Below are 72,089 nucleotides of genomic sequence, written 5' to 3' on the forward strand. Positions count from 1 at the left end.
CCCTAGGGGCGTGTACACCAGATGGGGACCTGCATAAATACGGGCGGGTAGCCCTCAATAAAGTGTTCATGTTTTTCTAACCCTTCAAAACGTAGCCTTGTCTCGTTATTGGAGGGAATTGCTGTATCACGCTGGGGATTGCTATGCTCTGCATATTCCCTGGAGCTTTAATCTCTTTCTTCTTGTCCCTGATACCCTCTCCTGGAGGAGAGATCTTTCCCACACGGTCCTGAATGCTGGAGGTTCATTCAGGGTGGAAGGAAGACGGAGCGGCTCCAGTTAAGCTACGGCGGTTGTGGAGTATGCGGTGGTTGTGGTGTCCAGTGCGGTGCTTGTGGTCCTCGGCGCAAGCTAGGAAGCGTCAATTAACGGAACGTGATCCGTTACATTGGTGGCAGCAGTGGGATGGCTTCCCTAGTGCGAGGAGCAGCATCCTGGGAACACCAAGCAAAACTGGAATATTGGTATAGTCACGTACGGTTTGACGCTATACTGAAGAGGCGGTTGGCTATCTACGGGCCCCACCTAACAGAGGAACTTGTACCGAAAGTGAGGAGAGAACTGGCGGAGTATCTGCAGAAGGAAGCAGAATATCGGGCAGAGATAGCGAAGTATTCCGTCCCTGCGCCCCAGCAAAAGCGTGAGTTACAGGGGGCGGAAGGTGTCATCCTTCCCCCCTAGTGGCAGTGTGTACCCCAGGGGGCCGAAGGTGTCGTCCTTCCCCCCCAGCGGCAGTGTGAGCCCCAGGTAGCTGAAGGTGTCCTCCTTCCTCCCCAGGGGCAGTGTGTGTTACAGGGAGCTGAAGGTGCCCTCCATCCTCCCCAGCGGCAGTGTGTACCCCAGGGGGCCGAAGGTGTCGTCCTCCCCCCCAGCGGCAGTGTGAACCCCAGGGAGCTGAAGGTGTCGTCCTCCCTCCCCAGCGGCAGTGTGTGTTACAGGGAGCTGAAGGTGCCCTCCATCCTCCCCAGCGGCAGTGTGTACCCCAGGGGGCCGAAGGTGTTGTCCTTCCCCCCCAGCGGCAGTGTGAACCACAGGGAGCTGAAGGTGCCCTCCTTCCCCCCCAGCGGCAGTGTGTACCCCAGGGAGCTGAAGGTGTCGTCCTTCCTCCCCAGCGACAGCCTGTGTTTCAGGGAGAGGAGCGCAGCACCCTCTCTCCCCAGCGGCAGCTTACCATAACAAGGGGAGACACCAATCGCCCAGACGGCGCAGATGGGACCATGGTCTCTGCGCCTGACCTACCGGGATGCTGGACAACCTGTCCAGATCCCCCACTACCCTCACCAGGACAACAGGAGGAGGGGGTAAGTACAAATTTCCCTTCCCAGTTAACTCCTAACTTGGCCTCAGGGTTAACAGAGGCGATGTTAACCCCTACTGACTCCCATGTTCCTCTGGCTACTGAGCCAGACTATGGTCTCAGCACCCCAGCAGAAGAGCTGGCAGCTGGGAAGAGTGCAGTTGGCCTCTGCCCTCCCTCAAGTCCCCACATCAAAATACCCAGGCGCAGTAACTGTTTCTTGTGGGTGGGTCACCCTTGCACCTGTTTCTTGTGGGTGGGCTACTTGGGCATTTGGTTACCGTGGGTTGGTGGATCGACTAACGGAGGCACTGACCAACAGAAAGTCAGGTGCCTGGTTAGTCTTCCCCCCAAAGGGGAGATGTGTGACAAACTGCCATTTTCCACTGGGCATTGTAGAAAACTTATGGCTAGCCTCCTGCCCTACGACTATGGCCCCGGGACATATTACCCTTCAAGAACGGTGTTCCACAAAAGGGGAGCAGTGTAACAGAACTATGCCGCATGTCTGGACTGTTAATAGGACCGAACGCGGTTGGAATTTGTGACAGACCCATCCGTATGGATTAAACAAAATGGCACCCAGATAGCTAATTTTATTGTATTTGTGTACTCTGAGCGGCATTCACCTAATGATATGCCCTCAGACTTGAGCTATCTGGGAATAGGTTAAATGTCTGTGTTTGCTGTGAGGGTCTGACAAGGTGTGTGGGGTGGTGATTCCTGTCCTGTTGTTCCCACATGTGTATTGGTGATTTCCCTTTGTCCTGAGAGATAATTGAATTGCTCTTCGGGTGTCTCCAGGGCAGAGAGGAGGAAACCATGATGCATTGTGGGGATGTGTTGTGTCTGTGTATCCTGAGTGCTACGTGTCTGTCCTGTGTCACAGTCCTCCTTCTGGTCCCCTAGGGGCGTGTACACCAGATGGGGACCTGCATAAATACGGGCAGGTAGCCCTCAATAAAGTGTTCATGTTTTTCTAACCCTTCAAAAAGTAGCCTTGTCTCGTTATTGGAGGGAATTGCTGTATCACGCTGGGGATTGCTATGCACTGCATATTCCCTGGAGCTTTAATCTCTTCTTCTTGTCCCTGATACCCTCTCCTGGAGGAGAGATCTTTCCCACACGGTCCTGAATGCTGGAGGTTCATTCAGGGTGGAAGGACGACGGCGCGGCTCCAGTTAAGCTACGGCGGTTGTGGAGTCTGCGGTGGTTGTGGTGTCCAGTGCGGTGCTTGTGGTCCTCGGCGCAAGCTAGGAAGCGTCCATTAACGGAAGGTGATCCGTTACACTGTCCAAGGAAAGAGGAAATATCTCAAATTCCACAGAGGGGAACTTGAAACAGTGCATGAACGAAGTTGATTGTTAAGGCAGACAAAATGGAGTTACATATGTCCCTTCAATCCCCTCTTAGAACCTTATATATCTTATACTATATGGTTCTTTCTCTTTTCTCCCTTAGTCTGCTTGTAAGCCTTTAGATATTTCATATACCCTTCAGGAGTATAATCCTCAGGCTTTGTTGAGGTTGTGTTTGCCTCTTCCATCTCTACCGGAGTATAGAGGAATGTTGAGTGTACCCCTCTTTCAGCCACTTTTTGACATATGGCAAGAAGGGAGGGCACACAATGTAGACAACAGCAGAGACACACTATTGCAGCAGCCACGGCGAGTGCCACTCCTAAGACATACCTTATTTAACCAAAGTCAGGTATCCAGCAAAAAAGCCAGTCCCACCATCCTTGGTCAACATCTTGTTTTATATGTTTTATCATCTCTTATAGTTGGCCTATTTTATCTTTTATTCCACGGGAGTGGTCTGATAAATTGAAACAACACATCCCTGCGAACGCTGAGCATCCTATACCATGTTGAAGCAATAAATAGTCAATAGTTGCCCTATTCTGCAAGATAGCTTTTTTTATATGATTGTATATCCAGCAGTATATCTTGCAGAATTGCACTAGTGACATTTATCTGTTTTACCATAAAACAGGCAAGTTTTGATATTGTCCTGTGGTTATATATGGCCAACCCTGGTACTCATGTATTCTGCTCTAGAGAGGAGATTCACATTATAATCACAATTTTCTGGTAGCTGTAGAGAAGTGTCTCTCGTGTGTCGCGTCTACATTGCTGGGACTAGTGGTATCATTGTTAATTTTCCACCTAGCTATTGTACAGGGTCCCTCTGTAATATTGGCCGGTATGTATGTGTAACTAGTATTTCCACAGGCCAATACACATCCTGTTGGTAGAGGTACATGTTTGTCTAGGGATGGTACTGTTTTTGTAATGTTACATTGTATATTCTTTCCTGATACTATCTTTTTACATGAATGCAAATAGTGGAGAAATGAATATGCAGTGGCACTCACCAGTGTGATGAAAATTAAGCGGGTACTTTATTCCAACAGGCAGGGGGCAGACAATTCTAGACACGCATGAGAAGAGCAACGGCCGTTTCGCGCTAGCAAGCGCTTCCTCAGGCTCTACGTCCACGACGTAGAGCCTGAGGAAGCGCTTGCTAGCGCGAAACGGCCGTTGCTCTTCTCATGCGTGTCTAGAATTGTCTGCCCCCTGCCTGTTGGAATAAAGTACCCGCTTAATTTTCATCAAACTGGTGAGTGCCGCTGCATATTAATTTCTCCACTATTTGCATTCATGATAATCCCTCTGCTACATAGCAGCTGAGCACCGCCGTTAGTGTGAAGTTTCTAAGCAGCCTGTTACCTGTTCCCTGCTGTTTCAAGTCGGACTGTGTATGTAACTGTGCCGCCCCTGTTTCTCTACTTTGTTTTACTATCTTTTTACAGCTACTTATATTTCTATTGCAAATATTTGGCTTAGTCTTGTTCTGCATTTTTGCTTGTATGCAGAGAGGCAATAGTTTCTCATCGCAGGAGAACTTGTAACATTTCTGCTGCTGTAACAAGACCTGTAATTATTCTTATCATGTTACTTTGCAAAGTCTCATATGTAGAACAGTTATAACAAGCATGATAAGGATTTACATATCCATATTTAACATCATGATCCTGCAAATCAGTGTCATTCCATTGCAAACGTAGGAGCCCCGTCCATACATCTACTGGGGTGGGGACTGCTACCAGACATGTCTCCAAAATGTTAGATGCAGCTAAAGTGGTTCGGAGACAGAAATCAGTTAAGTTCAGAGTTTTGGCCAGGTACAGCCATAAGTTCTCCTTCGTCTTCCACAGATTGTCTTCCCCCCTGCATTCCGTTTTCAGGTATGTCTGTCTGTTCCACAGCCGTGGGACAGTGAGTAGGAGACACAAAATTGCAATTATCAAGGCACTGCATCTCAGCCATCTCGAGGAATTTCCCGACTGTCATCTCGTTGGGGATCAAGGCTGTCTGCCTCCATTAGTACCCCTTCCGTATCTTCTTTGAGGTCAAGGCTGTCTGCCTCCGTTAGTACCTCTGGGCCTCGGAGGTCAGGGCTGTCTTCCCCCGTTAGTACCTCCTATCCTTCTCTCACAAGCTTCACTCGGGTGGCATGGATCCAAATTGGACATTGTTCAGTCAGCACAGCTGTTCTGGTTACTGCAACCACGGTAGTAGGTGGGCCATATACGAAATCACCTTGAGCTCTTCCTTTCTTCAGTGTTTCAACCACCACCTCATCCCTCACCCTTTATGGGTGGGTGGGTTCCTGTGGAAGAGAGGGAGACTTACAAGCAACTTTTTCCTCAGTTTTGTTAAGTACCTGTATCAATTTGGTGACATAGTCTTCCCTTATTAAATCAAGGTCTCCTCCCTGCACTATCATTGGGCGTCTGGCCCAGGGGGTGGGGAAAGGCCTCCCCATGAGTATCTCAATGCTCTTATGTCCTACTCCGTGGAAATGTGCTATTTAAGATGGATGCACTGTGTTGGGGAATGCATAGCTTCCCCTCTTCGCAGACTAATCCTGTCTTAGGATTTTTCTGCAATACTGGATAACACCAGTCTTGCTGTTCCTATTCAGTGGCATACCTTTGAAGATCAGTAAGCATTTGCGACATCTCAGGGGTTGGAGGTGGCAAACATGGCATCTACCAATGGTTACACGGACCTGTGGGGTTGCATTTGGCCACTCGTTTCGCCACCTTATCTGCCAACGCATTACCCTGTGAGACATGATCCTTACCATCTGCTGCCGTGAATCCTCTCCTCTGCCAAATCATATCATGGTCCCACACTACCCCATGTGCGTACCTACTCTTAGTATAGATGGTGACAGGTCTGTCAGCATGTTGAATACATGCTCTAGTGAGTGCAATGAGCTCAGCTGCCTGCTGTGTTGAGTGTGGATGCCCTTGAGTAGGCCTACAACATCATGAGTGGTGTGCAAAATGGTGTAATGTCACATTGCGAAAGGAGTTACCAACTCTACCATCATAGCACAGGCTGAAAGAGAACACAGACATGCCGGCATCCCTTGAACAAAGGTGGGCATTACCTTTGAGAAAAATACACAAGGATGCAACTTGCCTCCGTTTTCTTGTGTCAGTACACCCGCCATGGTTTTACAATTTTGGCGTGCAAACATGTGGAAGGGCATATTATAGTCAGGGAGGCCCAGCCCTGGACTCGACATGAGTGAACATTTCAGATAATCAAATGCATTGTACATTTCAGAAGACCATTTAATCAAATCTGGATTTTCTTCCAGAGTGGCTTGCCTCAAAACATTGTCATAATAGGAGCAATCAGGAATCCATTGTCTACAGTAGTTTATCATACCAAGGAAAGATAACATTTCTTTCTTGGTGTGCGGGGTGACCAGAGCCGCAATAGACTGGACTCTTTCTATGCTGATTCTCCTTTCACCTTTTGTGAGGACAAAGCCCAAGTATTCAACCTACATTTTACACCATTGCATTTTCTTAAGTGCCACTTTGTGACCACATCCTGACAACCATTCTAACAGTGATAAAACATCCTGAATGCTGGCCTCCGCTGACATGCTACACATTAACAAAACATCGACATATTGCAACAGCACAGAACCTTGGGGGGGGGGTACCATGGTTCTAACGTGGCTTGGAGAACTATGCTGTACACTACAGGTGAATCAGCATATCCCTGGGGCATTCTGCACCAGGTCAGTTAACGTCCCTCAAAGGAAAAAGCAAAAAGTAGTCTGGTTATCTTATCAACTGGGATAGAAAGGAATGCATTTTTGAGATCTATCACACTGAACCAAACAGCGTCTGCTAGAATGGCAGATAATAATTAAGTGACATCAGGTACAACAGTGGCTATAGGCACAATGATGTTGTTGATGGCCCTTAAATCCTGTACAAAGCGGGTAGTACCATCTGCCTTTGTCACTGGATTCACGGGCGTGCTGTAGGGTGAAATCATCTCTTCCAGGATTCCCTTTTGTAGGAATTCTTCTATCATTGGTCTAAGTCCATCAAGTTTCTCTTTTGACAGCGGGTATTGTTACTGATATATTGAGATGACACCTGGTTTCACAGTAGCTTTGTAAGGTGTGCAATCTATGAATCCTGTGTCATATTTATTTGAAGACCATAATGCAGGGTTAATGTTGTTAAGTTCTGGGTGGTATGTTTGCAAGAATCAGTGGCACTGGTGGAGATTGGAATGAGATCTGAGTGTACTCTTATGCCCTGATTATTTGCTGATACTTGCAAATCAAGCTTAATGAACAAATCTCTCCCCAACAGGCTGACTGGGCAATCTAGTATAATGCTAAATACATTATCTGTGATGTATTCCCTGTCCATGGTCTCGAGTGGTAGAGAGTCAGTTTTCAAAGGTTTTGTCAAAACCCCATTATTTCACATAGAAGGCTCAGATTCTCCTTCCTCCCACTCTGTCATCTAAGTCCACCCCTTTTAGTCGGACTCTGTGGTCCTCCTTCTGTCCGTCATTAGTGTCCCAGCTGCCCATAAGAACAGAGCTCTGATGTTAAGCACAACACTTAACATGTAACACATAACTTCAAACATTGAAACAAACAGATCTGACAATACAGACATGAACACACAAAGGGCCCATAAAAACTTTTCATTGACTTAAATTTCAAAAAAAATGTACAGCTTGATCAATGCTGTTGGCACCAATAAAAACCAAAAACTTCCAAGAAAAATAAAATAAAATTCTCAATGCGCATATTATATGAAAACAAATACTGTACTCCATATGCATTCAAATTTTCATGTACTCATTTTCACAAACAGCTCATAACCTCGCCCTTATACATAAAAACTGAATTGCATACACAGTTCTGCTAAAAACATCCCTCAGTGTTCACACATTTTCAACTCCACTACAACTCAAAGCCACACCCACTCACATTCCACTGAATCATGTATCTTCCAACCCAGTCACACAATTTTTGTTGCATTCCAAAACTTGCAGCACAGACAAACACAGCTTTCCTGGAAACAGATAGCCACACCACACCCAGAATTGCTAATGGTCTGTCACTGTTATGCTGTGTTTTCCAATGTCTCCTGGTCTTCACTCTGTGATTGATCAACTCTTATAAGAAGACAAGATACATGTTATAATCATACTGTAATTTTGTTAAACCCAAATCATCTTATATGCCATGTGGTCTTAGTTAAGTGTTGCACACATCGTCACTTACTCTACATGATTCCCTTCCCCCATTTCCTTTGGCTTGCGTCTCTTATCTCAAGAATGTTTCTTTGTTTAAAGCAGGGGAAGTGAATCCGTCCATCACAGAACGTTCAACTTAAATATTCCTCAAACTTTTTACAGATACTGCACCAAACAATACTTATCCATTAACTGACCATCTTTTACTGCTCTAATTTCCTATGCTAGAGCTATGGATCGTCCCCATTTAAACACACACATATCATTAGAGCAAAAAAAAAAACGTAACCAGTTCATTTCTGAACATTTAACACAAGCCCTTTCTGATTGCAGACACTGGGGCACTTTCTTGCTAGTGCCATCAATTAACTTCCTGACACTGCTCTGTTTTCTCACTCACCAGAGCCTCCCTCAACATCACAGGAGTTCTGATGTCCACAGTCTGTAAGCTCTAACTTCACAGATTCTTACAGATTTTCATCCCTATTGCCAGCCAGTAGTTAACCCAAAATACATCAATTTGACAATAACAGTGGGATGTGACCGTACACTTACCACCCGGTCAGTATCTCACACAGACAGATAATCTTATCACTTCTAAAATACTTATACTAATATATATATATATATATACACACACACATATATACGCACGAGTTAATCCAAGCTTGTAACCTCCTTTTCCCTGAACAGTATTTCTATTAAGTGCACTTATATCTATCTGTATTGATATGGGCTCCCAGAGTCTCTTATAATCATCTTAGGCTCCCTAAGCCGTTATCTACTGTGTCCCTGACACAGCGATCTACCGAAGTCTTAAGTAGAGGTTCAACTTACTTGGGTCGAGACGTGGCCAGTGCCCTCGGATAAGACGGAGGACAAAAATTGATGTCGTTCACACCGGACTCGGGGATTGCCCTCTCGATCCCGGACGAGCCCCCAAAGCTGTTAGGCTATTTTGTATTCTTTGCCTATGGTGTCCCTGACACCAGACTTTCGGTGGTAAGCTTGAATTAAGTCCTTTCTGGCGCCAGGAGGGTGAAATCAGATTTAACACTAAACACGTGTCTTGTTCAAATTCACTCTGATTTGTTAACAGTTGGCAAACACTTAATAAAGGGGGGGTTGAGCTTCCTTAACTTCCAATCATATGATAGCATTTGCTTAACCTATAATGTAGTTACACATAAGCTTTGCATTAACATAATAGATGACTCATAGTAACAGCATTAACCAATCAGGTGTAGACACATGTGCTTAGTATGCTTTAAGCCAGGATGACCATATAAGGTATGACTGTGTAAACTAAGGAATTTTAAGGGTCTTCTAGAAACTGTCCAAAGAAAGAGGAAATATCTCAAATTCCACAGAGGGGAACTTGAAACAGTGCATGAACTAAGATGATTGTTAAGGCAGACAAAATGGAGTTACATATGTCCCTTCAGGACCTCTCTCCTCTGTCTGGGTGCCGGGGCCTAAATATCTGACAGTGGCCTGTTCCAGTGGTGGGTGACATGAAGCCTGATTCTCTGCTATGGGACCTCTCTCCTCTGTCTGGGTGTCAGGGGCCTAAATACACACTCACCTAAAGAATTATTAGGAACACCTGTTCTATTTCTCATTAATGCAATTATCTAGTCAACCAATCACATGGCAGTTGCTTCAATGCATTTAGGGGTGTGGTCCTGGTCAAGACAATCTCCTGAACTACAAACTGAATGTCAGAATGGGAAAGAAAAGTGATTTAAGCAATTTTGAGCATCTCATGGTTGTTGGTGCCAGACGAGCCGGTCTGAGTATTTCACAATCTGCTCAGTTACTGGGATTTTCACGCACAACCATTTCTAGGGTTTACAAAGAATGGTGTGAAAAGGGAAAAACATCCAGTATGCAGCAGTCCTGTGGGCAAAAATGCCTTGTGGATGCTAGAGGTCAGAGGATAATGGGCCGACTGATTCATGCTGATAGAACAGCAACGTTGACTGAAATAACCACTCGTTACAACCGAGGTATGCAGCAAAGCATTTGTGAAGCCACAACACGCACAACCTTGAGGCGGATGGGCTACAACAGCAGAAGACCCCACCAGGTACCACTCATCCCCACTACAAATAGGAAAAAGAGGCTACAATTTGCACGAGCTCACCAAAATTGGACTGTTGAAGACTGGAAAAATGTTGCCTGGTCTGATGAGTCTCGATTTCTGTTGAGACATTCAAATGGTAGAGTCCGAATTGGCGTAAACAGAATGAGAACATGTATCCATCCTCTGATGGCTACTTCCAGCAGGATAATGCACCATGTCACAAAGCTCGAATCATTTCAAATTGGTTTCTTGAACAGGACAATGAGTTCACTGTACTAAAATGGCCCCCACAGTCACCAGATCTCTACACAATAGAGCATCTTTGGGATGTGGTGGAACGGGAGCTTCGTGCCCTGGATGTGCAGCCCTCAAATCTCTATCAACTGCAAGATGCTATCCTATCAATATGGGCCAACATTTCTAAAGAATGCTATCAGCACCTTGTTGAATCAATGCCACGTAGAATTAAGGCAGTTCTGAAGGCAAAAGGGGGTCCAACACCGTATTAGTATGGTGTTCCTAATAAGTCTTTAGGTGAGTAAGTAAAAGTGGCCTTCTCCATCGGTGTGTGACATGAAGCCTGATTCTCTGCTATGGGACCTCTCTCCTCTGTCTGGGTGCCGGGGCCTAAATATCTGACAGTGGCCTGTTCCAGTGGTGGGTGACATGAAGCCTGATTCTCTGCTATGCGACCTCTCTCCCGTCTCTGGGGGCCGGGGCCTAAATATCTGAAAGTGGCCTGTTCCAGTGTTGTGTGACACGAAGCCTGATTCTCTGCTATGGGACCTATCTCCTCTGTCTGGGTGTCAGGGGCCTAAATAGGTAAAAGTGGCCTTCTCCATTGGTGTGTGACATGAAGCCCGATTCTCTGCTATGCGACCTCTCTCCTCTGTCTGGGTGCCGGGGCCTAAATATCTGAAAGTGGCCTGTTCCAGTGGTGTTTGACACGAAGCCTGATTCTCTGCTATGGGACGAAGAACTTCTCTGTCTGGGTGTCAGGGGCCTAAATAGGTAAAAGTGGCCTTCTCCATCAGTGTGTGTCATGAAGCCTGATTCTCTGCTATGGGACCTCTCTCCAATTGATATTGGTTCATTTTTATTTATTTTATTTTATTTAAATTAATTTCCCTATCCACATTTGTTTGCAGGGGATTTACTTACATTTTGCTGCCTTTTGCAGCCCCCTAGCCCTTTCCTGGGCTATTTTACAGCCTTTTTAGTGCCAAAAAGTTCGGGTCCCCATTGACTTCAATGGGGTTTGGGTTCGGGATGAAGTTCGGGTCGAGTTCGGATCCCAAACATTTTAGGGAAGTTCGGCCGACCTTCTCGACGCGAACATCCAGGTGTTCGCTGAACTCTATAACTGACGTATGGATTGGACAAACCTATATGCATTGATTTCCATGTAAGATACGGTAGATCACCTTTACAGCTGAGAGCCTACAGTAATGTTTTTAGACTGCATACACAAATCGAAGTTGCTCGAATTGCCCTGAAAATCGGTATGAAACACCCTCTAGTCTTCTAGGTCTCAGATTTCTTTATGTAAAAGGTTTTATCTCTTTCTGTTTATTTTTTATGAATTTTTACTTTCTTTCCTACTCCCCCTCCCTAAGCTCTTGAATGCAATAATAGCAACAGCAAATAATGTGTCACTGACATATATAACTATATATGTAAACACATATTTGACGGTGTTAACAAGCAACATCTTAAAAAACACACTGTGTCATCAGTGTTGTACCTCCAATAGAGGCAGACCATACAGCAACTATGGGGCCCATGGGAAAAAGGGTTCTGCATTAAACCAAAGGCCCCGTACCCTAATTAAACTCATTACTGTCCAGCTCCAGTATAGTATCCCTATCATCAGTGGAGAAAGCTAAAGGACCTGTGATAATGTCATCACAGGTCCTGTACATCTAGTAAACGAACTGCACAGAGGATGGTGTAGTTCCTAGGTTAGATAGGAGCATCTGCCAGTACCTGTGTTAACATTGTCTTCAGCATCACAGGTCCTATACATCTAGTAAAGGAAAAGCACAGAGCATGGTATAGTTCCCAGGTTAGATAGGAGCATCTGCCAGGACCCGAGATGACATCATCTTCAGCATCACAGGTCCTCTATATCTAGAAAAGGAACTGCACACATCATCATCACAGGTCCTTCAACCCCCCATTAGCATGGAGACTAGAATGGAGTGGTAAGAGGAGGTCCACCTCCTCCCTCTTTAACTCCCCCCCCATTCCCTATTTTTACTCATATTAAATATAGTACTGCAGTTACAACCACTATTACCTCATGTACCTCACACAGTGACCATAATATATAACTGACCACATATATCTATACACACTGCATCTATTATACTTTGTACTTCTCACACCAGTACACATCTATCACATCTATTATACAGTATACTGATATGTGAGGTACAAGGTATAATAGATGTAGTGTGTACAGATATATAGTATATGCAGCAGTGTACTTATATGTGAGGCGTGAGGTATAATAGATGCAGTGTGTACAGATATATTATATATACAGCAGTGTACTGATATGTGAGGTACAAGGTATAATACATAAAACACCAATATAACCAAATGCACCACTATAAACCTCATACCTCACATGTCAGTACAGTACACTGCTGTATATATTATATATCTATACTCATTGCATGTATTATACCTTGTGAGAACACCGATAACCATAAAAATATGAAAAAGTGCGTGGAACATAAGCCACAAAACACCAATATAACCAAACGTACCACTATATCATAGAAAATAAATAAACTTTATTCATGACCAACAATATATAAATATACAATGTCAATGCGGTTAAAAGGACACCACGCTAACAACACGTGGTGGGTAAAACACTCACATGCGGTACATAAAGTAATCCTGTAAACTCCCAAAAAGCCCCCCAGTCATATGCCAATAATTAAAACAAAAAAATCCATTAAATGGTATAAGTATAGCCAGGAACCGTAGTGGGAGGAGATATGAATGGGGTATGAGGGCCCAATTTAGATTTTTGCTATGGGACCCAGTAATTTATATATATTTCACTGTGTGTCATGTATGTGTTTTTATTTTTATTTTTTTCTAATTAGAAAGATTCCTTATTGTGGGCAGATGGTGTTTAAACACACATGATGTTATGGGAAAATACACAGTGGCATGTTGGGGCAAAAGCATCCAAAAATGATGCTTTAACAAGGGCAGGCCCCTGTCCTTGTTTGTAAACACACATGTTAATGTTAAAAGAAAGAGAAAAATTATTCCTGCCCATATTTATACATGTACAAGTGTTAATTGTCAGAAGAAAGAGTGACTTGTTCTAAACGAGCCTGGAAAAATTCTCCTTTGGAAGCCGCAGCAGTACAGTGCGGATGTGGAAAGGGTAGGGTAATAGTGGCATGTGGCCACAATAGTAGCGGCAGTAGCAGCACAGCTTTTTAGAGGTGATAGTAATAGTAGTAGTGGGAACTGTGTAGCGGTAAGGATAGAGGCAGTAGGGGTAATGGAAATGGCAGTAGGGGATTAGCAGCTGAAAATAGCAGCTGTGGCGGTGGTGGTAGTAGCAGCCATACAGTACGGAACATGATCGTAGGCAGGCAATAGCAGTGGCATGATGATAGTAGCAGCAGCCATATGGTACAGAACATGATAGCAGACTGTGGGAGTAGCATGATGGCAGCAGTAGCAACAGTCATACGGTATGGAACATGATGGTAGATCGACAGTGGCAGTGGCATGATAGTGGCTGTTGATAAAAAAAAATGGCTGCACAACTTTACACATACAAACAATAGAGCTGAGTAAAGGGGATCATTCTAAATTAAAGTGGTATTATACCTACTATAAATGGAAAAATGGAAGCTCTTAGCGCACATTTTTGATCAAACGTGTGTCGGCCCCATCTACCAGGCATCAAGGTGGCTTCCGCAGACGGGTACCTAACACTAATATACCGCCTACATTTTCAGGGCATTGTAGGAACCAGCTACATTTGTGCTCTGCTCAGAAGCCCCAGGCAGATGGGCGTTGCTCAGTCTAAAAGAGGTGCTACCCTCAATATATACTACAAGATTTTTTTTTTATCAACCATGTTTGTTTGATGGATATGCACCTGTGACTATGTATATGAATGTGCTAGTCTAAATTTTCTTGTAGATGATAGTGGCAGTAGAAGCATATAGTAAAGATCATGGTAGTAGACAGGCAGACAGCAGCATAATACCGTCAGTAAGGGCATATCTATTCATCGGTCTCAGGTGGAGGAATGTGAAAATCCTCATAGATATATGCCTTGTTCATTTTTACAAAACTGATGTTTTATACACTAACAGAGGACAATTTGAACCATTTGGGTTATGCCCGTGCTGAAAATCCTCTCTGAGATGAAGTTGGAGGCTTGCTTAGGACAGAACAGTGAGACCATACTGGGCCACTTCGAGCCACTGTTCCAGTCTGCCTCCCCAGAAGTCCATGGGGTCAGGGAACATGGTATGCACAAGTGAGTCCACGGTATGTGCAAGGTGGTATGTCTCAGTTTCCTGATTTGCCTCAGCCTGGCGTGGCACATGAAAGAATTGCTCCATCACGATGATGCTGAACTGGCTGCTGCTGCAGCTTGTGGTAGCAGGGACAGCAGGAGGTAGATGTGTAACATCCCGGAGTATGTCACTAAAACTCTGTCACCCAGCTTCATGATGTTAAAGTGTAGATGTGTTGTCACCCTGTGTAACCTGACATTGCATTTATATTGTATGTGCATTTCTATGTCTGTATTGAATGTATTTGCTGTAATTCCAAATGTACACCAGCAGGTGGCAGCAATATGTAGACAGAATAAAGCCGGTTAGTATACCTAGACTGGAATAAACCATTCCAGGCTAGCAACCCCCTATCTGAGGAGGAGTGGAATGTTCCCAGATCCTACTTCAGAGGGAGGATAGAAAGTTCTAGGCAGTGTACCAGCCACCCCCTGTTGGGGTAGGCTGTGTGAATAGGAGCTCCCAGAAACAGGGATCCCAACCAAGGATTTAGGCCTCCTTAAGGCCCAAGATCAACTTTCCCAGCCCGAGTTCCTTACCTCAGCTGGATGACAAAGAAAGCAGCCAACTTCAGAACTACTAGATCTCCAGGAAGAAACCACCATTCCCTGCGAGCAGTCCTGTAAGTAACAGATTCAAAATACAAGGAGAAGATAAGTACCTCCATAGATAGTCAGGCCCAAACAAAGCAGAACACAAACAAAGCAGAAGACAAATACCTGCCAGATTCTTAAAGGCGTATGTACTAGATGCAGAATATATACATATAATTCCTGCCACATATTGCCAATACCTGCTGGGACCTAAAGTCTATTGCTGTAACATTGTATGGATCTAAAGCTGCCTCTTATAACATCAAGTAAAGACAAGTAGGACCCTCCTTTCTGTGTGGAATTCCATCATTCCTCAGTTACTCCTATTTACAGCACTCAATTTTGTTGCATGTGAGCCAGGATACAGGAGTCCAGCCGTACTACAGGTAGGAGACACCGTTGACACAATACAGAGACAATATCCCCCTGTGGCATTCCTAACCTGGTACGTGTGCTCATACCATCTTAAAGGGCCCTTCTACAGTACCTGCGCAAGCTGCAACTGGCATCACGAACTTAGTTACACCCAAATCTGACCCACTGCATAGCAGCCCCAACTGACCCATTGTCCTGCTCATTGCAGATGAATCAGCGGGGAGTGGTGAAGGGCCTCAAAAAAGCAGACGGCTTGCTTTTGCTTGCTGAAAGCTGCAGCAAGCTGTGTAGACAGTGTATACTGGTAATACAGCAATATGGCTTCCCTCTTGGCAACAGTAAAACATTCCTGTTGTGCTGAATAGTGAGCGTCTAAAAGCATGGAAATGCCTTTCAACTATATGTTTAACCCCTTCACACATTATCACGTACATGTATGTGAGGGAATGCGGCTTCTTGCTGCATCCTCACGTGCATGTACGTGATGTGATTGAGCTGGTGCAGGAGCTGCACCCGCCCTATCAGCAACACGGACCCAGCTGTTAGTGAGAGCCAGGCCGGGACCTAACACTCTCCTACCTGAGCCGTATGGGCGATACCAGGAGCCAGTGGGCAAATTACAGGAGCATAAGGCCGACTCACAAACAGCTCACCAGTTACCCGGGCTACTTGAGAAACCTTGGCGTGGTGCCCGGACTTAGACATGTTCTACACCGTAGAACATGTTGACTAATCTCTCAATTTTAAAATCAGTTTGAGGGTTTAGTGAGACTACAGAGTGCACCTGTGTTTGTTATTGTTTTGTTATATTGTTATATTAATTATGACATCCGCACTTGTTACCTTGTGTAGGATGTCTATTGTGGTACTTGTGGTTCACCGCGGGCATCCTCCACCGTATGCATTTTGCTGGGGATTGCCATTAGCAACGGGCCACAAGTGCAGGATTTGCTCCCCTGTATATATGCACAACTGCATGTGGGTTCGAGCACCTCCTGCTAATGCCAACCTGTCTTCTTAGTTTGTATATATAGATTCCTGGAGGTGTATAAACTCCAATTTAAATGTGCCTGTTTTCCATCTACAGGCCACATTTAGGTGCACCTGTGAGGCCTAGGACATATCAGCCAGTCTTGAGTGGGACTCGCAGACTCCTCCCTCCTCCCATTGCAAGCATGGCTACATGCTGGAGGTAACTGGTGAGCTGTTTGTGAGTCAGCCTTATGCTCCTGTAATTTGCCCACTGGCTCCTGGTATCGCCCATACGGCTCAGGTAGGAGAGTGTTAGGTCCCGGGCTACTTGAGAAACCTTGGCGTGGTGCCCGGGCTTAGACATGTTCTACACCGTAGAACATGTTGACTAATCTCTCAATTTTAAAATCAGTTTGAGGGTTTTGTGAGACTACAGAGTGCACCTGTGTTTGTTATTGTTTTGTTATATTGCAACATGGCTCCTGTGCAGAAATCCCGCGTGCTGTGTTTATTTACATCACATTAAACATAGTGTCAGATGTATCTGGATCTGTGCTGCTTCTGCACATTTGCCGCTGAGAGCCTGCCAGCCTTGCAGCATGATCGTGTCTCCTGTCTCCTGTCCGTGGATTTGAGCATTTGACGCAAGCAATAGCAGCATCATGGCGGCTAACAGCATTCCGCTGCTTGAGCCAATGAGGGTAAGCGGCAATGTTTGTGATAACCGGGTCACCTTCAAAACTGAGTTTGATGACTACTGCCTAGCCACAGGGTTAAAGGAGAAGCCTGCAGCAGTGCAGGCAGCCACTCTGAGGAGGTGTCACGGATGGTGTACAGGAAACAAGACAATGCAAAATAATCTATGACTCACTGGATCCACAACTAAGGAACAAAAGGGAGACCCCTGCATGAGACCTGGCACACTCTCCCTGACTGCTCAGCCTATGCGAACACCCCAAAGGTGGATGGTCGCATATCCACGTACCTCGACTATCTAACGCCTGAAGACCCTACAATAGTGAGGGGACACGACCACCGGCTCCCTACACTAGACACGGAGGGAGTCAGGGTCTCCTAAGATCCAGCAAACAGAAAATAAATATACAGCACTTATCTTGCAGAAGACTGGGATATAGGAACAGCATGCACACACACTCCAGGAAGTTGTATAAGCCGCACACTACTGCATTATGGGGAGGAATTTAAAGGGAAGCAATCAGTCCAACTGCATGACAGCTGAGAGAGGCTAACAAGATGAGGAACTGAAACCAAAACAAAGAAAACTCAAGGAGGAGGTTCTGAAAGGCTTCTGTCAGAGCTTCTCAGCTGTCTGGTTGTGACAGTACCCCTCCCTCTACGAGTGGACTCCGGACACTCAGAGCCCACCTTCTCAGGATGGGACCTATGGAAAGCCCTGATGAGACGAGTGGCCTTAATGTCCGTCACTGGGACCCACATCCTCTCCTCAGGACCATAACCCTCCCAATGAACGAGGTACTGGAGAGAACCGCGGACAAGACGAGAATCCACAATCCTAGAGACCTGAAATTCAAGATTCCCATCAACCATAATCGGAGGAGGAGGCAAAGGCGAGTGTACAATGCGTTGAACATAAGGTTTCAATAAGGACTTATGAAAAACATTATGGATCTTCCAAGTCTGAGGAAGATCAAGACGGTAGGCAACAGGATTGATGACAGACAGGATCTTGTAAGGCCCAATAAACCTAGGACCCAACTTCCAGGAGGGAACCTTCAATTTGATATTCTTGGTAGACAACCACACCAGATCACCAACATTCAGGTCCGGACCAGGCACACGTCTCTTATCTGCCACACGCTTATATCTCTCACTCATGCTCTTTAGATTATCCTGAATCTTTTGCCAAATAGATGACAAAGACAAGGATAATCTGTCCTCATCAGGTAAACCAGAAGACCCCTCTCCCGAGAAAGTCCCAAACTGCGGATGAAACCCATATGCACCAAAAAATGGTGACTTATCAGAGGACTCCTGACGACGGTTATTTAAAGCAAACTCAGCAAGGGACAAAAAAGAACACCAATCCTCCTGATTCTCCGCCACAAAACAGCGCAGATATGTCTCCAGATTCTGATTGACGCGCTCAGTCTGGCCATTCGACTGCGGGTGGAAAGCAGAAGAGAATGACAACCGAACCCCCAAGCGAGAACAGAAAGCCTTCCAGAATCTGGAAACAAACTGCGTGCCCCTATCAGAGACTATGTCTGAAGGAATACCATGCAATTTGACAATGTGGTCAATGTATGCCTGCGCCAGCGTCTTAGCATTGGGCAAACCAGGAAAAGGGATGAAATGCACAATTTTGCTAAAACGGTCCACCACCACCAGAATCACAGTCTTCCCCGAGGAACGAGGCAGGTCCGTTATGAAGTCCATGGACAGATGTGTCCAAGGACGGGAAGGAATGGGTAAGGGAAGGAGAGGACCTGATGGCCGTGAATGAGGGACTTTGGCACGAGCGCAAGTCTCGCAGGCTGCCACAAAACCCTCAACCGACTTACGAAGCGCAGGCCACCAGAATCTCTGAGCGATGAGATCCAGTGTGGCTCTTGTCCCCGGGTGCCCAGCAAGGACCGTATCGTGGTGTCCCTTAAAAATCTTGTGTCTCAAAGCGAGAGGCACAAACAACCTCCCAGGAGGACAAAGATCAGGAGCCTCTGACTGGGCTGCCTGCACCTCTGCCTCCAATTCAGGAAAAAGAGCAGAGACCACCACACCTTCAGCCAAAATGGGACCCGGGTATTCAAAATTCCCACCTCCCGGAAAACAACATGACAGGGCATCTGCCTTCACATTCTTAACCCCAGGGCGGAACGTAACAACAAAATCAAACCTTGAAAAGAACAAAGACCATCTGGCCTGTCTCGGGTTCAGACGCTTGGCTGACTCCAAGTAGGCCAGATTTTTATGGTCAGTAAACATGGTAATAGGGTGTCTGGCTCCCTCTAGCCAATGGCGCCATTCCTCAAAAGCCAACTTGATGGCCAACAATTACCTATCTCCCACATCGTAATTTCTCTCTGCGGAGGAGAGTTTCTTCGAGAAAAAGGCACACGGTCGCCATTTGGCAGGAGAGGAACCCTGAGACAAGACCGCACCCACACCTACCTCAGAAGCATCAACCTCAACTATGAAGGGTAAAGAAATATCAGGTTGTACCAGGATGGGAGCGGAAGCAACACTCTCCTTGATATTAAAAAAAGCCTTACGCGCCTCTACCGACCAGGAAGAAAAATCTACCCCCTTTCTGGTCATATCAGTGAGTGGTTTAACAACAGAGGAATAATTCAAAATAAACTTCCTGTAATAATTGGCAAAGCCCAAAAAATGCATCAGCGCCTTCTGATTATCAGGAAGCTCCCACTCAAGCACAGCGCGGACCTTCTCGGGGTCCATGTGAAAACTAGAAGCGGAGAGAAGAAACCCCAGAAATTGAATTTCTGGAACCGCAAATACACATTTTTCCAGTTTCGCGTATAATTTATTCTCCCGCAGGATGAGCAAGACCTGACGTAAGTGTTCCTTATGAGTTTTGAAATCAGGAGAAAAAATCAAAATGTCATCCAAATACACTAATACAAATTTTCCCATTAAATGATAAAAAATGCTGTTCACGAAATGCTGAAAAACGGCTGGGGCATTCATCAAACCAAAAGGCATAACCAAATTCTCAAAATGACCCTCAGGGGTATTAAAGGCCGTCTTCCATTCGTCTCCTTCTCTGACCCTGACCAGGTTGTATGCCCCTCTTAGGTCTAATTTGGAAAAGACTTTAGCCCCAACAACCTGGTTAAACAGGTCAGGGATCAGAGGAAGCGGATAAGGGTCACGAATAGTGATACTGTTCAGCTCCCTGAAATCCAGACAAGGTCTTAAAGAACCATCTTTTTTCTTAACAAAGAAAAAAACAGCGGCAACAGGTGACTTCGAGGGTCGTACGGGTCCTTTTCTCAGACTCTCAGAGATATAAGTACACATAGCGACCCTCTCAGGTTGGGAAAGATTGTATAAACGAGATTTAGGCAGTTTGGCGTCTGGGATGAGATTAATAGGGCAATCGTACACCCTGTGCGGGGGCAAATCCTGAACTCCACTCTCAGAGAAGACATCCGAAAATTCAGAGAGGAAAGGTGGTACAATCTTAGTAGAAACCTCAGAAACAGATGTCGTGAGGCAATTCTCTCTGCAAAAGTCACTCCAACCATTTATTTGCCTCGCTTGCCAATCAATGGTGGGCTTATGTTTAGTGAGCCAGGGTAGCCCCAACACTAGAGGAGTAGGCAAACCGCTAAGGACGAAACATGACACATCCTCAACATGAGTATCACTCACAATTAAACGGATATTGTGAACTATGCCCTTTAATGATCTCTGAGAAAGTGGAGCGGAATCAATAGCAAAAACAGGAATATCCTTTCCCAAAGTGCATACCTGGAAACCATGAGTTATTGCAAATTGACTATCAATGAGATTGACAGCTGCTCCACTATCCACAAAAATCTCACAAAAAATGCTCTTGCTCTCTAGCGCCACCCTAGCAGGCAGGACAAAACGGGAACTACAAGCAAACGGAAAACCTTCAATTTCCGCCTCAACCCTGCCAATAGTAACAGACGGAACATTTTTTAAAGATTTTTTCCTTTTTGTTTCTTTATTACTCCCAGAAAACTGCCTGAATCTCCTAGAGGGACAAACATTTGCCAAATGATTTATACCTCCACAACAGAAACAAACCCTCCTCTGAAAGCTGAATCTTCTATTGTCAGAGGCAATCAACCCCAGCTGCATGGGCTCCTGCTCAGAAGGGGCTGACAGCGACTGAGACCCCTGCGCACAGAATGAGACTGCTGCACTGTCCCGGGACTGAGTATGACAGGAAGGAGAGATCTCTCCTCTCTCTCTAAGACACCTGTCAATACGAACGGCCTGAGACATAGCAGAGTCCAAGGAGATAGGCCTCTCATGAAAGGCAAATGCATCTTTCAATCCCTCTGAAAGACCATGGCAAAATTGACTTCGGAGTGCAGCATCATTCCAACCAGTATCAGCTGCCCATCTCCGAAATTCTGAGCGGTATATCTCTGCGGATTGTTTACCCTGGCATAACAGACGTAGTCTAGACTCAGCCAGAGCAATACGATCCGGATCATCATATATCTGACCCAGGGCTAAAAAGAATTCATCCACTGAACAGAGGGGCCATGCCCCCTCCGGCAGCGAAAAGGCCCAGGACTGAGCGTTACCCCTGAGCAGCGATATAATGATCCCCACCCTCCGTTCCTCATCACCAGAGGAATGGGGAAGAAGGCAAAAATGGAGTTTGCAAGCCTCTCTAAAACGCACAAAATTCTCACTACCCCCGGAGAACGTATCCGGGAGCGAGATCTTAGGCTCAGAACAAACTCCATGAACGCAAGCTGAACCGGTCACTTGAAACTGAGAAAAAGTCTTACGGAGATCAGCTACCTCCAATGAAAGACCCTGGAAGCGTTCAGCCAAAAGTGAAACCGGATCCATGCTTAAGACGGTTTTGGCGGCTTATAATGTCACGGATGGTGTACAGGAAACAAGACAATGCAAAATAATCTATGACTCACTGGATCCACAACTAAGGAACAAAAGGGAGACCCTTGCATGAGACCTGGCACACTCTCCCTGACTGCTCAGCCTATGCGAACACCCCAAAGGTGGATGGTCGCATATCCACGTACCTCGACTATCTAACGCCTGAAGACCCTACAATAGTGAGGGGACACGACCACCGGCTCCCTACACTAGACACAGAGGGAGTCAGGGTCTCCTAAAATCCAGCAAACAGAAAATCACAAATAAATATACAGCACTTATCTTGCAGAAGACTGGGATATAGGAACAGAATGCACACACACTCCAGGAAGTTGTATAAGCCGCACACTACTGCATTATGGGGAGGAATTTAAAGGGAAGCAATCAGTCCAACTGCATGACAGCTGAGAGAGGCTAACGAGATGAGGAACTGAAACCAAAACAAAGAAAACTCAAGGAGGAGGTTCTGAAAGGCTTCTGTCAGAGCTTCTCAGCTGTCTGGTTGTGACAGGAGGGTGATGGTCAGTGAATGCCTCCATGTTTACAAGCATAATCTAAACCTTACAGTAGAGCAAAAGAATGACACCAAAGCCATCCTGGATGCATTAGAAACTTTCTTCAGGCCTTCTAAAAATGTCATATATGAAAGATATATATTTGGCTGCTGCAAGCAAGAAGACGGTGAATCGATAGACAATTTTGTCCCACGGCTTAGAGAAAAATCTGCAAGCTGTGAGTATGAGCTTATTCGTGATAAACTGGTTCTGGGTATCCTCAATGAAAACACACACCGCCGCTTGTGGTCGGATAGGCTATCAGAAAGGTGAACCTAACCTAACTAACCCCAATCTACAAAAAGCAGTGGAGATATGCCATGACTGCCGTGGTAGGGCAGCCTAAAGGGGCCAAAAAGAGCAGACCTTGTTTAGAGTAAATATATACATACCGTTACGACACCCGATTTCGAACGGAAAAGACCTTTCACGATGAAGGTGCGGAATATACAATATATATCACAGTGACTTCCATCTAACTTACCTCTTTGTCATGTGTACCGCCACATCGTTCTTGGAGATGGTTAATGCTGATGCAATTGAAAGAGTGGCTGGTAACCAGGAACGATTTACTCCTATGTTGACTAACATATGACCATATTACGAGAAGGTCTGAATCCTGAGAGCTGCAGACTGAAACAAACAATGGTGAATCTGTTGGAAGGGCCTAGATGAACTCCAACCATCCGCCAAGGGCCCTGAACGGGCACCAACTGTTTCTGGTGGCAAAATACTTTACCTCTACTTATTCCCCAGGCCACACTTTCTATTAAGGGCCCAAAAGTCAGAACATGGCGTCTGCTGTCTTACTGTAGTAGTAAATTAAGTGAAATGTGTAAACCCACCAGGCCTGGGGAACCATCCACAGGAATACATGGCTATTTCGATTAACGAGCTAATGTTGCCTGTAATACGGACAGAACGTACACAATACCTGCAGTTGTGACAGAAAATGCTTAAGGTCGTGATAAGCTATGTATGCTGCGCCTGTAGTCGTGATAGGACTTGTCGTGTCAGAAGACATGACAGACTTCATAAACTGCGCCTTATTACTGTACCTCCTACTGGAAGATGGACCAATACCCAGGACTTAGGCCGGACACCAACACCCTCAGCCCGAGTTTGTAGATGAAGTAAGCATGCCTGGGAGAAGATGATGTCCGCAAAGGCAGGCTTGGGATGACTGCTTATAAATAAAACAATGAAGCCAACAACCTAGAAAATAAAAAAGTCAGGGAAAACAATAACGTGAGTGAGACTCTAATGGCACAAGCCACACGTGTGAGCCACCACAAGAAAATTGTATTGCGAGCCACAGATGACCGAGCGGGTCTGAAGGCAGAAAAAGACATGGAACTTACTTGTTGTGGGACCAAGCAGCCGGCCTCGAATGGCTGAGTTATGTGTGTAAAATTTAAACGGAAAAGCCATGCGTGAGAGACTAATGGCGGAGTCATATGTAACACTAAAAGGGAGAAGCCATGCGTGAGAGACTAATGGCGGAGTCATATGTAACACTAAAAGGGAGAAGTTGTGCGTGAGAGACTAATGGCGGAGTCATATGTGTAACACTAAAAGGGAGAAGCCATGCATGAGAGACTAATGGCGGAGTCATATGTGTACAACTAAAACGGAGAAGCCATGTGTGAGAGACTCTAATGGCAGAGCCATGCGTGAGAGACTCTAATGGCGGAGTCATATGTAACACTAAAAGGGAGAAGCCATGCGTGAGAGACTAATGGCGGAGTCATATGTAACACTAAAAGGGAGAAGCCATGCGTGAGAGACTCTAATGGCGGAGCCATGTGTGAGAGACTCTAATGGCGGAGTCATATGTGTAACACTAAAACGGAGAAGCCGTGCGTGAGAGACTAATGGCGGAGTCATATGTGTAAAACTAAAATAGAGAAGCCATGCGTGAGAGACTAATGGCGAAGCCATGCGTGGGAGGCACTAAAGGCGGAGTCATGTGTGTAAAACTAAAACGGAGAAGCTATGCGTGAGAGACTCTAATGGCGGAGCCATGCGTCAGAGACTCTAATGGCAGAGTCATATGTGTAAACCTAAAAACTGAGAAGCCATGCGTGAGAGACTCTAATGGCGGAGCCATATGTGTAACACTAAAACGGAGAAGTCATGCGTGAGACTAATGGCGGAGCCATGCGAGAGAGACTCTAATGGCGGAGCCATGTGTAAAACTAAAACGGAGAAGCCATGCGTGAGAGACTCTAATGGCGGATTTTTTTATTTATTTATTTTTTAAACCACTTATGCAGCACCAATATGAATTGGGGACTCGCATAACCATGAACCTCTCCGACAATAAACCTAGGACGCTAACCAGCCTATAACCATATTGTACCCCTAACGAACAACATGAAGAACGGTCATCGGGCCCCCGAAGCCATGAGGCCCCCTGAAGCCAAGAGACTGACCTGGATGACCTTACAGTGACGATAAGTAATTAAAACGTGAGCCAGACCTAATGGAAAATGCATAGACATTAGTGATCCGAACCACTTGCATGAACGAAACATTAACCAACCGCGAAATTGAAACAGATGGGAGAAAAACAAGAGCCAAAGGCATTGCAGTTCGCTAAGAAAAGACCCTTGTCGTGACAAACGAATGAACAACTGTGAAAACATAGTAGGAACTTACTCCTATTGGCCCACTGTCCGCTAGGGAGCTATTTGGTTAACTTGGGCGGGAGATCAATCTGAATGAATGCGAACCAGAAGTAAAGGAGACCAATCTGAGTGAATGCAAACCAGGATTAAAGAACACCACCCTTTTTGTTTTCTTCTATTTTCTCCTCTCTCTTCCCCCCAAGTAAACAGAAAAAGGTAGGCCTAAGGAATGTAACAAACCAGCGAGGAAAGAAACGGAAGCCTGAAAAGAAAAGAAAGCAGCTATGTTTATCGGAAGAGCAATATCAGAGCGGTGTGCTGATAGCCCTAGTAAGAATACTGAGTAACCATTATGTAGCAATGAAAAGAAATGCAGCTTTAAGTGGAAGCAGAGTATAACACATGATGTAAGAACAAGTGGGTGAATGCAGCTCTGGATATGAGTGGTGCCTAAAAACATGGTATGGGCACAGCTCTGAGTATGAGTATGAGGAGCATGGTATAAAGCAGCCGTATGAATGCAATCTGAAAGTGAGCAAAGTATTAATGTAATGCAACAGCGGACGCATGAACGCAGCTCTAGTAGTGAATGGCGTATAGGACAAAATGTAAACGCAGACACACGGATGAAGCTTTGAAGGTAACAATCCTAACCACGATCATTTGACCATTGGAGCCCAACCCCCTTCGCCCCAGAGCGCTACAAGTCACGGAACGTGCAACCAAGTCCGATCCTACCGTGAATGCCAGCACTCGCCTGGCACCTTCTGCCATTGCCCAGGCGCAACCGAACCTCCACATGATGCTGCAGGAGTTTGTTTTTTTTTCTTCTTTTTTTTAAATCGACCATTGATCCACATTTACCATCATTTAAACCCAGCATGCCTAGCTTGAGCCAACTGCAGACACGCGCCCCGCATGTAAACCAGGTATCAGAAAACATACAACTATGCCCACTCTAAGCACATGCTACCCCAATAACTGTATGCAATGGCCCCACCAGGCCATGGTTCGACCATTAGTGCCCAAACTCTGCTTCATCCCAGAGCACTACATGTCGCGGACCGCAGCGTGGGTCCCGTACAAACAACTCAGATCCTACCATGAATTAGGGTGGCCAGACGTCCGGTTTTAGGCCAGACCGTCCGGTTTTTAGACTCCTGGTCCTCCGTCCGCCACAGGCCAGGACGGACGGCCAGAAGTCCTCCTTTTCTGAGGTTATTGGCAGAATGGCAGACGGCAGGTACTGGCACTTTAAGTAACACTAAAAGAAAAAAATCGGCCTGCACTCACATTTCAATTTGTCACATCCCACTGACGTCACACGCTGCCTGCTTCGCGCCACTAAGTCACTCTCACGCAGCAGCAGCACACAACAGGTTAGAGCAGCTTGTCGGAACTCCAGTCTCTGTCCGCCCTCCTCTCATGTTGTCTACACTAGTCTTGTGTTGAGCCGCCTGCCGCCCGGAGGTGAATTTTATTATAGTCCTGTGAGTAACTCCTTCCTGTCCTTCTCCTGCAGTCAAACAGCTCCTCAGGTTGGAGCTTCTTCACTTGTGTACTGCGGTTGGGTCATTCATATAAATGCAGGAGGAGCTGCTGGTGGTGACTCTCAAATTCTCAATCAGCACCTGGTTGGTTGCTCACCTGGTTGCTATGCAATAATGCATCGTTTGATTCGTTTAGACCCTCAGCATCTTCCTCAGACAAGTAGCTGCGTTTAACACAGGTAATTGTCTCAGGAAGATGCTGAGGGTCTAAACGATGCATTATTGCATAGCAACCAGGTGTTAACGCAGCAGCTACTTGTCTGAGGAAGATGCTGAGAGTCTAAACGATGCATTATTGCATAGCAACCAGGTGCTGATTGAGAGTCTATCTAAGGCTGCATGCACGTGACAGTGACTAATGGCCGTGTGTAACGCCCGTCATACGGCCATTTTTAGTGTAGTGTCCCACTAGATAGGGGTGGGCACTACACAAGGGTCAATTGGTGTGCGTGTACTCCTACTCACAAGGAACAGAAATGTTATGTTTAACTATGCATTTAATGTATTTTCTAATGTGTTTTTATATGCAATGTTCCCCTGTGTTAATGCTTAGCAGGCCTAGTTAGGGTGTGTCACGGAACCATGAACCAGACGTACAACAAGAGATAAATGAAAATAAGAAGGCTTTATTGAAAATAAAGCTGTAAAGCAAAAGTCCAAACGGATGGTGAAACCGAGCAGAGTCTTTGCGAAGCCAGAGGTCAGGAACCAGAAGGGTAGTCAGACGAAGCCAGGATCAGGAACCAGCAGGGTAGTCAGACGAAGCCAGGATCAGGAACCAGCAGGGTAGTCAGACGAAGCCAGGATCAGGAACCAGCAGGGTAGTCAGACGAAGCCAGGATCAGGAACCAGAAGCAGCAGCAGTCTTAGAAGCATGTGAACACAAGAGGACCAAGCAAGGAACTGAAGCCACAGACCTCCTATATATATGAGCTAGGCATCCAGCTCCTCCCAGGGGAAGGAGGAGCCGCAGGGTGGAAGGCTACAAGAAACCCAGGACCCAAGATGGCCGCCAGCACATGTCAAACGAAGGAGAGCAGCAAGCAGGTAAGACCATGACAGTACCTCCCCCTCAAGGGCCCCTCCTCCGCGGAGCACAAAACGGTTTCTGAGGGAAGCGTGCGTGGAAGGCTCGGAGCAAGGCAGGAGCATGGACATCTGCGGAGGGAACCCAGGAACGCTCCTCTGGACCATAACCACGCCAATGGACCAAAAACTGCAACCGACCGCGGACCAGGCGTGAGTCCAGGATATTGCTCACCTCATATTCCTCACGATTGCCCACTTGGACCGGACGAGGCCGAGGAACCGAGGAAGTGAAACGATTACACACCAGTGGCTTCAACAGGGAGACATGAAACACGTTGGAGATCCGCATGCCAGGAGGAAGCGCAAGGGCATAGGCTACCGGGTTTACCCTGCGAAGCACTCGGAAGGGACCAACAAAGCGAGGCGCCAGCTTGGGAGTGGGCACTCGAAGGTTGAGGTTGCGGGTGGACAACCATACACGGTCTCCGACCTGGTAGGAAGGAGCAGGCGCTCGTCTGCGATCAGCCTGGAATCTCTGGCGCTGCGCAGAGACCTCAAGGGACTTCTGGATCTGTACCCAAGAAGCACGTAGGACGGAAAGGTGATCCTCCACAGCCGGAATATCCTGGCGAGAGAATACCTCCGGTAACACGGCAGGTTGGAACCCATAATTGGCCATGAAGGGAGACGTCCCAGAGGAAGAGTTCACCGCCGTGTTCCTGGCAAACTCAGCCCAAGGCAGGAGGTCAACCCAATTGTCTTGGTGATCGGAGACATAGCAACGAAGGAATTGCTCCAAGGCCTGATTGGATCGTTCTGCGGCCCCATTGGACTGAGGGTGGTAGGCCGAGGAGAAGGAGAGATGAATCCCCAACTGGGAGCAAAAGGCGCGCCAGAACCTGGACACAAACTGACTCCCCCGATCCGACACAATCTCCTTAGGCAAACCGTGCAACCGGAAGACCTCCCTGGCAAAAATCGTGGCCAACTCTTGTGCAGAGGGTAACTTCTTGAGAGGAACACAGTGGCACATTTTGGAAAACCGATCCACAATCATGAGAATGACCGTATGGCCTCGGGATGCAGGGAGGTCCACAATGAAATCCATCCCCAGGTGTGACCATGGGCGCTCCCCGGTGGCTATGGGTTGCAGAAGGCCCAACGGAAGGTGCCGAGGGGACTTACTCTGGGCACAAACGGAGCATGCCGCTACATATGCGGCGATGTCGGAACGTAGGGAAGGCCACCAGAACAGACGTGAAACAGCCCAGGACAGCTGATTCTTTCCAGGATGCCCCGCGGTCTTGGAGTTATGGTAGGTTCGCAACAACCGAGTGCGCAACTCCTCAGGCACAAAACATCTGCCGTTGGGTCTCCCAGAGGGAGCACCAGATTGAGCCGCCAAAATCTGCTCACCCAGGGGAGAGGTCAGGCTGGTGCGAATGGCGGCCAGGATCTGATTCGGAGGTATGACCGAAGACGGAATCGACTCCTCCCTGGACAGCTCGGAGTACTGCCGTGATAAGGCATCCGCCCTGATGTTCTTGGAACCGGGTAGGTAGGAGACCACGTAATTAAAACGTGACAAGAACAGAGCCCATCTGGCCTGACGTGGTGTCAATCTCTTGGCCTCAGAAAGGTAGGTCAGATTCTTGTGGTCCGTCAGGATGAGAACCGGAACCACCGAACCCTCGAGCAAGTGCCTCCATTCTTTAAGGGCCTGCACGATGGCCAATAACTCCCTGTCACCAATCTGATAGTTGCACTCCGCGGAAGACAGTTTCCGGGAGTAAAACCCACAAGGAAGCAGAGGACCCTCTGGTGTTCTACGCTGAGACAGAAGGGCGCCTACTCCCGTCTCAGACGCGTCCACCTCGAGGACAAAGGGCAACCCAGGGTTGGGATGCGACAGAATCGGAGCCGACACAAAGGCGGACTTTAGGGCCTCAAAAGCTCGGATGGCCTCGAGCGGCCAGACCTGGGAATTACTGCCCTTCCTGGTCAGATCCGTGAGAGGCTTGGCCAGCATGGAAAAGTCCCTGATGAACTTCCGATAATAATTGGCGAAGCCCAAAAAGCGCTGCAGGGAACGAAGACCACTGGGCTGGGGCCACTGTAAGACAGCCGAAACCTTCTCAGGATCCATGGAGAACCCCTCAGCGGAAATGATGTAACCTAAGAAGGTTACCTGGGATCGGTGAAATTCGCATTTCTCAAGCTTACCGAACAGCTTGTTCTCTCGTAACCGTTGCAACACTCGTCTGACATCTAGAATGTGGGCCTCCATGGATTCAGAATATACCAAGATGTCATCCAAATAGACTACCACACACTGCTGCAACAGGTCACGGAAAACATCGTTGATGAATTCCTGAAAGACTGCGGGCGCATTGCACAACCCAAAGGGCATAACCAAGGATTCGTAATGACCGGTCCTGGTGTTAAACGCGGTCTTCCACTCATCGCCCGCCTTGATCCTTACCAGGTTATATGCCGCCCTCAGGTCGAGTTTGGTAAAGACCGTGGCCCCTTTAAGGCGATCGAACAGCTCGGAAATCAAGGGTATCGGGTAAGCGTTCTTGATCGTGATGCGATTGAGACCCCTGTAATCGATGCAAGGCCTCAACTCACCGCCCTTCTTTTTCACAAAGAAAAATCCAGCCCCTGCCGGGGACGAAGATTTGCGAATGTGTCCGCGTGAAAGCGCCTCCCTCACGTACTCCTCCATGGCCTCATTCTCCGCTACCGACAGTGGATAGACTTTGCCACGAGGAGGAACGGCACCAGATTGTAACTCTATGGCACAATCGTATGGGCGGTGCGGAGGTAGGGCAACCGCGCGCACCTTATCGAATACATCCCGGTACTCCTCGTATTCAGGAGGCAACAGAGAGTCCGAGGAAGTACACAGCAACTTGACAGACCCATGGATGCAACTAGCCCCACACTGCGGTGACCACGAGAGGATCTCGACCGATCTCCAATCGAAAGTCGGATTATGCTTCTGGAGCCAGGGGTACCCCAAGACCACCGAGTAGTGTGGAGACGAAATAACCTGGAGGCAGACCGACTCTCTGTGAACGGCACCAATGGCTATCCCCACTGGAAGGGTCTCATGAGTCACGTGTGGCGGCAGAAGGGGTCTGCCGTCTATCGCCTCAAGAGCCAGTGGGGAACCTCGAGCCTGCAGAGGAATGGAATTGGCGGCAGCGAACACACTATCAATGAACAAACCACCAGCACCAGAGTCCACCAACGCCTGGGTCGTCACCGAGCCCCCGACCCAGGAGAGGACAACAGTGATCAGTGGTTTGTCAACACGGGAAACCGGGGACGAGGAGACTCCACCCAAGATCTGCCCCCGACAGGATCTCAGGGTACGAGCGTTTCCCGGACGGTTCGGACATGCCAACCGAAAATGCCCACCGAGACCACAGTACATGCATCGGCCCTCGCGTCTCCGGAGTGCCCTCTCCCCCTCTGACAGGCGAGCAAACCCCAGCTGCATGGGTTCACCCCCAGACAAGTCATCCCCAGGAGGCGTGGGAGGAGAGGGAGGCACGGGTGGGACAGCAAACGTAGGCACCAATCTGTTAGAAGACCTCCGCAGGTTCTCCTTAAAGGAAGGTCTCTCCCTGAGTCTGGTGTCAATCAAAATCAGGAAAGAAATAAGAGACTCGAGCTCAACTGGTAGGTCCTTAGCTGCAACCTCATCCTTCAAGGCATCCGAGAGACCATGAGAGAAAGCAGCGACCAGAGCCTCATTATTCCAGCCCACCTCTGCTGCCAGGGTACGAAACTCAATGGCGTATTCAGCTACGGATCGTGAACCCTGTCTGATGGACATAAGGAGCTTCGCAGCAGAGGCAGCACGAGCCGGCACATCGAATACCTTCCGAAGAGAAGCAACAAAACCGGAAAACTCGGCAACCACCGGATTGTTGTTCTCCCATAAAGGGCTGGCCCAGGCCAAGGCCTTGTCCGAGAGCAGCGAGATCAAGAAGCCCACCTTTGATCTCTCAGTAGGAAAGGCATGTGGCAGCAACTCGAAATAAATGCCCACCTGGTTAAGGAAACCTCGGCACTGAGTTGGCTCTCCCCCAAAGCGCTGTGGAAGAGGGGCAGAACCGGTCATACCCCGAAACACCGCAGGCGCAACAACAGGTGTCGGGGTAGACTCTGGCGCAACAACCGGAGCGGCAGTAGGAGCGAGCCCAGGAGCGACAACCGACCCATCGGCAACGGGAGCGAAATGAGCCGTGCGTTCAAGCAGGGTTTGCAACGCCACAGCGAACCGACCCAACAGGTGATCCTGCTGATCAAGTCTGGCAACCAGCGTGGGTAGCGAGGATGGCCCTGTACCGTCAGAATTCATGGCTTGGTCCTAATGTCACGGAACCATGAACCAGACGTACAACAAGAGATAAATGAAAATAAGAAGGCTTTATTGAAAATAAAGCTGTAAAGCAAAAGTCCAAACGGATGGTGAAACCGAGCAGAGTCTTTGCGAAGCCAGAGGTCAGGAACCAGAAGGGTAGTCAGACGAAGCCAGGATCAGGAACCAGCAGGGTAGTCAGACGAAGCCAGGATCAGGAACCAGCAGGGTAGTCAGACGAAGCCAGGATCAGGAACCAGCAGGGTAGTCAGACGAAGCCAGGATCAGGAACCAGAAGCAGCAGCAGTCTTAGAAGCATGTGAACACAAGAGGACCAAGCAAGGAACTGAAGCCACAGACCTCCTATATATATGAGCTAGGCATCCAGCTCCTCCCAGGGGAAGGAGGAGCCGCAGGGTGGAAGGCTACAAGAAACCCAGGACCCAAGATGGCCGCCAGCACATGTCAAACGAAGGAGAGCAGCAAGCAGGTAAGACCATGACAGGGTGTAGTTAGACATCCCAGACACTAGAGGGAGATAGGGAGCCCCTAGTATAAATGTCCAGGCCCAGACAGGGAGGGAGGAGTTCAGAGTCAGGAGTCTGTGGAGACAGAAGTAAGAAGGCACCAGCCAGAGATATGCTGAGGGCCTCCTCCTGACATGCAGCTTGATAGCCCTGGCTGCTAGCTATGACCAGGAGGCTAGTGAGGAACCCTAGCCTGCCTGAAGATCAAGAGAGCCTTAGTTAGCTCAGAAATCACCCCAGTTGTAGGACAGAACCTCCTGGGAGAAATCTGCAGTCATCCTCAAGCCAAGTAAGGATATTTCCAGCCAAGATAAGTAAACTATTAGGCAGAGGAACTATAAAGCAAAGCAAGGATTAATACGGGAGGAAGATATATATTTTACCAAGGATTTAAGCCACCATTTAGGCATCCGGGCCTTGGGATAAGAAACCAGACAGGAGTTCTAAAAGAACAGTGTACACTATTTCTGAGGAAAGGTACAACCTGATTCTGAGTGTGTTGTGGATTTACCCTCTGAGTATCTTGCATGATCAATACCTGCCATCTTGTGAAATAAGCCTGCTTGTGAAGCTTGTGATATAAAGAAATGCATTACCATCTTGATGTACAAAGTTGGACTGTTTAAGTAAAGCAACGTTTGGTTCACTATACCACCTGTGTACCTCACTTATTCCAACTATAAATCGGTGTGCCACCGTTACAGGCACTGGCGTCACAAATCCAAAAGGGACCTTGCCCCAGGCACACAAAATACCAGTAACATCCAGGGCACCTCATCCACCATCAGGCCTGGTCCCTACATACCGAGTGTGCCCCAGAGGAACTGTGTCTACCTCTCCTTCACTGCCGCATGCCTGCCCAGGGTTCTCCAATTCAGTGAGCAACCCTCGATTTCCCATAACCGTGACCTCACTTCGCTATACCCTGCAGGTCTGGCGTGCTGCATTAGCACCAATGAAAGTGTATGGGGCTATTCACATGGCCACTCTTTTTAACGGCCAGTGAATAGCGTCCGTCCAAAAATAGGACATGTCCTATTTTTGTCTGTTTCCACGGCCATGCGGACCACCAGCTGTACATATATAATTATATACAGCCTCAGCTCCTCTCTCTCTCACAATACAGCCACAGAGACGTTGCAGAAGGCCCTACATTCTAGTTGGCCAATCACAGAGCCAGCCGAGATCCTGCTGGTCTTTTCTCCCCCGCTCCTCAGACAGGGCAGTACTACTTGGTGTATCACAGGACACAACAGTATACAACAAGTTTGAAGTTCCAGTCATCCTCTGGCTACGCAGTACACTCCATAGGCAGCTGTAAGTATATAATGCAGAAAATGTATGGAAAGTATCTTACACCGCTGGTACTGTAATATAATGTACTCATGCTTTGTGGTTTTTCCAGGCAGAAAAACCCTTTGTAATCTGTAAATGATTACATAGGTCTTTCCATCTAGAAAAACCACAGCATGAGTTTAATCCACCATGTGGATTAAGAAATCCTCATCAATTTCTGGTGGGTTTTTTTTTTGTGTGTGCAGATTTCACAAATTATCTATTAGTGGGGCTGCTTTCTGGAAGGACCTGACTGACTGCTGAAGAGACTGGATTTCACCCGCCACCCAACTAGTCACCACCAGCTATATCGCCTTGAATATTGAAGTCCTGGAGGACACTGTTGGTAAGTTCCTTTAAGAGGTCCAAGCTGTATAGCCTTACTAATAATGTGTTATGGAAAGTAGATGATGGAGGTTGCATTGAAATATTCCTCAGATAGTTGTAGAAACTGCACAGACACTTTACTGATATCTGTGCAGAATCAGAGCCTCAACAGAATATATAAAATGATAGCATGAAGTGTATAGGGTATATATGACTAGTACAGTGCATGGATTGTATTGACCTTTTCCTGTCAATTCTCCTTAGGAGAATCTATTAGTGGAGCCGCTTTCTGGAAGGACCTGTCCTGACTGCTGAAGAGACTGGATTTTGGCCGCCACCCATCTAGTCACCACCAGCTATATCGCCTTGAATATTAAAGACCTGGAGGACACTGTTGGTGAGTTTACATCTTGTAACTTGTGCGCTTTAGTACAGTACATGAAGACTCATAGTAATAGGTAAACATTTTTTCCACTAAAAACAGTATCACACCAGTCCATAAGTTGTGTGTGGCTTTGCAGTTTAGCCCTATTCGGTTAAGTGAAGCCAAGCTACAATACCAGACATAATTGATGGACAGGGTTGGTTCTGTTTCTGGGGGAAAAAAAGCCATATTTTTGTAGTCCCCTTGGATCCATTGTTTTTTTAGTTTTTGTTTTGTTTTTTGGTCTTTTTTTTCCTCTGGTTTGATCCATAGCTTCCAACAGAATTTATATGTACTTTACCCTCTAGATTACTCATCTCTTGCTGACTGTCCAGTTCCTGACCACAACCGCCACCTGACTAGTACCTACTACCAATACTAACAAGGGGTATCCATTACTCTGCAGCTTACTGTAGTGAGCACCATAACTGTGCTCTGATGTTTCAAGGTAGGCCTTCTTAATAATTAAGTGGGAAAAAAGCTATGTTATCAGTGCCTGATTGGCGGGGGTGGCGAAATCACAATAAATATCTCTTCCTTCATTGTTTTAACAGCATTACAAGTAGTGGTTAGCCACAGAAGGTCCCCTCTTCAGATACTTAGATTCTGCTACATACAACAATGCCAAAAAGAAAAACTAGTTACAGCTCTGAGTGGTCAGCACAGCATCCTTACATTTCAAAGAGCAGGAAAGATGAATTTCATGCCTTCTGTACAGTATGCAGATGTGATGTTGACATTAGCAGGAAAGGGAGCTATAGAACAGCATGCAGATACAGACAAGCATTGGCTGAATGTGCGGAGTGCAGGTGCATCCTCCCTAGTATCATTTTTTACTAATACCCGGTCACCTCTGAATGACAAAATATCTGCTGCAGAACTTTGCAAAGTGTATCATGCAGTGAAGCACCACCACTCTTATAGAAGTGTGGACTGTGGCATTAAAGTTGATAGAGAGATTTACAATGACTCCTCTATTGCTAAAAGTGTGACCTGTGGGAAAACCAAAGCAAAATCTCTATGTGAAAATATGCTAGCTCCATATTCTGTACAGACACACCTAGTCTACATTAAAGAACACAACTTGCCATATTCATTGGCAACAGATGCTTCAAATAAAGGCGCAACTAAGTGTTTTCTCATTTTGAGAAAGGGGTGCAACATTTGCTACTTGATTTTTATAGCGACAGTAATGAAAATTCTGAAGCTATAACCAACCAACTACTCTCCAAGCTAGATCAGGCTGGTCTAGATTTGACCAAAATGTCAGCTTACACAGCAGACCATGCCAGTGTCAACTATGGAAAGCACAACAGCGTGTTTCAGAAACTGAAACTGTCTCATAAGGGCGTTGTTGCAGCAAACTGTCTTGCTCACATAGTCCACAATACATCCAAGTATGCTGCAGCAAAATTGGATTTTGATGTTGAAAATGTTGTGCTCAAGGTGTATAGCCATTTCAGTATCTCAGCTAGTAGGACAGCACAACTGAGGGAATTCTGTGAATTTCTAGAAGTTGATGAATGCAATCTTTTGCATCATGTTGTGACAAGGTGGTTGTCACTACTTCCATCTATTGACCGGATTCTTCTGAACTGGAAACCCCTGACAAGTTATTGACTTAAAGGATGGAAGATACCCAGGCAATAAACCACCCATCTACCTTACCCGCCCCTTCCTGTTCCCCAATTAACACACAGAGACATCTTCTTGGGAAAAGAGCCTTCTCGGCCAATTTATTCAACAACATTAATTATCACTTCACAGAAAATACGTAATAACACGCATAACATATCAATTACCATAACAATTATCATAACATCTGAACCATTGAATAGGATCCTAGAAGGCAACAGGTAAGCTGTGTTCTCCACCATTCACCTCCACATGTAATATCGCCTTACCCTCGGCCGCGGTCACCGACCCGAGAGCACCGAATACTCCAACTGTAATTAGTCTCCCCTGTAGGCCCATCTGCCCACAGGAGACCCATGCACAAGCTTACCGAACCTCCTGAGATGCACACTCCACCTTGGCATGCACCTCTTAAACCTATCATTGCCTTCCAGGACCCTCCATTACCACGCCACGAACGACCATAGGAGAAACCTCACCTATGGGAGTCCTGCCACACCCGAAAAGCCGTCTCCAGACCCTCCTGAATCCCTAAGGCCCACATGTCAATACCCACTTCATTCAGGTGAACACCATCAGACCTAAGGAACTGAGGCGATGCTGCCTCCAGCTCCCGGTGCCGCACCACAATTCCACCATGGCACCTCACAAAACGTCCAACCTCCCTATTAAGTTTAGCCCGGGCCTTATTAAGCCGGTCAACCGACCTCGCAAAACGCCAGGCTCTCCGAGCCACAACCTCGGACCAAACCACCAACACACCCGGAACATCCGACCACAAACACAAAAGATCCAGCTTCATATCACGAATCACCTCCCTAGTACTGCGAACACCCAGGTCATTCCCCCCAATGTGCAACACAACAATATCAGGTGACCTATCTAACGAAACTGAAGCATGAAATTCCGGGAGCACCCTACCCCACAACAGGCCCCGTATGCCGATCCAGCGCACTTGCATGTCAGCCGGGTCGAACCCCAACTGCCGTCCGTTCCTCCGCACGTCCGCACGCAATGCTCCCCAGTACACGTAGGAGTGTCCGAAGATCCAAGCCATACAAGCCAACCCTGTAAACACATAAAGTTAAAACCTAACTCACCAATCAGCGTAATAAAATACTGTATAGACAACCGAACATTGATCCCCTTGGCACTCACAACATGTGAGTACGAACATACGACCTAGATTCCCACTGGCCAATACGTTTAATGGCCTCCTCCCCCAGGCCCCATCTGGCCGCCTCCGTTGCCGCCCCAATCCTAAAAGAATGGGACGCAAAATCCTGAGCCGGGTAACCCGCTGCGAACAAACACTTCCGAAAAACTGCAACAAACTGATACCTTGACAATGCCGACCCATCTGCATGCATCAACAACGAACCCACCTCATCCGGCCTAACCACCAACAACTCCTCCACACACCTGACCGGGCACAAGACCGACCCAACCAAAGGGCGCAATATAATAACCACCCCTTTGCCCTCCTGATCCGTCTTAGACCTACGCAATACGCAACGCAAACCTCCCCCAGAAAAACTCACATCCTGCTTCAACAAACCTCCCCCACACAACCGATTTCCCGACACCAGTTCCGACACCCTGAATGCCCCGAAAAAGGCCAAGGAAAAAGCAGCCCTAAACAAACAAACCTCATAAGGCGTCAAACACACCACACCAACCATCTCCCACAACGACTGCAACACTGCCCACGAAACCGGCCTACGTGTGTCTGGCCGCGCGGCACTACGCCTATAACCCTTCAAAGCTTGCCTAACCAGAAAGCAGTTAGACACATCCATGAGACCCCGCAACCGCAACCAAAAATTGACGGCCGCCACTCGCTTGGAAACCACCGAAACAGACACCCCCGAACTATAAGACAAACCTATAAAATATACCAACAACATCTGAAAATCCTCCACTACCTCACAACCCCCCACCTGATCCAACAACTGCTCCCACTGGGACCACACCGAAGAATACGCCAACCGCGTACTCCTACTCACGGACCGGCGAATCAACTCAGAGGAGTCCCAAGGCCACGTTCCAGAGCCACTGAGGACATGATAGACCCGTCTCGTCCGCATCCGGCACCAGCCCGCGAAAACGATCCCACTGAAAGTGAGAAAGTGAATCAGCAATGTCGTTATCAACACCCGGAACATCCACAGCCACAAAACAGGCATTCAACCGCAAGCCACTAAGCACTAAATGGCGAAGCAAGCGCAACACCGGGGGAGAATTAGCAGACTGACTGTTAATCGCCTGAACCACCCCCATGTTGTCACAGCAAAATCTCACTCTTTTATTCCTGAGCACGTCCCCCCACAACTCAACAGACAAAATGATCGGAAACAATTCCAACAAAACCAGATTCCTCAAAAAACCTGCCTCCACCCAAACCTCCGGCCAGGCACCAGCGCTCCACTGCCCCCGGCAAAAGGCCCCGTAACCACAAGACCCCGACTCATCCGTACACAATTCCAAATCAAAACCGGACACAGGCGCCTCCATCCACACCGAACGCCCATTAAATTCCTCCAGAAAACGCTCCCACACCAACAGGTCATCCCGAACCTCAGATGATAACCGCAAAAAATGGAAGGGCTTCCGCACCCCAGCCGTCGCCATGGCCAAGCGCCTGCAGAACACCCGGCCCATTGGCAGAATTCTGCATGCAAAATTCAACTTCCCTAGAACCGACTGCACACGCTGCAACTGCACCTTTTTCGCCCTCCTTAAAAAGGCAATATCCTCACGCAAGTCCGCCACCTTCTCCTCCGGCAACCGACACTCCATGGCCACACTATCTATCACTATACCCAAAAATTTAACAGACGTCGCCGGGCCCTCCGTCTTTTCCGGTGCCAACGGGACACCCAAACGACCAGCTATGCTCTCCATCGTGTGAAGTAACACCGAGCAAACTCGCGACCCAGCAGGTCCCAGAAACAAAAAGTCGTCAAGATAATGTAAAACAGAAGTCCAACCCGCCTCCTGCTTCACCACCCACTCCAAAAAGGAAGCAAACTTCTCAAACAAAGAACATGAAATTGCACAACCCATCGGCAGACAACAATCAACATAAAAACTGCCTTCCCACTTAAACCCCAACAAATGCAAACTGTCCGGATGAATGGGTAACAAATGAAAAGCGGCCTCTATATCCGTCTTCGCCAACAAAGCCCCTTTTCCAAAACGCACCCACCGAACCGCCTCATCAAATGAAGTATACGAAACCGAACAAAGCTCCTCAGCAATACCATCATTAACAGAACTACCCTCAGGAAACGACAAGTGGTGTATGAGCCTAAACTTGCCCGCCTCCTTTTTTGGGACCAAACCCAACGGTGACACCCATAAACCTGACAACGGGGATTCCGCAAATGGGCCAGCGACCCGCCCCGCCGCGATCTCCTTACCAATCTTCTCCGCTACCACGTCCGGCCTACGCAAAGCCGACGTCAAGTTACGGGGAGCCACAACCGGGCTGACCGAAAAACACGGGATCCGAAAACCATCCCTGAAACCAACAAACAACAAAGCCGCTGCAGCCCTATCTGGGTACCTCTCTAACCACGGCAACATCTCTTCCACCTTCACCGGCGTCGCCCCTCTTCTGCGCCCCATCAACTCTTTTTCCTCGCCCCCGCTTGAAACACTGTGACAGACTGTGCGCCCCACCGCATCCGGAACACTCATGCTTAAACCGACAGTCGGCGAGGTATCTGCAATAACCCTCATTGAACTGCCAACAGCAACCCTTCTTTTGCCCAACACCAGGTTCGGGCGCCGAGGGACCCCCGGCTGCCCCACGAAAGGACTGATGCCCCACCTTCGGAGCCGCTATAAGCCGCATCCAAAGACCGATATCTTTGTGATCCCAGCGAATACTCGCCCGGACCGCCTTCCGCTGACGAAACTGCTCGTCGTACCTCAACCATGCCACACCCCCATACGTGCTATAGGCCTCACCAATGGCATCCATGTAACAGAAAAGCGCGGAACAGTGCTCCGGCGCTTTTTCTCCCACCACACTTGCCAGAATGGCAAAAGCCTGCAGCCAATTCAAATACGTCTGCGGTATCAACCGATACCGCCGCTTCTCCTCCTCCTCCTTTTTGGACTCATCAGGCCTAACCCTATCCAAACTAAACTTTTCCAACTGAAGCAAAGAGAATATCTCCACATACTCGTCCTTCCAGATCTTCTCTTTAACCTCCGCCTTCAAATGAGCCCCCAGCGGCCCCTCAAAACAGACGTAGACCTCGCCCTTAGCTGCGTCCGCCAACCGCACCTCGTCCCTGACTTTTCCTTTCTCCCCAACACCAACCGACACATCCCCAGTCCCCGGCGCCTCCACATCCGCCCCAACGCTACTCGAGCCAACCCCGCCAGACTGACACCTCGTAACACCGGACACCTCTGGAGCCCATACCGCCGCAGGTGACTCCCGCACACCCGACCCCAACCTAGACAAAAGCGACACCATCCCCTCTAGCAATTCCTGCGCCAACCCCTGGCCCTGCAAAACACCCCCCCACCTATTGCTCAACAGGAGCCCGTTGCTGACCCGAAGGCCCCTCACCTGACCGGCCCTGAGGTATCCGCCCAGCAGCCACGGTCCGCCCGGACACTCCCGCCATCGATGGTCCGTTCAGCTGCGCTGCCGCCGGACCGGCTCCATCCTCGTCCATCCGCCCGTCGTCAGCTCCAGCGTCGTCCTGGCTCACCTCGCCGTCCTCCACCTCCGCCCGCCGTCCAGGCCCGCCGGCAGGCGGCCTCCGTCTCTCATCGCCCCCGGCAACCGACGTAAACCGCCTCCGTCCAGGCTCACCGGCAGGGGAACCGGCAGCCGCATCCGAAATACCTCCATCACTGCAGTCGTCCAGTACTGCAGCATCTCCTAGTCCAGCTCCTACAGCAACCTCGGCCTCCTGAACAAATCCAGCTGCAGTACCGGGGACAGCCACAGCTGTCGCTGCCGCGCTCCGCCCGCTCCTCTGCAGTCTCACTGAAGAACGCCGCCGGCCCTGCGACAAGGGCCGCGGCGCAACACGCACCACTGCTGACCTCACTCCAGGATCCAGGCCCCCACCGGAAGGCTGTGGGGCCGCACGCTCCTCTCCCCGCCGTGGTCGACTCGCCGCCCGCTCCTCAGGTAAGGGCCAACGCCTGGCTCGCTCTCCGTCCGACAAGGCCACAAGGGGAGACGCCGCACCTGCATAGCTCCTCCCACGCCGTGAATAGGACGAGGCGACGGGCACAGCCCGGTCCTCTCCCGCTGGTGCCCGGCGCCGACAAGGATTCCTCCCGCTGCGGCGGCGAGGCGCAGGGCTCACAGCCCTCACCGCCCGCAACGAAGGGTCCCTGCTGGGGCTCCTTAAGCGCCGCCGCACCCGTGGGGTAGCCTCAGGGCTCAGCCTCTCTGGGGGTACAGACCTCCTAGCCCTAGGCCTAGCAGCAGGGGCGGCCGGTGTGGGAACCGGACCCGCCAATACAGCTTGCAGACTCTGCCGCAACCAATCGGCCCCATGTCTCTCCGCCGCTGCCTTCACCGCATCCAATAAAACGTCCGAAGACTCTATAACTCCCAGCAAAAAATCCTTCCAAACCTTAAAAACCTTCCTGCTTCTTCACAAGCTCCTGACTGATAAACTCCGCCCCCCATTCCCTTCATATACTGCCCGGGAAAATAGCTGACCGAGACCCCTCCCCACGACCTAACCTTAACCCTCAGCTGCCTGAACTTCCCCCCAAGTCAAAGAGCACTACGCCCAGGCTGCGCCCAGCTCCGTTGCTCCCATTCCTGAGTTTAGATGAGGAAGAATGCCCTAAAGTTCTGCAGAAGTGCTTTGGAGAAAACACCTGTGATGTGTCAGAGGCTTATTTTCTATTTCTCAGCCATGCTCTGAAATTATTCTCTGACTGCATTGAAGCTCTGGAGGCCAAATCCTTCTGTATCACCTCAGTGTACAAGCTCATGACAGATCTGAATGGCAAACTTGAGAGAAGACTTAGAGATCACTTTTTTGGCTTTGCTGTGAATTCCAGGTTGAAACAGCTTACTCCAGATCTAGCTAGAAAATGTGAAGCTGATTTTGTTCTTTTCTACGAAAGGGCAAAGAAATACTTAAATGACAGATATGATTTCTCTGAAAATAGCTTTCATAGCCAAATATCTAAACTGAGTCTTGGAAGTCCGGTACCATTTGGAGAGTTCTCTGAAGCAGTCCAAGCCTGCCTTCTGCAAGGCATTGATATGGATAGCCTTTATGAAGAGTATGCCATTGTAGAGACTTTTATTACTTCTCCAGAGGCAGCTAACATCAGCAGTCAGGAAAGATATCTACAATTGTTTGCCAAGTCTGAGGTGCCCCTCAAAAGTCTGAAGGTTGTTTGTGCTTATGTATTCTCCATCCCATGCAGTAATGGTCACACAGAGCGTGTGTTTTCTATGATGTCTTCAGCGTGGAGAAATGAGAGAAACCGTCTGGAGGTGGACAGCGTAAAGGCAGAGCTTCAGATTTGTGTGAACCTTGTAGAAAAATGTACAGAAATGTATAAGAAATTCCTGACCAATGGCAAACTCTTGGAGGCAGCAAGGAAAGGAGAGAAATATCAAAAGTAGAAACCCTGGTGAGTACAACATTTCTTACTGATTTCTTGTTTTATTTAGCTGATACTGTAGCTGGTTTGTGTTTACATTCTTTTCAGAATAGTATCTGTATAATGTAGTATCTTGCATGGTGTAATATTGAACTATTGTGTGCCACTGTCCCCGGTACGATGTCCTCCTTTTCAGGGTTTGACGTCCCCCTTTTTGGGGTTCTGCAAGTGGCCACCCTACCATGAATACCAGCGCCCTCCTGAGACATTCTGCCGTCGCCCAGCCGTAAGGAGCCTCCACACCATGCTGCTGTATCCTAGAGCTGACCCAGAGGTAGTGAAATCAGCTGAATCGGCGTCAGCATGGGCCCACAGGTGCCTATAAATAGCCTAGTAATCAGCCAGCCTGGGCCCACAGGTGCCTATAAATAGCCTAGTAATCAGTCAGCCTGGGCCCACAGGTGCGTGTAATTAGCCTAGTAATCAGCCAGCCTGGGCCGACAGGTGCGTATAATTAGCCTTGTAATCAGCCTCCCCTCTCACAAATGCAACAATATATTTGCTTAATACTTTTTGAGGAAACGCAATTTAAATTTGCAAACAGCGCTTGAGATATGTCACACCGCAGAACTTACTGACAAGCATATGAAAGCTATGAAGCAGGATAAAACGACTGACAATATCAATATAGCCTCTTCACAGCAGCACAAGTTTCAACACAAGAGTCGCTCACACAACTCACCTGAGCAGAAGCCTGTATCATGCAAGTATTGTGGCAGATGTGCAATGAGCAGGACCGTGGTACGGTTACACGGACGCCAAACAATGCAATGGGTCCGGATATGGGTATAATAGTCTATGTTTTTTGTTCGTGACGCCAATTGCAGCATGCGCAGGGTACAGTCTCAGGGCCCTTTAAGGTGTTGCAACTCACGTACCAGGTTAGGAATGCCAGAGTGGTGTAATGTCTCTGTATAGCAGTAGGTATAGTGTCAACGGTGTCTCCTACCTGGGTATGGCTGGACTCCTGGATCCTGGCTCACTTGCAATAAATGAGTGTTGCTAGTAGGATTAATTGAGGAACTGGGTAGCAATGAATGAGACTTGAAATATAATTAAACTTGTCTTTACTGGAGGCAGCATTAATCCACATGAGATACAGCAATAGTATTGGGTCCCAGCAGGTATTGGCAATATGTGGCAGGGATCAATATCTCTTCTGCTCCTATCATATGCCTGGAGAATATGGCAGGAATCTGTCTTCTGCTCTGTCTATCTTCTGCTGTGTATGGGACTGACTAGCTGAGGAGGAATTTGGCTTCTCCTGGTCTCTGGATAGTTACTCACAGTCAGCTCACAGGGAATGGCTCTTCCTGGAGATCTGGAGGTGCTGCCTGCTTGTGAACCATCTGAGGCTGAAGGGCTCAGACTGGGGATGAAGATCTTTGGTCTCAACAGAGACAAGATCCTGGTTTGGGATCCCTATTTCTGCGAGCTCCTACTAGCACAGCCTTCCCCTAGCCGGGGTGGCTGGCACACTAACTGAACTTCCTTCCCTCCCCATTAGGCAGGACATGGGCGAGCCCACTCTGCTTAAAGAGGGGGGGGGAGTTAAACTGGAATGTACTATTCCAGTCTAGATATGCTAAACTGAACTAAGACCCTGGTAACACAGCAAATACATGTAACAAGGATGAGAATATGCGTGAGGATGTTAAATTACACAGGATGACAATGCAGATACACTTAACAGGTTGTAGCGGGGTAAAAAAGTTTAGTAACATAACTCTGGGATGTTACAGGTGCATTTACGTGTGAAAGAAAAGTGCCCTGCATATGGGAAATTCTGTACTGCATGCGGTAAGCCAAATCACTTTGCAAGGGTGTGTCTCTCACGTGACATGAAAGTAAGAAAGCTACACACAATTCAGCAAGTGCCTGATTCTGAGGAAGCTCAACTGTTTAGCACTGATATGCTTTACTACTCAGAATGCATTGGTGCTGTGAACACAAAAGGCAAGAAATGGTTTGTAAACCTCAATTTAAATAATATAATCCAACCTTGTCAGCTGGATTCAGGTGCAACATGTGATGTAATGAGTTTAAAGGACAAAATGAAACTGGCGCCCATTATGGCACTATATTAAAGCTGTATTCAGGGGAAATAATGGAATCATTGGGACTTTTCCAAACAAAATGCATCATACGAGATTGTGTGCACAAATTGCACTTTGAGATTCTGGAAGTTGATCAGAAACTGCTATTATCTGGTTCAACATGTGAGCGCCTGGGACTGCTGCAGTTCACTATTCCTGCTGAGCTGCACTATGTTAATAATCAGTCGGCTAAATCTCTGACGAGGCCGCTGGCAAAACAGCAAATTCTTCATGCCTACTACAGTGATGTATTTGAGAGCCCGGTAGTATCTGTTCCAGGGGAGGTGCGCTTTGAACTTGACCCCGCTATCCAACCAGTTCAATGTGCCCCACGGAATGTACCAATAGCTATTAAGCCACAGGTCAAAGCACAACTGGACAAGTATGAAGCTGAGGGACATCTAACCTCAGTATCAGAACCCACGGATTGGATAAGCATGGTGGTTATCAGAAAGCCTGAAAAGATCAGAATCTGTATCGATCCCAAGTTCCTGAATATGGCCCTAAAGCGGTCACACTACCTAATGCCTACGCTCAATGACATTCTGTACAAACTTCCAAAAACGCTTATTTTCACACTAGTCGATGCAAGAGATGCCTTTTTACAGTACAAACTAGATGAAAAAAGCAGTTACATAACCACTTTCTGAACTCCTTGGGGCAGAAAGAGATTGCTTAAACTTCCATTTGGGGTTTCCGTGGCACCAGAGGTCTACCAGCGTAAACAACATGAGCTATTGAGTGGGCTTTGTGGAATTAAGCCAATAGCTGATGACATTCTTATAGTTGGTTGTGGTAACACTGATGAAGAAGCTGAGCAGGACCATGAAGAAAAGTTAATAGCGCTACTAGATCGTTGCAGACAAGTGATGCTGAGGCTTAGCGTGAAGAAATTGCAGTTCAAGGTGCAAGAAGTCCATTTCCATGGGCATATCCTGTCTTCACAAGGCTTAAAAGCTGACCGGGACAAGATTAAAGCCATTGTGGACATGCCACAGCCTGCTGATGCCAAAGCAGTACAGAGATTTATTGACTTTGTTACATATCTAGCAAAATTCCAGCCACATTTATCTGAGGTGTGTGAGCCATTAAGACGACTTGTGGACAGAGATGTGGTTTGGCACTGGCTTCCCAAACATGACTAGGCAGTAGAGGATATCAAACGCTTGGTCACCTCTGCACCAGTGTTGAAATACTATAATGTCACTAAGCCTGCTGCTATACAAAGTGACTCTAGCAAAAATGGCCTGGGTTGTTGTCTTTTGCAGGAGGGTCAACCGGTTGAATATGCGTCCAGAGCTCTTTCACCAGCTGAGCGAAACTATGCTCAGATTGAGAAGGAATGTTTAAGTATTGTATTTGCATACCAACGCTTCCATTATTATCTCCATGGGCGGGACTCCATTACAGCTGAGACTGACCACAAACCTCTGATAGTCATATTCAAGAAGCCCCTTCTGTGTGCTCTGAAGCGTTTGCAGAGCTTGATGCTTACATTGCAGCATTACAACCTCAATGTTGTCTATAAGCCAGGAAGTGAAATGTATAAAAGCGATGCTTTGAGCAGAGCTACATTAGATAATGTGACACCTGGAGGTGAGCACGAGCGTCAAACAATTTGTCAGCTGCAACAGGAACAAATTTTCTTTGCCGACATCAATCAAGCCGACTATCCTAATGTCACTGCTTAGCATCTGCAGCAACTCATGCAACACAGTAACGGTGACGCAACGTTACAAGCTCTGAAATCTGTTGTCTTGAGTGGATGGCCAGATGATAAAGTAGCAATTCCTGCAACTCTACGGGAATATTGGTCCTTCAGAGATGAGATCAGCGTACAAAATGGTATCTTGTACAAAGGCCCAAGGGTCATAGTGCCTAAATCGCTAAGAGCAGATATATTATCACTGATACACTCTAGCCACATTGGAGGTGAAGCATGGTGAAATCAAAGATTTTGTCAGTAATTGTCGCATCTGCAATGAATATGCCCACTTCCAACAAAAGGAAACTATGATGTCGCACGAGATACCGACACGTCCATGGCAGATCATCAGTATGGACTTATTCAACTACGCAGGCAAAGAATACCTGATATCAGTTGACTACTATTCAGACTTTTGGGAAATCTCACTTCTTCCTGATTTGTCCACTGAAACCACAATTAAGCGGTGCAAGGCTCAGTTTGCCCGTTATGGCCAACCAGATAAAGTGATCTCTGATGATGGCCCTCAGTTTTCAAGCTTGCAATTTAGAAGATTTGCAATGGAATGGGAGTTTGAGCATGTTACTTCCTCACCACGTAATCCACAGGCGAATGGCAAAGCTGAAGCAGCTGTAAAGATTGTTAAGAACGTATGCAAGAGAGCACACAGTGAAGGTAAAGACTCGTAGAAGGCAATTTTGCATTGGAGAAACACTCCAACCAAAGGCATGGATAGCAGTCCGGCACAAAGACTGATGCCAAGAAGGCTGAAGACTTCCTTACCGGCAGCGAATAAGCTCCTGGAACCTTGTGTGATACAAGGTGTTACAGAAAAGTTAAAGTTTAAGAGACAAATGTCAAAGGCTCAATATGATACATCGGTCAGGGATCTGCCAGAGTTGATTATTGGAGAACAAATCCGTATGAAACCCTTACCTGGGGATCGAACAGGTCGTTGGAGAATGGGTACTTGTTTGAAAAAAGTTGCACCACGATCGTATCTAGTGGACGTTGATGGAACTCTCTTTCGCCGCAATCTTGTGGACTTACGAGTGGCAGAAAAGCCTACGTTGCAATATCTCATTAATAAGCCAGTCTTGCTTGGTATTACAGGGACACATGTGCCCATTGACTGTGAGGAATGTACAGAGGTGGGGCCACAGACCAATGGTACTGGTAATCCTGAGCAAGCTAGTACATCTACCAGCAGCCACGCGCAGGACATGCCAGTAGGAGGTGATAAGAGCCCAGTAACTACCGAGAGAGCTAATAGACTACAAGGACCAGTCGTCACCCGTAGTGGCAGATGTTCAAAACCACCCATGAGACCTAACCTATAGAGTATCAAATGCTTTATTGTTATGTCTCTTCAAAACTTACAATGTTCATTTATTAACACTAAAAAAGGGGAAGATGTTATGGATGTTATGTTGGTGCACCACTTCCTGTTTCCTGTTTTCCGTTTGTGGCAGTTGATCCTGTCTTTTTATGTTATGTTACCAACATGGCGCCTGTGCAGTAATCCCGCGTGCTGTGTTTATTTACCACACATGAAACAAACGCTGTATGCGGCGATGCCGGCAGATTAACCCTTTCACATGCCGAGGTCAGCGTTGACCGCAACACGTGCAGGGTTTTAAAGAGATGGCTCCCTCTGACTCCATCGCCCCCCCGCACTGCGGTGACAGGTGGGCGATGGTTGCCATGGAAGCTCTGATGCCTTACACAGGCAACAGGGAATATAACAAATCCAAACAATATAAGGTGACAAAAAATATAATTTTTGGTCCAGTTTTTATTTTTATTTTTTTACAGCATTCGTCTTAGGGAGTAGATCATGTGATATTTTTATAGAGCAGATCATTACGGACACGGCGATACCTAATATGTCAACTTTTTTTACTTTCATTTTTTCATTTTTGAAAAACACTTTTTTCACTTTTTTTTCACTTTTTATTTTTGTCCCACTGTGGGACTTCACCTTTTTGGGTTTGATCCCTGTTTCAATTTAGTACAATACTACTAAATTGAAACAGGGATCAAACCCAAAAAGGTGAAGTCCCACAGTGGGACAAAAATAAAAAGTAAAAAAAAAAGTGAAAAAAGTGTTTTTCAAAAATGAAAAAATGAAAGTTTCAAGTATGGAAAAAAAAGTCCCCTCACCATAAAATCGTGTTTAAAAAAAAAAAAGAAAAAACTGACATATTGCCACGTCCGTAATGATCTGCTCTTTAAAAAGGTCACATAATCTACTACCTCAGGTGAACACCGTAAAAAAATTTATAAATAAAAACTGCCCAAAAAAGCCATTTTTTTTACCTTACATTACAAAAAGTGTAATTCCAAGCCATCAAAAGGACATATGAACCCCAAAATAGCATCAATCAGACCGTCATCTTTTCCCGCAAAAAATGAGCCCCTATATAAGACAATCACCCAAGAAATATGGCTTTCAGAAAATGGAGACACTAAAACATGATTTTTTTTTCTTCAAAAATGCTTTTATAGTGTAAAACTGAAAAAATAAATAAAAAAAGTTGACATATTAGGTATCGCTGCGTCCGTAATGACCTGCTCTATAAAAATATCACATGATCTACCCCCTAAGGCGAATGCTGTAAAAAAATAAAAATTGGACCAAAAATTATATTTTTTGTCACCTTATATTGTTTGGATTTGTTATATTCCCTGTTGCCTGAGACAGAGAGACTTCCATTCGTCCATCTGGGGAGGAATGGGTTGTCTCTGGTACTAAACCTATTCCAGGGTCTTATAGGCCTCTTTCACACGGGCGTTGCGGGAAAATGTGCGGGTGCGTTGCGGGAACACCAGCAATTTTTCCGCGCGAGTGCAAAACATTGTAATGCGTTTTGCACTCGCGTGAGAAAAATCGCGCATGTTTGGTACCCGAACTTCTTCACAGAAGTTTGGGCTTGGGATCGGTGTTCTGTAAGATTGTATTATTTCCCCTTATAACATAGTTATAAGGGAAAATAATAGCATTCTGAATACAGAATGTATAGTAAACTAGCGCTGGAGGGGTTAAAAAAAATAAAAAAATAATTTAACTCACCTTAGTCCACTTGATCGCGGCCCGGCATCTCCTTCTGTCTCCTTTGTTGAATAGGACCTGTGGTGAGCATTAATTCCAGGAACAGGACCTTTGATGACGTCACTCCGGTCATCACATGGTACGTCACATGATCTTTTACCATGGTGATTCACCATGGTAAAAGATCATGTGACATACCATGTGATGACCGGAGTGACGTCATCAAAGGTCCTGTTCCTGGAATTAATGCTCACCACAGGTCCTATTCAACAAAGGAGACAGAAGAGATGCCGGCTACGCGATCAAGTGGACTAAGGTGAGTTAAATTATTTTTTATTTATTTTTTACCCCTCCAGCGCTAGTTTACTATGCATTCTGTATTCAGAATGCTATAACATAGTTATAAGGGAAAATAATAAGGGAAGATAATAATCATCGGGTCTCCATCCCGATCGTCTCCTAGCAACCGTGCAAGAAAATCGCACCGCATCCGCACTTGCTTGCGGATGCTTGCGATTTTCAGGCAACCCCATTCACTTCTATGGGGCCTGCGTTGCGTGAAAAATGCAGAATATAGAGCATTCTGCGATTTTTCACGCAACGCACAAGTGATGCGTGAAAATTACCGCTCATGTGAACGCACCCATAGAAATGAATAGGTCGGTATTCAGTGCGGGTGCAATGTGTTCACCTCACACATCGCATCCGCGCGGAATACTCGCCCGTGTGAAAGGGGCCATAGGGAAATCAGGGCCTAGGTATACTGCATATGAATATTCGAACCTTCAAGGTCTATTCATATTATTAGTCAGGGCCCATATTAGGGTTGTCTAGGATGTGACCTGTTTATTCCCTAGTTTCCAGGCCCAGTTACTGTTCCCTCCTGTGTTCAGTGTGGAGTATGTTCATTTCTTTGCTTAAGGATGATGCACAGTCTTGGCCTTTTTCTCTGCCGACCGGATCACCATCTCTCCAGTTGGTAGATTAATTTTTTAGAGCCTTGGGTCTTATTTATGATGACCCGGATTGGATCTCTCAGGCTGAGACCAAGTTACGTGGTTTACTGCAGGGAGAGCTCTCCGCAGAAATTTATTGCTCTGAATTTAGGAGATGGGCTACAGATACGGAGTGGAATGATCCTGTTCTCCATAGACAGTTCTGTCAGGGTCTATCTAGGAGGCTACAGGACACGTTTACCTTACATTAAAAAACCTGAGTCATTGGAAGCAGCTATGTCCCTTGCTGTATGTCTGGATAGACGCCTGATGGAGAGATCTAAGGGCCCTCACTCTCAGGACTCACTGTCAAATAAGGTGGCGGCTTCCTTTGACACTTATGGTAAAGAGACACCTGTGGGTACGCCTTGTGAGGAGCCTATGCAGTTGGGGGGAGCTACTCCTGGTACTACTGGTAAGAGCTCTGGTCATATGAAGGGAGTCTGTTTTTGTTGTGGAAAAAAGGGACATTTCGTAAATATTTGTCCGTACATTCAGTGCCAAGGCGCAAACAAAAGAAAAATGCGTAATCCCTAAATTACTATTGGTGGTGTGGCTGGGGAGCAAGAAAACTTACTTTTGTCTTTTACTGGTAGTACCCGATTTCTCCTGTCTGCTGAGGTGGAGCTAGAGTCCAAAACTGTGGAAATCGAGATATTTATGGACAGTTTGTTCGTATTCATGGGTTGACTACTAGTTCACTAGAGAAAAGCATTTCTGTCTTTGCTATTGATTCTGCACCTCTTACCCAAAAAAGCCTGTTGCAGGTGGTAAATGACATCCATTTAGGAGTGGGTGATTTACATCAGGAATCTGTCTCATGTTATGTGTTGGAGGGTCTGCCTGCTCCGATGGTTTTGGGTTTGCCATGGTTAAGCAAACATAACCCTATCATCGACTGGAAAGCAAGACAGATTTTTGCATGGAAAACTGTCTCAATGCGTCTTTCTCTGTGATCACCACTAAAACTGTACCCTCGTTCATTTCCGAATTTTCTGATGTGTTTTCTGAGATTGTTAAACAGGAGTTACCCCCCCATCAGGAGTATGATTGTCCCATCAATCTTATTCCTGGAGCTAAACTGTCCAAATCTCAGTTGTATATGGCTATGCGAGAGTATATCACCGAGAGCTTGGCGAAGGGTCATATCAGACCATCCAAATCCACAGTGGCAGCTGGGTTTCTCTTTGCAAAAAATAAAAATTGTACCCTTAGACCATGTCTGGACTTCCATGAGCTCAACCGTATTTCTGTCCATGATCCGTACCCCCTTCCTTTGATTCCAGATTTGTTTGATCAAATTGTCGGTGCCAAGGTGTTCTCTAAATTGGATCTGAGGGGGGCATATAATTTGGTAAGGATCAATGAGGGGGACGAATAGAAGACTGCCTTCAATACCCCTGAGGGTCATTTTGAGAATCTGGTCATGCCTTTTGGGTTAACCAATGCTCGGGCATTTTTTCAACACTTTCTAAATGACATCTTTCATCATCTGGTGGGGAGATATCTGGATGATATACTAATTTATTCTCCAGACATGGAGACTCATCAGGATTATGTGAGACAGGTGTTACATATCCTAAGAGAGAATAAATTGTATACAAAGATGGAAAAATGTTTTTGCTGTTCAGGAAGTGCAATTCCTGGGTTACCTGCTCTCATCCTCAGGTTTTCGTATGGATCCCGAGAAAGTCTGTGCAGTGTTGGACTGGGATCGACCTGAAAATCTGAAAGCACTTATGCGGTTTTTGGGATTCACCAACTACTACCGTAAATTAACTACTTCGGCTCCCCTAGCTTAAACACCCTTAATGACCAGACCACTTTTTACAATTCTGCACTACACTACTTTCACGGTTTATTGCTCGGTCATACAACTTACCACCCAAATGAATTTTACCTCCTTTTCTTCTCACTAATAGAGCTTTCATTTGGTGGTATTTCATTGCTGCTGACATTTTAACTTTTTTTGTATTAATCGAAATTTACCGAAATTTTTGCAAAAAAAAAGACATTTTTCACTTTCAGTTGCAATTTTTTTTAAAAAAAACGACATCTATATATACATTTTCCTCTAAATTTATTGTTCTACATGTCTTTGATAAAAAAAAAATGTTTGGGTAAAAAAAAAAATGGTTTGGGTAAAAGTTATAGCATTTACAAACTATGATACAAAAATGTGAATTTCCGCTTTTTGAAGCAGCTCTGACTTTCTGAGCACCTGTCATGTTTCCTGAGGTTCTGCAATGCCCAGACAGTAGAAAACCCCCACAAATGACCCCATTTCGGAAAGTAGACACCCTAAGGTATTCGCTGATGGGCATAGTGAGTTCATAGAACATTTTATTTTTTGTCACAAGTTAGCGGAAAATTATGATTTTTTTTATTTATTTTTTTCCTTACAAAGTCTCATATTCCACTAACTTGTGACAAAAAATAAAAACTTCCATGAACTCACTATGCCCATCACGAAATACCTTGGGGTGTCTTCTTTCCAAAATGGGGTCACTTGTGGGGTAGTTATACTGCCCTGGAATTTTAGGGGCCCTAATGCGTGAGAAGTAGTTTGAAATCAAAATGTGTAAAAAATGCCCTGTGAAATCCTAAAGGTGCTCTTTGGAATGTGGGCCCCTTTGCCCACCTAGGCTGCAAAAACGTGTCACACATGTGGTATCGCCGTACTCAGGAGAAGTTGGACAATGTGTTTTGGGGTGTCTATTTACATATACCCATGCTGGGTGAGAGAAATATCTCGGCAAAAGACAACATTTTCCCATTTTTTTATACAAAGTTGGCATTTGACCGAGATATTTATCTTACCCAGCATGGGTATATGTAAAATGACACCCCAAAACACATTGCCCAACTTCTCCTGAGTACGGCGATACCACATGTGTGACACTTTTTTGCAGCCTAGATGCGCAAAGGGGCCCAAATTCCTTTTAGGAGGGCATTTTTAGACACTTGGATCCCAGACTTCTTCTCACGCTTTAGGCCCCTAAAATGCCAGGGCAGTATAAATACCCCACATGTGACCCCATTTTGGAAAGAAGACACCCCGAGGTATTCCATGAGGGGCATGGCGAGTTCATAGAAGATTTTTTATTTTTGCACAAGTTAGCGGAAATTGATTTATTTTATTTTTTTTCTCACAAAGTCTCCCTTTCCGCTAACTTGGGACAAAAATTTAAATCTTTCATGGACTCAATATGTCCCTCAGCGAATACCTTGGGGTGTCTTCTTTCCAAAATGGGGTCATTTGTGGGGTGTTTGTACTGCCCTGGCATTTGAGGGTCTCTGCAATCATTACATGTATGGCCAGCATTAGGAGTTTCTGCTATTCTCCTTATATTGAGCATACCGGTAATGAGATTTTTTTTTTCGTTCAGCCTCTGGGCTGAAAGAAAAAATGAACGGCACAGATTCATTCATTCGCATTGATCAATGTGGATGAAAAAATCTCTGCCAAAAAAAAAAAGGAGGGGAAAGGCGTCTGCCAGGACATAGGAGCTCCGCCCAACATCCAAACCCACTCAGCCCGTATGCCCTGGCAAACCCAATTTCTCCATTCACATCAATCGATGTGGATGAATAAATCATTGCCGGGATTTATTTGTTTTTTTATATACAAAGTGTTTGCCAAAGTATATGAACACTACCTCCCTTTCAGCTCATAAGCCTCGGCAAACGTATCTTTTACTGCAGAGGAGAAATCTCGTCTTGCAGCACCGCATACACCGACTTTTGTGTAATCTGACAGCATCGCAATGCTTCTGTCAGAATGCACATCAGTGCTGCAACTGGTTGATCGGTTGGTCCAACTAGAAGGTAAAAAAAAAAAAAAAAAAAAAAAAAAAAACAGACCACAACACAATAAATTTATTAACTTTATAATAACATTTGAACGGAACATATAAACTTTATTTAACTTTTTTAACAGAACGTTAACTTTTTTTTTTTACCTTTATCGGACAAACCTCTCCTTCCCCATGGGACAATGTGCAAAGCGCAAATCGCCCAAAGATTTGGCGAAGTACATTATGCACTTTGTCCCAGGTGAAAGGAGAGGTTTGCAGCAGCTGTGAGTGAAAGGGCCCTAATAGCCCTGTGTGCCTGTCCTGTGGAACGCAATCCCTATGCTAAGTGTACCTGTGTGTGGTACTTCCGGAAACACTCCCCTAAGCATAGGGCAGGGTGGTCAGGGCAGTCAGAAACAAAATAGCGGGTGTCACGCCTTATTCCACTCCTGATACAGACACAACATCTTTTTCGGGGTGGCGCTTTTGTTGAGGTACCAGGAACGACACTGGGGAAATGTTGCTCGTGTAGACGGCTCACTACACTGGTGGATGGAGCCACGGAACCTCCTGGATACAGGAGGTTCTCGATGATCTCTTCCTGAAATTTGAGGAAGTATCCTGTTCTCCCAGCCTTACTGTAGAGAACAAAACTATTATATGCAGCCAATTGAATCAAATATACAGACACCTTCTTATACCAGCGTCTGGTGCGTCGGGAACTAAATAAGGAGCCAACATCTGGTCATTGAAGTCCACCCCTCCCATGTGAAGGTTATAATCGTGGACTGAGAGGGGCTTTTCAATGACACTGGTTGCCCATTCTATTTGTATTGTCGTGTCTGCGTGAATGGAGGAGAGCATGTAAACGTCACGCTTGTCTCTCCATTTCACCGCGAGCAGTTCTTCGTTACACAAGGCACCCCTCTCCCCCATTGCAAGACGGGTGGTAACGAGCCGTTGGGGTAAGCCCCGGCGACTGGGTCGCGCGGTGCCACAGCAGCCAATCTGTTCTAGGAACAAATGCCTGAAGAGGGCCACACTTGTGTAAAAATTGTCCACATAAAGATGGTACCCCCTGCCAAATAAGGGTGACACCAAGTCCCAGACTGTCTTCCCACTGCTCCCCAGGTAGTCAGGGCAACCGACCAGCTCCAGGGTCTGATCTTTACCCTCATAGATCCGAAATTTGTGGGTATAGCCTGTGGCCCTTTCACAGAGCTTATACAATTTGACCCCATACCGGCCGCGCTTGCTTTGGATGTATTGTTTGAAGCCAAGGCGCCCGGTAAAATGTATAAGGGACTCGTCTACGCAGATGTTTTGCTTAGGGGTATACAAATCTGCAAATTTGGTGTTGAAGTGGTCTATGAGGGGCCGAATTTTGTGGAGTCGGTCAAAAGCTGGGTGGCCTCAGGAACGAGAGGTGCTGTTGTCGCTAAAGTGCAGGATGGTCTCAAATCGTAGCAGCAGAGAACATGGGCATGTGATGAATTGGGTTCGTGGACCAATATGACCGCAATTCATGCTTTTTGGTTAGACCCATGTTGAGGAGAAGGCCCAGAAAAATTTTAATTTCGGAGACTTGGACGGGTTTCCACCGGAAAGACTGGGCATAAAAGCTTCCCTGGTTGGCGGCTATAAATTGAGTGGCATACCAATTTGTTTCTGCCTCGACTAAGTCCAAGAGCTCCGCAGTCAAGAACAGCTCAAAAAAATCCCAGTGCCGAACCGATCTGAGCTGTCTCAACCCGAACTCCAGCCTGGGCGGTGAAAGGGGGAACTATTGGTGCGGCTGAAGTTGGGGGCTGCCAATCAGGGTTTGCCAGCACCTCAGGGACTCTAGGGGCTCTACGGGCCTGTCTGTGCGGTGCATGTTGTACGGCAGTGCTGGTACTAGGTCCAGGATGGGCTGCGCTGCTGGTGTATGCCTCACCACGTAATCCGACAACGCCAGCCCCACTCTGCTGCCCTTGAAGCGGATCCTGCGCAACCTGTGGTCTAGTAACACGGGGCCGGGTACGCCTGTTGCTATCAGCAACCTAAACCTCCTCGTCCGAACTTTGGGTCAGACTGCCACTGCTTTCTACAGGTTTATATTCTGAACCGCTGGATTTGTCAGATGAGGGTTCCCATTCCTCATCCGACTGGGTCAGAATCCTGTAGGCCTCTTCAGAAGAATACCCCTTGTTTGCCATTTGGTCAACTAAATTTACGGGGTATTCCCTGAGACTACCCAAGAAAAAAAGCAAGCCTGTCTTACAAATGGGAGGCTAGCAAAGTACCGGAGGCCGCTGCGATTGATAAATATCAAAACTGATTTTTTTATCGCCGCAGCGCTTGCAAAGTGATTGTGCAGTGATCAAAAAAAAAATGTTTTTTTGTCACTGCGGCGGGGTGGGCGTGGGTGAATGCACGTATGGGCGACCGATCAGGCCTGATCGGGCAAACACTGCGTTATGGGTGGAGGGCGAACTAAGGTGACACTAATACTATTATAGATCTGACTGTGATCAGTTCTGACCACTTACAGATACTATAAAAGTACAAATGCTGATTAGCGATACACTAATCAGCGAATCAGTGACTGCGGTGCGGTGCGGTGGGCTGGGCGCTAAACTATCGCTAACTACCTAACCAAGGGGCCTAAACTATCCTAAAACCTAACAGTCAATACCAGTCAATACCAGTCAGAAAAAAAAGTGACAGTTTACACTGATCACTTTTTTCCCTTTCACTAGGTGATTGACAGGGGCGATCAAGGGGTTAATTGGGGTGATGGGGGGTGATCTGGGGCTAAGTGAAGTGTTTGGTGGCTACTCACTGTGATGTGTGCTCCTCTGCTGGGACCAACCGACGAAAAGGAGCAGCAGAGGAGCACAGAAGCCATTTAACACCTTATACTTATAAATATAAGGTGTTAGATGGCTTCTGATTCAATTTTAATTACTGATCACAAAAATCTGGCTTAACTTTAGTCGGCTAAACGATTGAATCCAAGGCAGGCCAGATGGTCCCTGTTTTTCACCAGATTTAACTTCATTGTTAAGAACATCAAGCACACGGATGCTTTGTCACGCAGCTTTCCTGGGGGAAAAAGATTCTAAAGATCTTAGTCCTATTTTGTCTAAAGGGGTAGTCATATCTGTCCTATATCTTGATCTTGAGGCTAAGGTGTTGGAGGCCCAAGAGGATGCACCAGACTCTTGTCATCCAGGGAAATTGTTTGTTCCTTCAGACTTACGTCACAACGTATTTGAGGAACATAACTGTACTGTCTTGGCTGGACACCCTGGGAGTAGATCCAGCTGAGGCTCCATAAGTGTGTTAAGGACTACGTGTCAGCCTGTTGTACCTGTGCTCGTGCTAAGAGGCCATATACTCGGCCTTCTGGATCTCCTTTTCCGTTACCCATCCCGTCCAGACCTTGGATACATTTGTCCATGGACTTTATCACGGATTTGCCGAATTCTTTGGGTAAAACCGTCATCCTGGCGGTAGTTGATTGGTTTAGCAAAATGACGCATTTTATAGCATTGCCTGCTCTACCTAATGCCAAAACTCTTGCACAGGTGTTTGTCGATAACATTGGGAAACTACATGGCATTCCCTCTGATGTGGTGTCTGATCGGGGGTCTCAGTTTGCTTCCAGATTCTGAAAAGCATTCTGTACTAGACTTGGGGTACAATTGTCCTTTTCTTCAACTTTTCATCCTCAGTCGAACGGACAGACGGAGTGCACCAATCAGAATCTGGAGACTTACTTGAGATATTTTTTTGGGGAGAATCAGGAGTCTTCATTCTTGTCGTTAGCTGAGTTTGCCATTAATAACCATAGACAGGATTCCACTGATAAGTCGTCGTTTTTTGGGGCATATGGATTCCATCCACAGTTTGGCACATTGTCTGGTTCTCAAACTTCCAGTATTCCTTCTTTGTCTTCGATTTGGTGGAAAATTCAAATTAACCTGAAAAAGATGGGCAACAGGTAAAAGGGTGTGGCTAACAGAAGACATATGACTGGTCCGGACCTGGAAGTGGGTGATTCTGTGTGGCTGTCCACAAGAAACATTAAGCTTAAGGTACCTTCTTGGAAGTTGGGCCCAAGATTTATTGGTCCAAGATCACTGCCATTGTTAACCCTGTAGCCTTCCTTCTTGAACTTCCTTTCGTTGTTGAACAAATGTGTCTAACCTGTTGAGCCGTTCTCCTTGCCTCCCGCTCCTGTCATGGTGGACGGTAATTTAGAATTTCAAATCAGCAGGATTTTGGACTCCCGAGTTCTTCGTAGATCCCTCCAGTATCTCGTCCACTGGAAGGGTTACGGACCAGAGGAGAGGATGTGGGTTCCAACGGCCAATATTATTGCGAATCATCTGGTGAAGGCCTTTCACAGAGCCCATCCTGACAAGGTCAGTCCTGGGTGCCCGGAGGTCACCCATAGAAGCGGGGGTACTGTCACGGTCCCTCAGGTGACTGGTCTCAGGAGATCAGAGAGACTGGCTAAGCATGGAGGAATCTAACTGCCTCCTTGATTTCTTTTTATTCAGTGTTGATAGGGTTAATGTCCACTTCCCTTTTCTCAGCTGTTGCTCAGTGGGCATCACTTCTACCTTTATAGTCTGACCCTACCCTTCTGACTATGCGGTAGATAGCTTCATTTCGGTTTGGCTGAGCTGGTGTGAGGCTGTCACGGCTGAGGATGGGGGAAATCCTCAGCCGTGCGATGCCAGATGCTGTTGGCCTACTCGGCCAGGAGAACAGGATAGGGAGCAGGTCACCTCCTAACAGCGTCCCTACCCTGACCCTAACTCCTAACTGCATGGGCCGACCTTAAAGGTAGGAGGACCCATGCGCAGGAACCTCGGATCCCTAACTCACCCTCCGTCCGGTCCCTGCGCTAGGAGTCAGGGTAAGACGACCTACTCCTCCTAGGCACGGAGGAGCAGGAGTCTCACTGGCCAAGCTGTTGGGAAAAAGGGGAACCAAAACAGACTAACGGAAATGGCAGGTGAACTAAGTAGTTCAACCAACCTGCCACAGCCTTGCTGACTGGATCCCTGAGAACACACAGAATCCAGAACCATTAGCTGCACAAACCAAACGAAGGAAGGACCCAACAGAACATCAGATGGACATCTCACACAACATGACATAAAACATAAAGTGACATTTTCTTTATGACCACAGGGGTGGCTCTCACAGGCAGGTAGAAACACAGGAGGCTGCTCCAGCCAGCATGACTGAAGCAACCTACTGAGCCATGCAAAAGTGAGAGGCTTTATAGGCCAAGAAGCCACACCCCACAGTCGGACACACCCAGTAAAACACAGACACACTGGGAAGGGAGTTAACCCTTCCAGCACCACAGAAGGGAAAAACACCACTTAAAAGGGAAGTGCACATAATACATACAACGTGCATAACATACACACACACACCTAACATAATGGTTGCTAGGTGTGACCGCATGCCAAAGCAGCAAGCTGCCTAGCACCGCTCAGGCTGCTTAGCTGACAATGCTGAACACAACTAGTTGCCCGCGGCAACCACAAGTGAGACCACACACAGCGACCCTCACCTGTGGTTGAACACACAAACTAAAACCGCAGGCAACCCCATGCGGTAAGGAGTCACGGACATAGCCATGGCCGTGACAGAGGCCTCTCTGGTTTTCCTGTTCTTCCTTCTCTACAGAAGTTAAGTGTCGCGTTTGTTTGTATTTTTTATATTCCCTGTTGTTGTATCTGGGCCTGAGACAGAGACTTCCATTCGTCCATTTGGGGAGGAATGGGTTGTCTCTGGTCCTAAACTTATTCCAGGGCCTTATAGGGAAATCAGGCCCTAGGTATCCTGCATATGAATATTCCTACCTTCAAGGTCTTTTCATAGTGTTAGGTAGTCAAGGTCTGGATTAGGGTTGCCTCACTTGGAGTATTGTGCGCAGTACTGGAGGCCATATCTCCAGAAGGATATAGATACTCTAGAGAGAGTTCAGAGAAGAGCTACTAAACTAGTACATGGATTGCAGGATAAAACTTACCAGGAAAGGTTAAAGGACCTTAATATGTATAGCTTGGAAGAAAGAAGAGACAGAGGGGATATGATAGAAACTTTTAAATATATAAAGGGAATCAACTCGGTAAAGGAGGAGAGCATATTTAAAAGAAGAAAAACTACCACAAGAGGACACAGTTTTAAAATAGAGGGGCAAAGGTTTAAAAGTAATATAAGGAAGTATTACTTTACTGAGAGAGTAGTGGATGCATGGAATAGCCTTCCTGCAGAAGTGGTAGCTGCAAATACAGTGAAGGGGTTTAAGCGTGCATGGGATAGGCATATGACTATCCTTCATATAAGATAGGGCCAGGGGCTATCCATAGTATTCAGATATATTGGGCAGACTAGATGGGCCAAATGGTTCTTATCTGCCGACACATTCTATGTTTCTATGTTTCTATGTCTAGGATGTGACCTGTCTCTTCCCTAGTTTCCAGGCCAAGTTACTGTACCCCTTCCCTCCTGTGTTCAGTGTGGAGTTTCCCCCCCACACTGATCGTGACAAAATGCTTTTATAGTGTAAAACAGAAATAACTTTTAAAAAAGTAGATATATTAGGTATTGCCACGTCCATAACAACCTGCTCTATAAAAATATCACATGATCTAACCCCTAAGGTAAAAAAAAAAAAAAAAACTCTGCCAAAATTACCAATTTTTGGTCACTTTGCCACATAAAGTGTAATATTAAGTGATCAAAAAAATCATTTGTACCCAAAAATGGTACCTATAAAAACGTCAACTCTTTCCGCAAAAAATGAGCCCTTAAACAAGACGATCAGCAGGAAAATAAAAAAAATGTCTTTCAGAAAATGGTAACACAAAAAACATTATTTATTTTCGCAAATGCTTTTATTGTATAAAACTGAAATAAAAATGAAAAAATAGACATATTAGGTATTGCTACATCCGTAATGACCTGCTCTATAAAAATATCACATGATCTATCCTCAGGTGAACGCTGTTAAAATAAATAAATAAAAACTGTGCCAAAATAGCCAAAAATAGTACCAATAAAGATTTCAGCTTCTCCTACAAAAAAAGCATGAGACGATCGCCAGAAAAATAAAACAAATTTAGCTTTCAGAAAATGAAGACACAAAAACATTTTTGTGTTCAAAAATGCTTTATTATGTAAAACTGAAACAACAAAAAAATACACAAATTTGGTATTGTTGCGTCCGTATCAACCTGTTCTATAAAAACAGCACATGATCTATCCTGTCAGAAGAACTCTGTAAAAAAACAAAAATAAAACTGTGCCACAACAACAAAACTGTCACCTCATCTCGTAGTTTACAAAATGGGGTCACTTTTTGGGAGTTTCTACTCTAGGGGTACATCAGGGGGTCTTCAAATGTAACATGACAGCTTAAAATTATAATTAATTAATAATTATCCCAGGGACATCTGCACTCCAAAAACCATATGGCACTCCTTTCCTTCTGCGCCCTGCCGTGTGCCCATACAGAAATTTCACCTCCATTTTCATTTCATTCTTGCGGAACACCTAAAGGGTTAACAAAGTTTGTAAAATCAGTTTTGAATAACTTGAAGGGTGTGTTTTCCAAAATGTGGTCATTTATGGGTGGTTTCTACTATGTAAGCCCCACAAAGTTACTTCATAACTGAACTGGTCCTTTAAAAGTGGGTTTTGGAAATTTTCTTAATTTTTTAGAATTGCTCCTAAAATTCTAAGCCTTCTAACTTCCTGAAAAATAAAATTACATTTTCAAAATGATGCCAACATGAAGTAGACATCTGGGAAATGTACAGTAACAACTATTTTATGAGATACCACGATCTGCTTTAAAAACAGAGACATTCAAATTTCAAAAATTCTGAATGTTTCTAAATTTTCTGTAAATTTTAGATTTTTTTAAATAAATAAAAGTAAAATATATTGACTCAAATTTACCACTAAGGCCTCCTGCACACGAACGTATTTTTTTGCGGTCCGCAAAAACGGGTCCCGTTTTTCCGTGATCCGTGACCGTTTTTTCGTCCGTGGGTCATCCTTGATTTTTGGAGGATCCACAGACATGAAAAAAAAGTCGTTTTGGTGTCCGCCTGGCCGTGCGGAGCCAAACGGATCCGTCCTGAATTACAATGCAAGTCAATGGGGACGGATCCGTTTGACGTTGACACAATATGGTGCCATTTCAAACGGATCCGTCCCCATTGACTTTCAATGTAAAGTCTGGAGTCCCATACCATCGGATCGGAGTTTTCTCCAATCCGATGGTATATTTTAACTTGAAGCGTCCCCATCACCATGGGAACGCCTCTATGTTAGAATATACTGTCGGATATGAGTTAGATCGTGAAACCTCATTTCCGACAGTATATTCTAACACAGAGGCGTTCCCATGGTGATGGGGACGCTTCTAGTTAGAATATACTACAAACTGTGTACATGACTGCCCCCTGCTGCCTAGCAGCATCCAATCTCTTACAGGGGGCTGTGATCAGCACAATTAACCCTTCAGGTGCCGCACCTGAAGGGGTTAATTGTGCTATCATATCCCCCTGTAAGAGATCAGGGCTGCCAGGCAGCAGGGGGCAGACCCCCCCCTCCCCAGTTTGAATATCATTGGTGGCCTGTGCGGCCCCTCCCCCCCCCTTCCTCCCTCTATTGTAATAAATCGTTGGTGGCACAGTGTGCGCCCCCCCCCCCCCCTTCCTCCCTCTATTGTAATAATTCGTTGGTGGCACAGTGTGCGCCCCCCCCTTCCTCCCTCTATTGTAATAAATCGTTGGTGGCACAGTGTGCGCCCCCCCGCCCCCCCCCCCCTTCCTCCCTCTATTGTAATAAATCGTTGGTGGCACAGTGTGCGCCCCCCCGCCCCCCCCTCTATTGTAATAAATCGTTGGTGGCACAGTGTGCGCCCCCCATCGGCCCCCCCTCCCTCTATAGCATTAACAACATTGGTGGCCAGTGTGCGGCCTCCCATCTCCCCCCCCCGATCATTGGTGGCAGCGGGTTACTAGCAATAGTACAATAGTAAAAGATTCATACTTACCTGGGATCTGCGATGTTCGTGTCCGGCCGGGAGCTCCTCCTACTGGTAAGTGACAGTTCATTTAGCAATGCGCCGCACAGACCTGAGGCTGTCACTTACCAGTAGGTGGAGCTCCCGGCCGGACACGAACATCGCAGCAGCCGGTAAGTATGAATCTTCTACTATTGTACTATTGCTATGTAACCATGGCAACCAGGACTGTAGTAGCGTCCTGGTTGCCATGGTTACCGATCGGAGCCCCAGCGATTAAACTGGGACTCCGATCGGAACTCCGCTGCCACCAATGATGATGGGGGGGGGGGGAGAGATGGGAGGCCGCACACTGGCCACCAATGTTGTTAATGCTATAGAGGGAGGGGGGGCCGATGGGGGGCGCACACTGTGCCACCAACGAATTATTACAATAGAGGGAGGGAGGGGGGGGCGCACACTGTGCCACCAACGAATAATTACAATAGAGGGGGGGGGGGGGGCCGCACTGGCCATCAATGATATTCAAACTGGGGAGGGGGGGGGGTCTGCCCCCTGCTGCCTGGCAGCCCTGATCTCTTACAGGGGGATATGATAGTACAATTAACCCTTTCAGGTGCCGCACCTGAAGGGGTTAATTGTGCTGATCACGGCCCCCTGTAAGAGATCGGGTGCTGCCAGGCAGCAGGGGGCAGTCTTGTACACAGTTTGTAGTGTATTCTAACTAGAAGCGTCCCCATCACCATGGGAACGCTTCTGTGTTAGAATATACTGTCGGTTCTGAGTTTTCACGAAGTGAAAACTCAGCTTTGAAAAAGCTTTATGCAGACGGATCTTCGGATCCGTCTGTATAAAAACTAACCTACGGCCACGGATCACGGACACGGATGCCAATCTTGTGTGCATCCGTGTTCTTTCACGGACCCATTGACTTGAATGGGTCCGTGAACCGTTGGCCGTGAAAAAAAATAGGACAGGTCATATTTTTTTCACGGCCATGAAACACGGATCACGGATGCGGCTGCAAAACGGTGCATTTTCCGTTTTTTCCACGGACCCATTGAAAGTCAATGGGTCCGCCAAAAAAAACGGAAAACGGCACAACGGCCACGGGTGCACACAACGGTCGTGTGCAGGAGGCCTTACATGAAGTACAATATGTCATGAGAAAATAATCTCAGAATCACTTATATAAGTAAAAGCATCCCAGAGTTTTTACCACATAAAGTAAAACATGTCAGATTTACAAAATGTGGCTTGGTCCTTATGGTGAAAACTGGCTTGGTCTTGAAGGGGTTAAAGGGGTTTTCCGAGATTTTGATACTTGCGACCTATCCTCAGTATCTGGGGTGTCAGACCCCTACCGATCATCAGTTTTGTGAATGATGCGGAGCACTATACCATGTTCAGCCGCTATACAATATAGGTTGCTCTGCTTGTTAAGCACAGAAAATGCCGAGGTGCTCATAGGAGAACCAGTGCCTTCTCAAACAGCTGATCAGTGGGGGTTCTGGGGTTCGTACTACCACCCATCAGATACTGATGACCTAGGATAGGTCATCAGTATCAATATCCTGGAAAGTATCAATATCCTGGAAAACCCCTTTAATATCAAGGGGTCAACAATTAAATGTTTGTAGTAAAATTTCTTTGAAACACACAATCTAATCTCTAATGCTAACACAAAAATACAAAGCAGTGTTTGCGGCAAATAGTTTTTTTTTCCCACTGGGTCTGAAATAACACATATTCAACTATGAACTATAAAGCAACGCATTTCAAAACATGGACTTATATAATGCACTGAAAAAATGAACAATTCCTCAGCAGCAGAATGCTATTGGAGTGCTGTATTGGCAATAAGCCTATGTAGAAACGTTAGGCTTTGAAAAAACAAACAAAAACAAAGCTGTCACACTGTTCAAATGAAAAAAAAAGAGGTTTTTTTCTTGCAGGTGGGTGGTTTTATGACTCAAAACTGCTATGATGTTCTGCAGTAGCCATATTAAGCAGTGTGCCCAGCTTCTAACTCCCTCAAAGCTTTCTATTCTTTCCATAGACTGTCCCTGTTACACTAGAATTGTTTGTGCCTCTGTATACTCTAAAATCATTTTTTGACAGACACTGCCAGAGACCATCTTCATCAGCATTCAATATGGTTTTTCTTGTTCTGCCCAGGCAACTCCCTGCCTGCTGCCGATTGGCGGATAAGACTATATGTCAGCCTCTGAGCCAATTAGGGAAAGCCCTCCCCTCCAATTCCTCCCATCCTTCTTCCTCCCTTGTGATTTTTCTTCATGAATCCTCTCAGTAATCACAGTAAAATCGAGCTGGGCGCCTCTTGATTCATCCAAAACAAATCAAATCAGCATAGTTTTTAGGGAAAATTTTGGGAAAATTTTTAATAAATCTGATTAATTTAGAATTGATTTGCTCATCCTAATTCTGTAGCCAATTTTAGCAGCAAAAAATAGGGTATGTAGAGCAAAGGGTGAACACGCCATAAAATATTCCTTACTGCTCTTTTTACCAATTCCCATCTCCTTCTTTTAATTAAGTGCAGATTAACCTTGAGGCACTTTGAGATGCCACTGATGGAGAGTCTACACCCTGAGACCACAGGAATTCCTAGAATTAATATATTGTTGTACTTCCCCAAAGCTGCCTGATCTTTTTTGTGCCATATGGGTGTCACGCACAATTCCTTGAGGATAGAGGACACATACCAAGTGAGGAATCCTTTTTTCTCCATTTATCTAATGAGCATTCCAATAAAGTATTTTTTTTTATGTGACCTTTAGTTTTATTTACTGTATGCCAAATTGGATTGGATTTCTAATTGAAATTGGATTATTAGGATATTTTCCATTTTCCATTTTAATGTATTTCAAAGTGAATAGACCCTAGTAATACAATAATATGTTCACCATTTTAGGTATACAGATGCACTACCCTGGTCATACTTCTTGGATTTTGTCTAAATTAAACTACTCCATAACCTATTAATAGAGCTGCTAAAATCCTAGCACTGTGTCAATTCATTACAAAAGAAGTTTCTATGATAATAATGCAAGCAATCATCATCTTCCAAGAGAGCGATAATAGGACTAGTCTAGGTCTATAGGCTACCAAGGTGATGAATAGTAGAGAGTGGAATTTAAAGAAAAAAAAAAAAAAAAACAGGCTATAAATGAAAGCTACACATAAAATAGGGGCCATATGACAAAATATGAATGGAAAGATAAGAAGCAACAACAGTTTAAACCATTACATGTACAAAATAAATAAAATCTTAACATTAATTAATAAAAAAAATGATCTGCAGTAACAATCCATAATAATAGAGCTCGAAAAGTATTCAAATTGATGCATTTTTTCACATTATTCCTATAATATTATCAATATTAGAGCTGAGTTTCTTGAATAAAATATTCCGTCAAATGACTTTAAAGGATATTTTTCAACATACTTGAGAATGTCTTCCATCCACTCCAAAATCCATTAAAGCTGCTTACTTTAGCCTTTTCACCATTATTGCTCTGTGATAACACATAAGACATAATATAGGAGAAGCTCTTAGAGAGTATACAACAGGGAAAGCTTCATTTTTGCTCTAAATAGTAAACTCCTATGTTTAGAGATTTTTTTATTGCACATTTTTATATATATATATATATATATATATATATATATATATATATTTATATTAAAATAGGGTGATTTCAGAATTACTTGTCAATTCCCTAATAAGTGAGTCAATAGCATGGTAGCAGTGTGTCCTACGTGATAGAAATTCACCCTGAGCATAAGCAGACAACTGCTATAATATGCTCATGTGGTAAGGTTGGAAGGAAGAACACAGAGTACACCTATTATCCTGCCGTGTTCATTCAAAGAAATGGAAAACAACCCCCATGAGGCAGTTGCAATTGTCCTTATGATAGGGGGGGAAAATCATCATCTAACTCAAGGGAGAGTGCAATATTCTCAACAAGTCTTGGCTTGCTTGTTCCAAGACCTGTATATTCAGCTAAAAATGTTGGCATAAAGACTTGAGAGAGATCTTCAACCATGAGTCACCCAGGATCCTGCTTTGGAGACTTATGACAAAGTATGTACCTCAAAGGGGAATAATGTTGTGGGAAACTGGAAACTGCAGCAGTGAAAGTTACTTTGTTGCACTACTGCCAAGATAGCAATGACTGTTTTCTATCCTTTGCATGCCCCAGAGCCCCCCCATGGATAAACCCTACAGTACACAGCTAGTGGAACACTGTGGTTGGACTACATTATATTGTATCCTATTTGGAAGACTTAGGCTAAGTTCAATGTGATGGATTCTCATGTGGATAAAATCAGCATGAAAATCTGTATGTAAATAGTAGGTGAACTTCAATGTGGAGCTGTCAAAATATACTTTGTGGATTTTGATGCAGATTTTAAGATAACACCTCCTTTGATGTCTTCCAGATCCACACAAAAATCTGCATAGAAATCTGAATGACCGTTCAGTCTTGTGGATTTTCTGCAAATCTGCACACAATCCAATAATAATGAACATGCTTCAGATTTCAAAATAGAATTCATATAAAAAAGATCTGCAGTACATACAAAGTGTGAGTAAAACAACACTGACTTAGGTCTCTTTCACATGGCTGTAGTGCTCCCGTGGCCATATTGCGGGCTGCATATGGCGGTTCTGCAATACACGGGTCACCAGCCGTGTGCATTCCGCGTCACAAAGAGTGCTTTCATGGTGTTCTGTTCTGTGCTTCCATTGCACAAAAATTTTGAACTTTTAAATTTTTTGCCGAACGAACGGATCGCGGACCCGCAATTTGTGGTCCGCAGCATGGGCCCGGCCAGCACTCGGCCGCGTGAAAGAGGCCGAATTACAACATGTGTTGTAATTTTGTGTAGATTGGAGATGCAAGTTCCATATCTTAAATCCACACAAATTCTGCCACATGTGAACTTAAGTCTTATTGTTCCAGTACCCACTACTGCTGCAAGTTATCCTATCCATTATAAAATTAGGCAACTCATTCTGTGCGAGGAAGTACTGCAAGGGGAGGAAGTATGACATGTATTGTCATATATGATACCCTCATATTAAACTATAATTAAATTATAGTAAATGTTAGTGTACACATTTTGCCTAACACACTCTTTTTTCAAAATTCAAAGCCAAAATCTAAGCCTTGAAGGGAACATGGAAACTATTAAAATTCTCTTCTTCACTAATTGTTCAAAATGTGAATTTCTGCAATACCAAAAAAAAAAAAGCAGGAATTGGTATAAAAAAAAAAAAATAACTATCATTTACCCATTAAATACCCTCATCACTACAGTGCTGCAGCTCCAGTGGTCCCACCAGTCCTACACCAATGACATCAGGTACGTCAATCATATGACCAATGCTGGCCTCAGCAGTCACGTGCTGTACATGTAAGCATCTCCACCGATGCCTGTGATTGGTGTACATGATGTCATCACTGCACAATTTAATGGTTATGTACAGATTATTCTTTATTTATACCATTCCCTGCTTGTATGATCTTTTTAGAAAATGCTAGGCAACTCCTTTAACCAGATGTTTCATTGCTGTGTATCATATCTCATCAGTAATGATAAAGTTTTATATTATAAATCCACTTGCAATGACTTGTACGTTCTTTACAATACAGAATCATCACCTTTGCCTCCTTGATGTAAAGTGAAGGAATATCTCCAGGACTTTTCTTCAGGTGTTCTCTCATTCCAATCCCATAAACCCTATGATGGATGACTTGCCTTTCACATTCTGACAGGTATCACTCTTTTTTCTTGTCTCCTGCTGTCAGTTTATTTTTCTTGCTTCGGGACCCCCTGTGCCAGATCAAGAATACATACTATGGGAGGTGATGCAGAAGAATAGTCAGAACAGTGAAGCTATGGCTAAAAGAGAAAAAACTGTTGATATAGGTTTTATCGGTCTTCCAAGGAAATTTAAGCCTTACGTTTCTGATGTGCTAAGGTCGTAGTTTAATTCATTCTCATGATTACAATTACAGTAGAAATATATACAGAGTAGTTCATGATAACTAGTGATGAGCGAGCATGCTCGGCCGAATATCTGTTCGGCTCGAGCATCTCTATGCTCGGCACATCGCAGTACTCAACCGAGTATCGCATGTGCTCAAGCGCAATGCTCGAGTCTCCTCCCCACACGTTTTGCGGGTTTTAATCAGTCAATAAAGGTGCAGGTAAGTACTGCCCTCACTGTAATGCCAGTAGCCATGTGGTCTGCTGGCATTACAGTGATTGGCTTGCCGGAATGCGTCATCGGGTGCTATATAGCACCCGATGACGCATGTTCGGCTCAGACGTAGACAGGGAGAGCAGAGTGTAGGAAGGGAAAGACAGAGTAGGGAGCGAATTTCACAGTTTTTATTCAGAGAAAGATTTTCCAAGACCCAAAAGTCCTTTTAAGGACTACTGTGTGTGTGTGTGTGTGTGTGTGTGTGTGTGTGTGTTTTAGAGCAGCAATCTATTTACCTGCAGTCTCAGGGACAGTGCTGAGGAAGAGACAGATAGTGCAGGGAGAGAAATTTCCTGTTTTTACTACCAAAAGCTTTTCAAAGACCCTATAGTTCTTTTAAGGACTACTGTGTGTGTTTGACAGCAGCAAGATATTTTTATTTTATACCTATTAGTGACATATACTGTACATCATCCGCAGACTGTGTCTTTAATAATATGGGCCACATCTAGTGTCCATAGTGTGTGGCTCTGTGTAAAAAATACTGAACTACATCTGTAAACAGTGTCTGTATTACAAATTTGGTAATTTTGGATACCAAATTGGTCGGTTGTAAAGCTGAATATAATGCTTCCAGTCGGTTAAGCACCACCCTCTCTTCCACCAAGTCCAGTCTCTGTAGCCAAGAGTCTGGTCAACCGAAACGATTGATCCCACTCTCGGATATTCTGAGAAACTCTTTCCAGTGCCACAATTACATTTGGCCCTCGCACCAGCACGCTTGAAGAGGGACCTGAGATATTGTGCCCTGATTCCCAAACTCTTGAGCCTTCACAGTCTCAAGAAGATGACGGTGGTGAACGGCAATCATTCGTTCACGAGGTGGATGATGATGAGACACAGTTGTCAATCACTGAGGTTGTGGTTAGGTCAAGTAAGGGGGATGAGCAGAGTGAGGAAGTGGAAGGTGAAAAGCTGAGCGAGGACAGCAGTACAGAGGGGGAGGTATCCGCAGCACTGCAACAGGCTGGAAGAGGCAGTGGGGTTGCAAAAGAGAGAAGTCGACCCACACCAAACATGCCCGCAACCGTTACACCGAGCACCCCTATGCGTAAATCTACCTTGCCAAGGGGTAGGTGTTCTGCAGTATGGCGCTTTTTTGAGGAAAGTGCAGACAACAAAAGAGTGGTAGTTTGCAACCTGTGCCGTACCAAAATGAGCCAGGGCATGAACACTAGCAACCTCACCACCACCAGCATGATCCGCCACATGGCATCCAAGCACCCTAATAAGTGGGACGAACGCCTGGGGCCACAATCTGGGTCTGCGGGTCACACCACTGCCTGCTCTTCCCCTGTGTTACGCACTGCTGGCCAATCCCCTGTTGAAGGCACAGGCCCGGATGCCCCTCGCCCTGCACCTGGACCTTCGCATGAACCATCAGCAACAACATCCACTTCCCTGTTCCAGCGCAGTGTCCAAATGTTCATAACAGTCATTTGAACGGAAGTGCAAATACCCACCTACCCACCCACAGGCCATAGCACTAAATGTCCAACTTTCAAAATTACTGGCCCTTGAAATGTTGCCATTTAGGCTTGTGGGCACTGAGGCCTTCCGCAGCCTGATATCGGCAGCCGTCCCTTGGTACGCAGTCTCCAGCAGCTACTATTTTTCATGGTATACCGTGCCCGCCTTACATCAGCATGTGTCCCAGAACATCACCCGTGCCCTGACCAACGCAGTTAGTGGGAAGGTCCACTTAACCACGGACACATGGACAAGCACTGGTGGCCAGGGAGGCTACATTTCCCTGACCGCACACTGGGTGAATGCTGTGAATGCTGGGAGTGAGGTGTACCCTGGGATGGCACAGGTGCTACCCACGCCCTGGATTGCGGGCCCTTCGTCCATCAGGGTCGCTGCCAGCAGCTATATTACTGGCTCCAACCCCCACTTCTACTTCTCTGCCGCCTCCTCCTCCACTTCCACGTCCAGC

General features: G+C 46.2%; 1 long non-coding RNA gene across 1 annotated transcript; it reads left to right on the top strand.

Moving 5' to 3' along the window:
* Positions 1-34,271: 34,271 nt before the first annotated feature.
* Positions 34,272-52,047, top strand: LOC120987024. The gene is made up of 3 exons (XR_005775884.1): positions 34,272-34,282; positions 50,220-50,223; positions 51,915-52,047. It is a non-coding gene; the product is annotated as an uncharacterized LOC120987024 (long non-coding RNA).
* Positions 52,048-72,089: the final 20,042 nt, after the last annotated feature.

The sequence above is a fragment of the Bufo bufo genome, chromosome 1 (genome assembly GCF_905171765.1).
Source record: "Bufo bufo chromosome 1, aBufBuf1.1, whole genome shotgun sequence".
Taxonomy (NCBI): domain Eukaryota; kingdom Metazoa; phylum Chordata; class Amphibia; order Anura; family Bufonidae; genus Bufo; species Bufo bufo.